Here is a 72,089-nt window from a genome sequence, read left to right as displayed (position 1 = left end):
CAACCTGGAAGTCCAGAAAAGCTGTGGTGTATTTCAGTCAGGATCTATACGCCTGAGAACCAGGAGTGTTGATGACATAAAGTCCATTTTGAGGGGTGATATGTCCCCAGCCCACACAATAAGGCAGAAAACAGAGGACAGATTCCTCCTGGTTCAGTCTTTGTGTTCTATTTAGGTCCTCAACAGATTGGATGATGCTAACCCATCCTGGGGAGGGAGATCAACTTTACTGAGTCCTCCAATTCAAATGCTAATCTCTTCCAGAAACACCCTCACGGACACACCCAGAAATCCTGTGTAACCATATCTGGTCATTTCCTGATTCAAACTGACAGATAAAATTAACTATTACTGTAGGCATTGGGATGTGTACCCTTCTTGGGGCTGTGCCATTTTCAGAAGGCTGAGGTCACAAGGATTTTTTTTTTTTTAAATCCTGAGTGGTCAAGGCTTGTATTAGTTTGTTTATGGTTTCTCCAGAAACATACTTCCCTTGAAAACTAAGAGGGTGCTGATCTGTTTGCTTAAAGTCAGTCTCACATGCTAGTAACTGAGGCACCCAAGTTTCTTTCCCTGGAAAGTGTCCAAATCTGCATTATTTATTTGCTTCCTCTCAGTCACGTTTTCTTCTTTCAGCTTAATGGCAGCTACCTTGAGGCTATTGGGTTATCTTTAATTTGATTTTTTTTCCCAGAAAGCTGGCTCCTAGTGGGGCTCTGTTGCTCAAAGCCTTATTTGATCTTTTTTTCCTACTCCTTGGAGCCCACGAAACAGTCAATATTTGTAATCCAAGGTCCCATATTACTGGACTCTCTCTATTCCCTTTTATTTTTTTACAAGCTGATCAATTTTCTCTTGAACTTATCACTTTATTATAATTTCTAACCAAATTCAGCATTAATTGTAAACATATACTAACACCCTACTCTCCTTCCAACCACTTTACCTAGAGCAACAGGCTCAGTAGGTAGGAAGTCTTCCTGTCAGGTTATTGCCTGTATTGCCTTTGCATAATGTGAATCACCATCTTTCCAGCCTCTGATATCTTCCCTGTTATTTGCCACCTGACTTCTAAGTCAGTGCCATGCATTTTTGGTCTTTGTTATAATAGATCTCCATTTCAAATTATCCATTTCCATACCAGGGTAACTAATACTACCTGTTGTAAGAGAAAAAACAAAGCAACAACTCTTCAATTCTCAGTGGATTAACACATTAAACATTTATAATTTACTCTGATTGGCAGGGGAAGGTGGGGTATGGGGCTCTGCTCCATGTGGTCAGTCAGGAACTCAAGATCCTTCCATCTTTAGTCACTGCCATCTTCAGCATGTAGCATCCAACCTCACCACTGAAGCTTACTCAGTTTGTAAGTCACCAGTTTTCCTTACATTCTTCTGGCTCCACTGAGACACAGAAAGTTGGGAAATGCAGTTTTGCTATGTATCCAGAAAAAGGAAATGCACTGGTGAACATCTACAATGGTGTCTGCCAGTGATCTGGTTGTTTATTTCATTTTTTAAAAACTAGTTTTTCCCTAGGTCATTTCTGAAGAAGGCAGCATTAGAAAATGAGGAGAGTGAGAAGTATTGACTGGATAAAAGCCTAAATCGGAATGACCCCCAATTCAATACAGCTAGCATTTATTGGGTGTTTACTATGTTCCTAACTCATCTGGGTAGCTTTGATTTCACTGAGTCACTTCTAGTACAATATCTCTAAATGTCAGCTAGAAACTAAACATGCATGGCACCTCATGATTGTGCCACTTGGTGTTCTGTTGGTTTTGGGTGTAGAAATAAATCTTACAAGGTGTTAGGATAATTTTGTTTTAATCACAAGAGAAGTTTCTCCATAGGTTCTTTATTCTCCAGTTCATTTGGCTCTTAACCTAAAATGTGAAAGAAAGGACAAATATTATTGATAAAGTAAATCCCTTTTAGGTTTAGTTGTATCTGTTTCTTGCCCTGCAACATAGCCACATAATGTCCAGGTATTGGGGCATTATGATAACCAGATACTCACTGGTTGAAGCTGTGCTGAATAATGCATTAGCACAGCGTTATGCTATACCCTCCCCATTCTCATTGAGTGAAGTGCTTTGTTTTTAAAAACCTCCTTTGGGAGGCTTCACAAACAACTGCGGTTTAGCTCATAGATTCCAAAGATGATAGACAGAGGCCTTTTCCTGCAGGTATAGATGGCTTACCTTCTGATGGTGGAAATCTGATTATTGCACCCTCCCTGCAAATGACCCTGTCCAAAATCAAACAGAAATCTGGGATATTCAAAACCAAGTGAGAAAAGACTGAGAGTCTAGCAAAATTCAAATTAATGCTGACCTCCACTAGCAGAATACATAAAACGGCATACTTATTAAGAGGTGCAATTGAGCCATTTGGGGTTGAGAACTTTGTGTTGCTGAATTTGAAAGAAAGAAAGAAAGAAAAAAAGCAAACCGAGGCAGCTGCCCTAGTTTCTAGTTGGACACGAGAGTATTTACTCAGCACAGAACCAGTCGGAGCTAATGGTTCTGAGTGCCTCTAATGGGCCTTGGGGTTGGGCAGAGCCAATTTTGGCAAAAGCAGAGAGGTATGCCCGTTTGAGAGTGGGCATATCTCCTCAGATGGGACTTACACTACCTTCTCTCTCCCCCCACCCCCTCTCCTCCGGAGATTTCAGATCCTCCCTGCCGAGTGTGTGTGCACGCTTCCAAAGCTCAAGAGTTTGGATCAATACCTCAAAGTTTGGAAGTTTATGAAATCTTCCAAATTGGAATGAAAACATCTCCCCGGGTATTCTGCAGTGCTAGTAATTGGAAATGAAACATCTGAGTGAAGGCAAAGCATTCCCCAGACCTTCATCTTATTTCCACTCAGATGTAATCCAAAATTAACACTTGCTCCAGACACCCAGCCTATTAGCACCCGGAACGATTCCTCAGCTTCAACAAGAAGGGCAGAGGCTGGGGGCCTGAGTGCGTGGCGAGGGGCTCCCCCACTTGGAATTCCACCCTGGTAACCCAACAAGAGACACGCATTACCATTTAATTATAACGATGGAGCAGATGTGATAACAAGGTTGTCTTCTCTGGCTCTGCTCCTGATGTCACCACAAGGGTTTCCAGTTGTTGCTCTTTCTCATTTTGCGCTTCCTCATTAATCTCAGCTTCTCCAGCTGCCTCCTGCTCTCCTCCCTGACATGTCTGGTCGGCCTTTGTGCCAGGCGATCACAGCCTTTCAGAGAAGTGGCTGCGTGGGGCTGGGTCTTTGCTTAGTTTGCTTCCAGCCATCTGTGCCTTCCTGCAGGCCACCTCATGCTCCTCTCGAAGCCCTGTGACTTCATCTTCACCAAATTATTGCATTTAAGAAAAGATATTTCACACCCAAATGATTCCTTTGTGGTGTCCATAAAAGGCCATTTTCTTTGTATTCTGTGACTGTTATTTGGAATTTTCTCCTCATTACGTTCCTGACTGCCTCAAAGCTCCCTCCTCACTCTTTTGTCTGTTTTCCTAAATCCCAACTTGAATATAGTTATAATCATTTAATTTTCCTCAAAGTTTGAGCTTACCAGACCCCAAATCAGGAACAAATGAATGGATTCATTAGTCTGACATAGCCTAGGATTCTGTATCTCTTCCTTTGAGAGTGAAATCTGAGGGTGAGGTGGATTTTGGCCAAGTTTTATATAAATCTTTCACAAAATTAATTGTGTTTGAGAGTTTGCACACAACTGGGCATATGTATATTTTCCAGTTTGGAGTTTTCTAGCCCTTGTGGGACAGGCAGGTGGTGAGTTCCTGTAGCAGGTATGACATAATAGGATATATATAAGCTCTTTCTTGAGAGAAAACATATCTTTTTCTTTCCAGCACTTGACATATGATAACCAGTTCTACAGTGAATAATAATAAACTTCTACATTTTTTTTGATCGGTTAGTATACTCCCGGTACTGGGCTAAGCTTTTTATATAGAGAATCTCATGACAGCTCTCTAAAGCAGGGGCTCTTACACCATCCCCATCTTACAGATGTGAAAACTGAGGCACTGGAGAGTTAAGACTTGCCAAAGTTATATAAAAGGTTTCATTGGAGGCTGGTTGGCAACCCAGGCAAGGTTATTTCGTGGCCTGATATCTTATCATTACACATTTTTTTTTCTGAAACAGCAAAATAACTGTCTATGAAGCTTATAGTTTAAACATGGAAGCAGTGCTCAAGCACAGTAGCTGAGAATTCTGCATGTTATGTAGGTGGTCATAAGGATCCAGAGACCCAAATGGATATATTTGCCAGTCTCTTAGAGGAGAATATATGGAGGGGAGAGAGTACTGCAGGTGGGGTGACACCTGATGTAAGCACAGGGAAGGGCATTTGATCACAGAAGATAGAAATGGGATTGCCATATCTGTGCCTAGCTGCAGCTCTGAGCAGGGAGTCAGGCTCCTGGACCTTCCTGAAGACATGTTAAAGCAATGGAGAGGGCTACAGATCTGAGGACTAGATTATTATTTAGAGGCTTTATTATTGCTGCCCATTGCATAGACCAGTAGCCTGACTTGTGCTGTATGTACAGTTATAACGAAGTCAGAATGCATTGACATCTCTCATCCACAGGTGGCAAACCAAGGAGAGGAGCTGGAAGTCCTTGGCATTCACAGGTGAGCTTTGCTTCCTCATCCTCTGCTTGCTCTTTAAGCTGTGGAGTTGCAGTTTTACCCAGCAGGCAGACAGGGCTGCAACATTGCTGATCTGATTCTAGCTGTCTTCCCGATTGATCCTAACTGGATCAATACAGAATGCTCATATCAGAGGTCATTCTTGAAAACTGCAGGTATAGGTCAAATAAAAGAGCCATTATGACACATAAAAATGGGAGAATTTACAGATTTTTAGAAATAATTACATCATCGCTGAGCTGAAAAATATGAAGAATTTCAAGGAGTGAAATATATTTAGAGATACATAAACCCTTAGATAGTTAATTCCAGTCCCTAGAGAATGTTATCCAAAGATGCAATCAATTTGCTGATTATAAAATCATGGTCAGGTGTAATGTTGTTCTTGAGTTTGGGCCCCAGGTAACTAAGTATGTATCCGTGATTACATATCCAGGGAGGTGTATGGTTCCAGGACTATCCATGGAGAGATGTGGGGGAGAGCCAGAAACAAAACCACTTAACCCGTTTCAAGTTTATTGTTGTTCCGGTGGTGTGGCTCTTGGTAATTTACGAGACTGTCTGTGGGGTTCAGGAGCTCTTGAGACCTCCCGTCTAATAAAATAGCCATGTCGTTTTTCCTGAGTGAAGGGACCGACATATATCAAGAAGTGCAATTTGTTTGATATCCTTTTGTACAGGAAAAGGAAAGGTTGTGGCATTTGTAGGTTAGTAAAAAGAGGGAAGAAGTTAAGGTATATAGGTATGTTGAGAAAGACTTTGCAGTTGAAAGTACATAAAGGTCCTTTTGTATTTAACATCTTGGGGGCATACTAAAGTTTCAAGTTGGAGCTGTCAGTTTTAAAGTCTTAAATGTAGCCCACTGCATATTCCTTCAGATTTTACAGATACCAAAACAGCTCTTTCTTTCAAATAATTGGTTAAGCCACCCCTTACCTGAAGAAGCAAGCCACTCTGCTTTTCCTATTTGCAATAAAAACTAAAATCCTGATGATGAAAGAAGACATTCTGACAAGTCTTTGTTTCCAGTGAGTTGTCCTTCTATAATGGAATTCCTCAAAGAGGGATTTTGTAATTACATCTGTATATAGCTGTATATATATTTGGGTCATTTGACTCAAAGACTGTGTCACTGAATGAACAATCTGACTCACCACACGGCTATCCCAGGAAGTAAAGACCCAGTAAATCTCTTATTTAATTTATAAAATTATGATTTTTGCTGACAAAAAAAATAAGCCTGTGTTACATAAATTAATGACACAAATATTGGATTATCTATGACCCTAGGCCACAGGTAGGCCTGGAAAATTTGATACAGGCCATAAAACTAGAAGTATGTCTTTATGCTCATGGAGTATGTGTGTGTGCATGTGTGCACATGCGTGTATATGTGAGTACATGAATGAGATAGTGAGATCATAAGGCTGAAGACTCGGGATGGTACTGGTGGCATTGGGGCCGTCAGTTGGCATAGAGGATTCTAATTAGGAAAGCTGAGATTTTCTGACTAAAAAACTAGGAGTTTTTATCGGCAGGACATGAATGTGCAAATGAATATATTGAACCATAGGCTTTTGTAACAGCGTATTGATGACAGTGGTGTCATGCATTCAGCACACACCTTTTCATGGCAGGGTATAGTATAGCTTCTTTCTGCCAAAGGTATTTTTTTATCTGGCTAGAGCTTCTCTCAAAAGTGCTGAGAGTTCAACTAATGCACAATTCAGAGTAGAGAGATCTGGTTTTAAAGCTTGGATCTTTTCTGGTAGAAATCATTTAGTTCGTTCCTTCCTGGGGTCTCTGCTAATAGCATTGTTGAGTCACTGGGGAGTGGTTATGGGAGGGGCCCAATTGCATTCCTCTTGGGGGTCCCTAAGAATGGGTACTGCTGGCATTGGGCAGAGTACTAGCCAGTAACTTACATGAAGCTCAGGCAATTTTGCAATAATTCTTCCAACTGTCTGACTCAATAGCAGCCTTTGGAAGGGTATTTTTTATCTATGACAGTTGCAGCTTTCAATCCTAGATTGGATTTCTCCCTGTCCTCCCAGAAGATGTTTTAGTGATGTACCAGCTTTAGCATATGATTGGTAAGGCCTTGAAATAAATCCCCAGCTAAAAGAGAGGCATGGTGGGGTAGGGTGGAAAAGGGCGTTCAAATTCACTAGTAAATCTAATATCCTGCTAACACCATTTTTAAGAAAGGAGGGACTTGTTCATTTCTGTATCCTTTCTAAGTTTCTTAACTCTCTTCTCTTGTTATTCTCATTGTTCTGTAGAATGAATTAATCAGATCAGCTGTCACTATTCTGAAATTTGTGATGTCTTATTACTGCCAAAGAATTGATTTTTACATCTGACGTGGTACATGGGACCACTCAGTGACATGGTCTTCATGGGGTCTGAGTGTCCTCTGTCCTCACTGGTACTAACTTGCTGTGGCCTTGGACAAATACCTTTCTGCCAGGGCCTTTGTTCACTTTATCCTGAAAACAAAACGAAGCAGAACTGGTTTTGTTCCTAAGCCACCTACCAGGTAGAAAGGAGATCGATAAGTCAAACTTGGAGAATAATGAATGGATGAGAAGACACAGAGCAAGAAAATTACACTCAAGGCAATGATCAGTGATTGGAACGTCACAAAGAAAAGCTAAAGGAGAGGCAGAATAGGAAGCGCTGGGGAGATGGAGAAGTAAACAGAAGATACATTGAGACAAAGGAGGAAGAGAACAAATTGGCATAAAGAAGGATGGGCGCAAGAATTGCCGAAAGGAACGAAAAGCTAAAGTTTCTTCAGAAGGAGCTTTTGAAACCTGGGGCCACTGGATCTCTCTGGGGCACAAATTGGCAGTGTGGCCAATGTGCCATACACAGACAGCGCCACTTCTCGTGCCTGGATTCTGCAGGGTGATATGCGAGTGAATATTTTCAGGCCAATTCTGCCTTTTAAAGGTGTCTTTTCATGGCCTCCTGGAATGTCTGATATTCTGAACAGGTATTAGATAAGGGCAGGCACAGTGTCTCCTGAAGAGTCCACAAAAATCCACAGTATTTATCTGAGAATCCACATAATTTTCCCATTAACATTCTGGTGCAGCTCCAGTAATAAGTCTGGCACAGTGAGGATGGAGGGCCATTGGGCGATGTGCTCTGCCTTTGCAGAGTTATAGTCAGGGGAAAGCAAACCTAGACATAGGGCAAAGGTGGTAGAGGTGTGTGTGTGTGTGTGTGTGTGTGTGTGTGTGCGCGCGCGTGCGCGCACATACATAAGTGCATTTTTAATTTGGTGGCTTAAAAACTAAAGAGACAGTTATGGACTTGAGAAATCAGAGCCATCTTCAGAGAGGACATGGGACATGACAAGAATATGGACAATTGGAATAAATGGCAAGCCATGAGGTAAAGCATTCCTGCTGGTAAGAAAGATGAGGACACCTCCAAAGGCATGGAAAGTCATGGCACGTACAGGTGACAATTAAGAAACTCTGCTTATATTGGAGTACAGTAAACAGGTTCTGGTGGGGAAAGGACTTAAATATCAGGATAAAATGTGGTATCCTAAGCACACAGGATAAAATTAGCCTATGATTTGATAGTAGGTTAATAGCTATAGAGCCTGTATTTTCTCTCTTAATACAGTTTGTTTTTGCATTTGACAGTTTTTAATTCACTTTTAGCTATAGAAAAAAAGTCAGTTTTTCAGATGGATAGATAACAATTATATCGATCTTGAGATCTGTAGGTGATGGCTACTGATACTCCAAATTGTGAATTTCTTAGATTTAGTGAATTATATTGTATCACTGTAGACTGTATTCAGATGCAAATAATACAAACCTGATTACAGATTCTTATTATGCAAACAGGGTTGTATTTTTCTCACATAACAAAGAATCTAGAGGTGTAAGCAGTTACCGGGTTGAGTCTGTGGTTTAGTGATGTCAGGGCTGGATTCTCTGTGAGTCTCCTGGCTTTTTCCTTACTGTCTTGAGATGGCTCTAGCCATTGCTTGCACAACCAAGACAGGAAGAAATGAGAAAATAGAAGGCCTAAATTGGGTTGTACAGACTCTCTTAGTCAAAGAGAAAGCTGAGAAAGGTATTTCTTGGCTTTGCAGGCAATTCAGTGAGGTTCAGAAATGAAAAAGAGAGATGGGAATAGTTTCTCTTACAAATACCTACCATGTTCATCCGGGTATTTATCTAGTGATTAAAAGATTTATTTTGTCTTTTAAATATGACAACACCTGCACAAACAAAGCCTATGGTGGCTTTCAGTGTCCAGATATTAATATTATGTAGCAATCAACTGGATTTTTCAACTTTCATTTAAGATTTATCATTTCAAGTAGCCTTATAAATATTATTTACATCTCTCCCTATTTTTTGGTAAACAATTGCAGTGCCAAATATAAGGTTCCTTCCAAGATGCTAACCAGTTTTACAGCATACTGTCTTTACACCAGTTCTCTGCTTTAAGTCATGATCATGATCATGACCATCCTTCTAGTTGTTAACATTTATTGTGCCTCTGAATGTGAGGTCTTTCTATTTGTAAGTCTCATTTTCGTGATACTTCAAAGTAGTTGTTGTTATTCCTACTATATTTATAAATAAGAAAACTGGAGGCACCTGGGTGGCTCAGTTGGTTAAGCCTCTGACTCTTGATTTCAGCTCGGGTCATGATCTCACAGTTTGTGACATTGAGCCCCACATTGTTAGTGCAGAGCCTGCTTAGGATTCTCTCTCCCTTGTGCATATGTGCTCTCTCTCTCAAAATAAATAAATAAACATATAATAAAAAAATAAGAAAACTGGAGCTCAGGTGAAAGTAAAGTGAGTTGCTCAAGGGCATATGGCTAGAAGGTGGCAGAATGAATTGAAAGCTAATTCTTTTCATTCCAAAACCTGGATTTTTTAGGGCGTTTATTTGGCTTCAGAAGATTGTGCTGGCTTCCTGTACCATTTGAAGGAATTTGCAGTTATCTATTTCCCAGATCCCATCTGGGTTAAAACTATAATTCTGAATTCAGGGATAATTTTTCTTACTTTAACTCAACTTTGGGTACTGATTATTTGGAGTCAGAATATAAAGCACCAACTCCAAGGATTGCAAAAATTTCAGCTATTATAGAGAAGTCTTTTTTATTTTATTTTATTTTTATTTTTTTTAATATGAAATTTATTGCCAAATTGGTTTCCATACAACACCCAGTGCTCATCCCAACAGGTGCCCTCCTCAGTACCCATCACTCACCCTCCCACCCCCCATCAACCCTCAGTTTGTTCTCAGTTTTTAAGAGTCTCTTATGTTTTGGCTCCCTCCCTCTCTAACCTTTTTTTTTTTCCTTCCCCTCCCCCATGGTCTTCTGAGAAGTCTTGCTTCAATTACTAGGAAGAAGATAATGATTAGGTTTGTAATAACTTTAATCTTTCCCTGTCCTCTTTCTAGCTGCTTCATTTTGAATATACAGTTTTTGTTCTTCATGAGAGTCTCCATCAAGAGCTTTTGATTTGGGTCTTACTTGAAAAGGACTGGTCAAATGTATTGCTGTCAGTGAAGTTCCATATTGTGTCTGGAACCATTGTGGTGTCAACACTTGTTAGAATTACCTCGGAAGCCTGAAAAAATATGCAAGCCTGCACCAATGTTTAAATTCTAATTTAAATGGTGTGGAGTGGAGTCCAGGGATCAGTATTTATTATTTTTTGTTTTGTTTTGTTTTTAGCTCCCCAGGTGATTCTAATGCTCAGCTTGAGTAGAAAATCACTGGCCTAGATGATTAATAGAGGTACTAATGGAGGAGAGGGAAGAGAAAGCCCCAGAGTGAGTGGTCCTCAAACCTTTTGGTCTATGGACCATTTTATCGGGGTGTTGAAAGAAATGGGTCTCTTTAGAATTAGTAGAGATAATTGCCTGGCTTTTGATGAGACACCAATGAGTGAAAGCATACGTAAATGACTAACGAGAGAGAAGTTATATGTAGAGAATAACTTCATTGTGTTTCTGGGATGCTTTTATATATTTTTAAGTATGATCATCCAAATTTACCAGTGAAAAAACTAAGATCTTTTGGGATAAATACATTAAAGAGACTAGTTTTAGCATGTAGCAAAACTTGAGTTAGAATTTTGATTTGCTAACACTTAGTCCAGATTCTTTCTTACTTATCCTGAAGATCCTGGAGAAATACCCCAGTGGTGAAATCACCCTTTATGAACACCCCTGGGAGAGCTCATGGAATGCACAGATTTGTATTCTAGGGGGAAGAATAATGATCTGATTTGGTCCCCAAATTTCATTTTGCAGAAGCTCTGTTCTGAACAATTTTCTTACAGCAGCAAGAGAAGCCTGTTGTGTACTTAGACACTACACTGTGTCAGTGTACATGTTTGCCATGGCTATTTTCAATTCCCTGAGCTTAATGTATTTCCTTTCTGTTTAGTGGCAGATGCCCCTTTGTTTCCCAAAGCCCATTTCTTATACTCCCCCCCCCCGCCCATTTTTGAGTTTGATCCATCTGAAATCTATACATTATTTCACAGATATCAGTGACTTTTTTCCAGGTTAAATTATTTAATGGTATTGTTTCATTGAAGGCCTCAGATTAGCTGCTGACACTTATTGGCAGAAAGAAACACGTTTTTCCTTTGGGATAAAACATATTTTGTATTAGAGAAAAGAGCAACTGAATTGAGTTTCTGTCTTTTAAATCTTAGCTGTGGCAAATGAAGACATCTGGTGCTTTAAATGACAATTTACCTTTGTATCAAAATTAAGCATTAGTCACCCAACCTATATTTTATCTTTCTCCCTCCTTCCCTCTTGCCATTTCCGCCCTTCTGCTTTCTCTCCTCTTTTTCCTTCATTCCCCTATCCCTTCCCCTCTCTCTCACCCTAGATCCCAACTGCTACCCTCCTGACTCCCTCCCTCTTCCCCTCCACCTCTCCACCCCCTGCCTCTCTCACCTCATTCACTTTCTCTTCTCTCTCTGCCCTTGCTTCCCCCGCTTTTGCCTTTTCTAACCTACTCTGTTTTGGTTAGCTTAACTTCTCATCTTCCAAGCCTTTATTCCTTTGGGTTTGGAGGTTTTAATTCCAAATGCCACTCATCTCGTGGAGTGAATAAATCAGGCATCTGAAAGGAAAGAGGAAAAAAAATGAGGTTTGATTTCATTTCTCTTTCTTTTTCTGCCAAGCACTTTTCTTGGGAATTTTATAGAAACAAATGGAAAGAACATAAGCTTTCCCTGTTTTACTGTCCAGGTGAGTAAATGGGGGTAAGGAGGTCAGCAGCTATCTGGGTGCTCCTGCCTCCCTGGGATAGAAGCGTGTAACTGCAATTAGGCATCTGTTTTCCTGTCCTTTCAAGACATCTGCTCTATCTGCCTGGAATGCCAGGTATTGCCCTGGCATAACACTGGTTTATATATTTGCCGAAAATAACTCCGTAGCTACAGTCTGACCATTTATCATCACAGTAACCTCTCTATGCAGCATATACCCATTTTCCAGATCAGGTCAGTGGTCTAAGCATTGGTAGGATGAATCCTAAGCTGTTAGAGAGGAGAGCAGTGCTATATATTGGAGAGTCTGGGACCTAGGGTAAACATTAGCAATCTGGAATAGCATCCTTTTGAATGCCAAGTCCAAATGGGGTCAGATGAGTTGAGGGACAGCAAAGCTGAAGGTGTTTGGAACATTCTGCTCAAGGAAGGGGGGAGCAGGAGTAGACAGGAGAGGTCAGGAGGAATTTTCCCATATTAATGTCACAATGCTGGAGGCTCCTAAAGCCTGAATTACACATTCAGAGGGCAGGTTGGCAAAGGACAGCCAGGCAAGACCACCTCCTATGTGTGTGCCTTGAATGAAGATGCCTGGCGGGGGGCTAAATGATGATGAACCCCAGCCACTCTGAGCTCACTGACATGGGTTGTAGTTCTAGAGGGAGAAAGGCCTTTGTCTTAGCAGAAAGGTCATTTAGGCTTACCTTATCAGGCACTGCATCTTGAACTCAGGTAACCTACTTGACAATTAAGGTTTCCTAATGAATGAGAGTGGGGCCCCAGACCAGAAATTGGGACCCTTGATTCTTAGAGTGGTTTCATGTGTTTCTTCCACCTGCTGCTGTCCACTGGATAGCACTGTGTATTATTACTGCAAAAAGGATGAAATGCAAAAAAACTAAGTGGTAAGCTTTTCTTTCAAAATGGTTTGAGAAGACAACCTCAGAAATTTCTTTTAGAGAAGAATGTAGCAATCTTGTGGAGAGCAGGTATTTTCCTGTGCCTGATTGAACCAACCACTTTTCAGCCATACCATGCTAAAGACAGCACTCGACTGCTACATTGCAACCTCTTAGTCCTAATGGTACTTCCACCTCCGCTTCACTGGGATTCTTCAGAACTTGCTTAGCTATGGATGTAGTAATTGGAATCAATTATTCATTCCCAGTAAATGAGCCGAGTAACTGGGAGCACATGGGGTAGAAGTGGGGGGTCATTGCCTCAGCACTGACAGGCAAGAAAATGGCGTGAAAGGCTTCTTGAATATAAGGAAAAACAAAAGTATTTCAGGAAATGATGAGTGGTCCTTGTTTTGGATCCCTTATCCATCTAAACTGAAAACAACGAAGAGAGATTGGGGTGATGGAAAGAAGGGGAGCTGGCAAAAAACAAGCCAAGATCATTCTTTGTAGTATCTGCGTAGCACAATGAATTGAGGCCAAGTTAAAATAGTCATTATAAACATTGAGTTGAATTCTGGAATTGGGAGATCCTTAACCTACTAGCTGGGTCTACTTTGAGATATCAGCTTTCTCATCTGTAATATAATGTGTAATGTGTGTGGAACTACAGGGGTGCAAAAGGAATAATGCCTATCTGGCTTCCTTGGAATCATCATGAGACTTAATAGAGAAAATACATTCAAAAGCACATTGGAAAATACAGTAAGCTGCTGCACAAATAAAAGGCATTTTTATCATTTTATAAATTCCCTTTTTATTCCTGGACATTTTTCTAAGTCCTTTCGTCCTATGCCGTCTCTCCTTTCCATATCTTCTCCCTTTATCTAAGGACTACAGTTACCTGATTTGAGGAGTCGGTGTTTGGCAGATAGATAGCAGAGCTCTTGCATATGGCATGCTCATCACAAGAAGAAAATGAGAGGACAACTTGGACCACGTTCTTCGAAATGGAGGACCATGGAGGAACTACATTCATTTATTAATATATGAACTTATTCATTTGTCACATATTTGCAATGGGTCCACTGTATCATAGGCACTGCACCAGACACTTAGGATGTGGCAGTGAATAATGCATAATCATCCTCTTGAGAATGTCACAATCTAGTACTTCCTTGGAGGTCTTCCTGGAAAAATACAGTCATATATTTTCTAAGAAAAGTCCAGAACTTTGCTAGACTATATAGACATCTTCTAAGTAGCGTATGTATGTTGTTTTGAAGGAATAGACTTTTCCTTACCAAATGCAAGTGTGACTGCTTATGTTGGGAGTGAGTTTCGTATTTATTGCCTCTTTCTCTTACAGGAAGCATAACAGTGATAATTCATTCATCCAAGGAATGAACCCGTGATTTTTCTTATTCTCTTGTGTTGGGCCAAACTAGAGAGACAAAACTGTTGTCAGAAAGCTAGCCAGGTTAGGAGCAACCTAATTACATGGGCAAGGCAAGGACACAAGGATGGAATAGCTATAAAGTCAGCAAGGAAGTGATATGAGTAAATGGAGTGAAGAAGGAAAAACCTTACAGTAGCAGGTGAGGTAAGGAGTTTAGGAAATGGAAGAAAGGAACATGTGGCCGGATATGGATGAATCTGCCATGGCTGGAGGGACTCATAAAAGTTACTAAGCATGTCATTCACTAAATCCTTCCTGAGCCAAATCACACCATTCAGAAGAACTCAGAATGAGTCTAATACCAAAACGGAAATATTTTTAGTTGCTTCATCTGACTTTATACCAAGATTTTTGTCTTTTATATGAGTAAATTAATCAATAGCAGGTTAAATCAAGAAATATTTACTGGGAACTTCTCTGTTTAAGAGCCTTGGGTTTCAAAGATAATAAGATTTTGGATTTTTCTAAGTTGAATCAAAGTTTTGGGGCAGATATTGCCTTCGGGGAATTTACAGAATGATAGCAAATATGACATACACAAGAATGACTGCAGAATTTAAGCCCTGAGAAAGTGATGTCTAATAATCTGTGGGGGTTCAAATAAAACAATGATCACTGCAGTTGAGAATCTCAGGGAGAATTAGGGAAGGGAACATGAGGAAGTAACATTTGACCAGGAAAGTTATGAGATGATGAGAAAATGAATATTTTGTATGAAAGAAACAAATTGAACCAAGAAATTGAAGGAAACGTGACATATAAATAGGAGACAGTGAGCTCTGTGAGGGCAATAGGGGGAAATTACAGTCGGAAAGGTCATTTGGGGCTCCGTTATAAGATACAGAATGACTTAAAGGCTAAAAGTCTTATACTTTATTCTACAGCCAACAAGAAGCCTGTCACAATTTTTGTGTGTACAATAATGTTATAATCAGAACTGCATGTCAGAAATATTAATTCAGTTATCAATCAACAGTTATTTATTGGGTATCTACTCATTGCAAGGTACTATACCAAGTGTTGATGAGAATGCAGAAGAAATATATCACACAATTCTTGATCCAAAGGTCTTGCATTCTGAGAAAGGCAATAAATGTCATATTCAAAAAAAGATGACTAATTACTAATTATTGAGTTATTTTACAATTATATTGGATAAATAGTGATACCTGTAACACTATTCTGATTTCCACTGAGTATAATCTGGAATCTTCTGTGTTGAAATTGTTACAAGGTTGTCTCATTGTTCTCAGTTTGTAATCAGTTGGTTCTAAACTACTGCTTGTCGAAGGAAAATTACATACCAAATGAGAGTGCTGCAAACCCACTACCCTGAGCAGATGTGTAAAAAAAATCTTACTAAGCTCCCTTATCCCCCCAAATGTGAAGTGTGTTTAGCTGAATGGAGATTCTTCGTTTGTCTCAATGATTAATTGTATCTTGTACTGTCCTGGAACCTGATATTTAATTATCCTAAAATGCTTTATGAATATAGATTATGTGTCTCCAGGATCATGTGAGTGGGCCGGGATGTTTGTTGAGTGATCTTTTCTCTAATCAGTGTAAATTTTGCCAGAGACAGACCATGACTTCTTCATTGTCTGACTTTGAGCCATCGCTACATGTGGAAAGAAGGACATACCGCCATAGGGTGCCATTTATCTCAGGCCACAACTGGAATTTGGATGTTTGCAACAGTCTCAGCTATTAATTCTGACTTCTTTCCTTTTCAGTTAGGCACACACCACACACACACACGCACACACACACACACACACACACACACGGACGCACACATCATTGACAATACAAACAGCATAAAATGAGTTTTGTTTTTGTTTTTGATTTGTATTTTGCTTGTTTTATTTATTTCTTTATTTGGTGGTTGGGCACAAGAAAATTACTTTACCTTGACGGCTAGAAATATTGGAGAAGATCTTCTTTGTTAATATCACCTTCATCACCCCCATCATCATGACAGCATTGTCAACCTCATCCTCAAAACTTTACTAAGTACTGCCCATGAGTTGGGTTCTGTTTTTGGCTATTTTATTCACTATAAAAGAGATGCATTTAGAATCCTTTATGGAGGAGAGATGCCACCATTATATCCATATCAATGAACTGTTCTGTCAGGCAGTAGAATCAGATTGTGCTCTTGCCCAGGTAACTTTGTAAGATGACTAACTGGGCTATGGAGCTTAGCCTGAGGCCACAGGATATAACACATGTAAAGTTAGGACCTATACTTTTATATGGGTTAGATCTCATTCGCTCTGTACAGAATCCACAGGGCTAATTGCCTACAGGCAAATATGGAACTGAGAGTTAATGTATTAGGTGCTGATGAAGGTACGGATGTCTTCTCAAAATAGCTGCTTCCTTCAAAACCTTTTTTTTTTTTTTAATATTTTTTTCTCCTTATGGGAAGTCCTTCCTTGTCTTTTCCAGCCATACACTAAACCAGACTAAAAATTGGCATAGACACAGGCCCACATCTGGAGGATATTAGTCTGCCCAAAGGAATTCAGCCTGTGAACTGGTAAGAATCTAAATAAAATATTTGAAAATTAGGTTCATTCCATTGCTCTCATGTTTCTACAGGTATTTACATTTTCTGGGTTAGCAGCCACATCACTCAGTATTGTTGAGTGTGGAAAGGGTTTGTGAAAACGTTGTGGGCTGACAGATGTTTTGAACCTCTCTGTCTCCCCAGCTGCACCAGATCTAACAGCCTGAAAGTGATTTCCCTTTATGATATTTCATACCACATTGCAAATCTAAATTGAGGCCTGTTTCCTAAATACATTTAAATATTAGCTGAATATAAAAAATGTGAATACAGCCAACAATCCATGAATACGCAAATGTATTTCAAAACATTCTTCACCCTGAGAATCAGAAAATGGCATATCTGGGACAAGTGAAGATAGATACAAAAGACCAAAATGGAAACATGCCTATCTGTGTATCTAACAGTTACTATTGTGTCTATCACCATAGTGCCTGGGCCTTTTGTTGAGAAACATTTCTCCTCCTTAATGATGATAAACTCAGGAATATGCAGGAACAAGAGAGCTAATTTATAAATAACGTGAATCTCATCCATAATGGCCAGTATCGGGAGGCCATTATGTAGATGCATCCAGATCATTAAGTGGCAAGGTTGGCAACATTACAAATTCTTTATCCATGTGCAGAGGCTGGGAGAGTGGGAGAGAGGAAGAGAGGTGAAAGGCAGGTGTTCTCTTTTGGTTTGGAAATCCAAAATATAATGGGAACTTCTCAACTTCAGATTTTAGCATTGTTTACACCTGTAATGCTTTGCTGCCCTTCATAACCAAGGTCTTAGTTTATAGACCTGCTGATCACGTGTATGCTTTCTTTGTGAAATTTCTAGGAATGAAAGATCTGGATGGATTCCATAAAAAGCACATTACTGTGCCATGGCTTTGTTTTTATTGTTGGCTACATGAAATTTCCCATTTACATAGTTACTAATGATGCAACAGAATCCATGATGATATGCTTTATAAGAAATATGTAGATATCCATCATTACTGATAACTAGGCCAAGATTGAGTACAATTTCATAGTATTCTCTTCAACTTTTTCCTAGAAAATCTGTCTCCTATTTTTTTCCTGAGGCTAATCTCAGTGTACTGTGTGAAGAATAAGGATTTTTTTTTTTTATCACCTTCTGGTATAGTGCAGGTCTCATAAACAAATGTTTGTTGATGAAGTAATTTTTAATGAGCATGAACTACTGTTTCTTCTTACTTTTTAATAATCATCCAAAGATCAAAAACAATTATTTAAAAAAAAATTTTTTTTTGAGAGAGAGTAGAGGGAGAGAGAGAATCTTAAGCAGTCTCCATACCTAGCACAGCCCCTATGTGGGGCTCAATCTCATGACCATGAGGTCATGACCTAAGCCAAAATCAACCAACCAACTGAGCCACCCTGGTGCCCCCCAAAACAATTATTGAATGAATCCCATAACTTGAACTATTTTTTATTTTATATTTCTATATCATTTTTACTTCTGTATTACACTGGAAGTTATTAACCAAATAGGGGTTCACTTTAAGAGAATGTATGATGTTTGTATTTTTTTCTCTTTAAAGGATGAATGAAGTTTTCTTTTTTAACATACTGAAAATATCTTAAAGACACTTCAATTTGTCTGGCATTGTCTAATGAGATCTGTAATTCTACAGGGTGGTTGAGAGCAGGTGTATTTGTATTTTGAGAAACCCAAAAGGAAAAGTATCACTCTCCAATGCGCAGCTCCTGAGGCTCTATGCTAACTTCTAGAAATATAGTGGTGAACAAATGACCAATTCTGGACCTTACTGTGCACAAAGTCTGGGGAAGGTACTATGCCAGCTGATGTAAAGAGGATAAAATATTTTTATCAACAGATCTTGATCTCAGGGAAGTTACATTTAGAGAGGGAGATTAGACTTATATATGTAAGTAGGTAATTAACCATATAATGTAATGTGCGATGTGGTAGTGGAGATATCAAGCACTACCAATACTCAGACAAAGGTATTTCACAATGAGACTGCAAGGAAGGCTCCCTGAGAGAGAAAGTGACCGACTGGGATTTAGGGGGAGATTTTGATTGGTGGTGAGAGGTTCCTAGTGGCTGGCAAATAGGGAACAATGTGGTATAGTGTGTGGGGACAAGTTTGAAGAAGGCATATCCAGAGGGCATTGTTCAGATTAATATGATTGGGATAGAATGTATATGGGAGGGCAATATGAGAACACTTTGACTGGGTTTGGTGAAGTTTGAGTAGCCTGTTAAGGAATTTAAGCAATATAGACCATAGGAGTCCACTTAAAGTTTTTTGAGTAAAGTAAAATTAAATGCTTCATAATTTTACATAATACATACATAATACATAATTATGTATCTGAAGAATCTTGTGAGGCCATCAGCTTCTAGCTCATGTTTTCATATAACAAAGTGTTATATCAACCTGGACAGGAAGTACTTCTGGAACATTCTAATTCCCTAATCCAGTAGATTACTGTGTTCTTTCAATTAAGATGTTGACTCTTTTTGCGATCAAACTCAGATAAACCAGATTTTCACAAATCAGGACCTAGTCTTGTTAATCTCAGACACATTTATGGGATATCTATGATTACCTCAGATACTGTACAGGCTGGCATTTGTCAGAAGTTGATATACTGGTCACCCTGCTGAATTTCAGCACTTTTATAATTGTGATATATAAAGATGAAATGAAGTGATAATATTCCACTTCCTCATGTGAAGATCCTTCTTACCCATCTGCTCTGATGTCTCTGTAACAATATTAGGAAGTTATATATGACATGCTGATCCAGTGAGGATCAGGGCGGTTCACAGTGCAGGGATTTTAGTATCATGTTCTGCATTCCCTCTTACTTCCGGATACTGTGCAAGTTAAAGCTAGGTAAGCATTATTTCTTTTTTTAAGTACATTACGGATGGGTAGTGGGCAGCCAACGGGATAAATTAATTGTCTGCTTAATGCAGCTGAGTGCATTATCTCACCAGAAGTGGAAATCTTTAGCTCCCAGGTAGCAGCACAATGGGAAAAACCAACCATTTACTTCTAAGGGATTCAAAATACCCCGAAGTTAGGCAGTCAGGGAGGCCCTTGGATAAAAGTGAGATGTATGCCATTGTTAAGATAGGGCATGGGCCATATTTTGGACTGTTCAGTACTTTCTTCTCTTTATTCCGATGGCTATACTCTGGCCATTTTCTGCCCCCAAAAGAGGACTGGGCTCACTGCTCTCAAACATGCTCTGTTTCCCCAGGGCAGCTCTCCGTGATCTGTAGAACTAGTAGTCTGTTTTCCTGCAGGATGTGCTCACCTGGAATACCTGCTCTTTTGTTCTTGCTCTGTTTATCTTCTACTCATTCTTGAGGGGCTGCCCTCTCCAGGACACTTTCTGTGTCTGTAACTAACTCCCATTGGTTTCACCTCTCAAACACCCACAGTGGCTAAAGTCCATGCTGCACTATCTGCAATTGCATTTCATATGCTTGTTCTCATTTCTGGTTGCTCAACAGAATCACCCATGCAAGGATTTCTTTTTTCTTTCTTTTTTTAATTTGGAGTCATTGGCTTTCAGCTTGGCTCTGCATCAGGATTATCTATGGAACTTTGCAAAAGCAAAAAGTCTGCACCCAGAGATTGGGACTTTGGATGGCCTGATCTCTGCAGTTATGTCCTGCAGGCAATTCAGAGGCATAAAGTTCAGAAATTTCAGTTGGATGTGTTTTGCATTGCCTGTTTTTGTTTGAGTTAATCTTTTCTTTGTAACTAAATTATTAGGCGCTAAAGTTTCTTTGGAGTATTTTATCTTCCAGCATTTGCATTGCCAATAGTATAGTATATTCCTTTGGTTAATTTACTTTGCTAGGATGTTGGGAGAAGACATGGTTCTGATTCCAGACCTGTTTCTCCAGGGCAGTTATTAAACAATTCTGGTCACGATGTACATGCAAAGACCCCCCGCCTCAGGGAGCCTTCACAGGACAAATACATTTCAAGAGAACACTGTTTATTTTTCCAGGAACAGCAACCTGAAGGCATTTTTAGATATTTCTGTTTTAGAGTCCAGAATTTATATGAATGACAGTGGCCCAGATGAAAATAAAAATTTGGGATTAATCTGTTGTTCCAATATACATTTACCCTGGCTGTTATGGAATTTACTTGAGAAAAGAGGTTATGGAATTTACTTGAGAAAATAGTAGAGCTCCAGAATCTCATCAAAATCTGCAAATAGACCAAAACAAAGCAAAACAAAGTCAGTATACCCCATTCCTCAATTGCCTGTGCCCCTGTGCATCCTGGAAAGAGTTGAAATCAGGTGGGGGAACATTCCATCTCCCTCCCACTTTGGACTTCCCTTTCTATTACGGTGGGGATTTTTTTCACAGTAGGATAGCTGTTCTGTAGACTATCTAGACTATCTGGAAACTTGCGGATATGGGGTTGCTGATAAAGATGCAGCCACCTCTGGGGTAAGGGCAGGTGACCATCCTTATAGTCTCTTCAGTAGCCAGGGTGGTCAGATTGGATACGGCTATGCCACTTCCTTCCTATTCTAAAGGAGAAGACCATGTTTGCCTGTAACAGGTCATTCTGCCATAGAAAGCTGAACCAGATATGTTTACAAAGCTGTCTTCTGATGATGGTGCCCCCCCCCCAGACCCTACCCCCTCTGCTGGCCCCCAAAAGCCCCATCCACCATCCCTGTTTCAGCTTGGCTGTTGTAAGAATTTTGTTAAATGGGGCTCAGAGTAGTGAGAAAGGTAAAGCAGCTGTATGTGGAAGGTATTGCCCTTGCCTTGCTTTTAGGTCAGAGAGTCTGCTCATCTGGCTAAGCTACTTTTAGGCCTCCTTTCTTCTCCCCCCTACGGCACTGAGGGGAGGCCTATTTTCACATATGCGCTCAGACATGCAGAAGCAAATGCCAAAATGAATTAACTGGAATAGCTCTATTAATTTATGCCTCGACAGTAATGACCTTAAGACACAGAAGAATTATATATTAATTTGTTTCTAGTGTATAGCACTGCTAAGTTAACACATTTAGGAGAATACACTTCCCTGTCTCCAGCTGTGAGGGTAAATGAGGCCGCCTGTGGCTGCAGGAGGAGTTCTGGCAGAGTCCCACTAGATGGCAGGGTGGCCTCAGGGATGGGCTGGGCTGCTGGTGGCTGCAAAACACTTTGTTTGCAGTCATTATTTGACACACTCAAAAATTGACAATTTTTCTCGTGTTGTTCATTTGGAAATTATATTTAAACTTATTTATTTACATGGGCACATACATAACGTGTATATTTACAAACAAATATGCCTACACTGTCCGAGATAAGGGTGTTTAAGAAACAATGCGTCCCTGCACCAGCCTGGCTGACTTCTGTGAAATTTCCTTGCTCTGCAGACGCCCTGCTGTGCTCCACACCAGCGCACACACCACATCTCGCCTTATTGATGTTGGGAAGGGGAGAGATGTCTTTGAAAGTCAAAGGGCATAATCCCTTCCAGGAGGGAAACTGTTTTTAACACATGGTTTGGTCAGTTAGGGGTGGCTCAGAAAAAATGCAAGAACAGTCAGCATCATACATCCAACCTCCCCCACCCCCCAAGAAGATTAAAAGTAGAACCAGATTAGAGATTTGAATTTTATTCAAATCGCTTCTTCCCTTTCCTCTCCCAGGTTCTCTAATCTCTCCTACTCTTTTACCTTCCTGTCTCTCTTTGTTCTTTTTTCTATCAAATCTCCCTCGTCTTTTTCCTTTCCTTCTCAGTCTGAATTTCCACATCTCCCCTTTCTGCATCCTTCATTCTCTCAGAATTTGATGCTGCCAAGCTGCCTCTGATCCTGCATCCCTTTATGCAGCCTTTCCCTGTTAATGAATTGTTAAAATTTCATAGGGAGCAGTGACTATGCTCTTCCCTGCTTCTGGACACCACAGCTGGCAAGCTGCTTTCCTTCTGAGCAGGAAAGTCACAGCTATGAGCTGCTACTTCTTGTTTGCAAACAGTTTTCCCGGTTTACATAGTTTAGTATGCAAGAGGGTCTTTCATTTTTTTTCCCCCCTCATCCAAGTTTAGGTAGGATTAGTATTTCAGTTAATGAAGGCTTCTGGAAAAGGGAGCCTCTATCCACAGTACAGAAAATAGACCCCAGCAGTCTTAAAATGCCTGGCTTTTGCAGGTTCTTGCAGTGGAAAGATTGCAGGAAACTCATGTAAAAGTAGAGGACCATTTTATTGCATTTTCAGAGTGGGATTCTTGGAAATACCTTTGCCTCAATTGTCTAGCAGGCAATCTTGTATTAAAACTTGCAACTTTGGGGCACCTGGGTGGCTCAGTCCGTTAAGGGTCCATTTGGCTTGGGTCAGGATCTCATGGGTTCAAGAGTTTGAGCCTTGCATTGGGCTCTGTGCTGACAGTGTGCAGCCTGCTTGAGATTTTCTCTCTCACCCAATCTCTCTCTGGCCCTCCCAAACTGTGCACATGTGCATGCACGTCTGTGTGTTCTCTCTCTCTTTCTCAAATAAACTTAAAAATTGTAACTTTTAGGGTGCCTGCGTGCCTCAGTCGGTTGAGTATCTGACTCTTGATTTCTGCTGAGGTCATGATCTCAAGGTTCATGGGTTCGAGCCCCGCATTCGGCTCTGCACTGACGGTGTGGAGCCTGCTTGCAATTCTCTCTCTCCCTCTCTCTCTGCCCTTTCCTTGCTTGCGTGCCCTCTCTCTCTCTCTCTCTCTCTCTCAAAAATTGTAACTTTTAATATAGTTCTTTCTAGATAAAACTAAAGTCATTTTCTTGATTGTTCTCCAACCAGTTACACACATGAGCTTCTGTCCATTGTGTGTGCCTTCTTCCTTTTTGATTGTAGGATAATTGCTTTATGGATAATATGTGTGGGTAAAGAAAAATAGAACAGAAAGTGATCAACAAATTGCAGTCTAGATTAAAAAGGGATTTTTCCCTTAAAATATACATAGAGGGTATGTAGGCAGTTATAGGTGATTCTGTGGTAACAGGTACAAATACGGTTATGACCCCCTTTGATATTTACATAACAGTGTGTACCCTCCTGGCAAATTGTGTTATTGTCACACCTCTGATCCACCATTAATTATACATTTTACCAATGTGATCCACAGAATATATAGATATTATCAGCCTGATAATATCCCTCACTTTATTGCCTTGTAAAGTTATTGTTCATGGTAATTATCTCAGGCATTCAGAATTCTGAAGTTCTTTTAAAAATTTCCAGAAAAAGTTATGTTTAATTGGAGTTTCTGTGTTAAATATATTATGTTATATCCTTAGTAATAGGGAAGCTATGTGTTGTGTGCACAATACTTTGCAGTCATAAAGAAATACTGACTAAATAGAACATCCCATCCCTTCAAGGTGTTGGGTAACTTAGTATTTAAGTATTTGTATCCTTTTATTTTTTTCTCTTTCACTTTGTCTCTCCCCTTTTTGTCTTTACATCTTTCCTATACATCACTGTGGTCATTAATGAGAAATTCATGTCAGCAGTTTGTAGAATAAAAAAAAAAAAGGAAAGCAACTGAATTTCCTTCTTCATCTTAGCATTTTCCTCAGACTAGAGATGCTGACCATCTCAAAACTAGTAGATAGGTGCTGACATTTTATAAATTTGTGCCCTTACCATAAACCTCGACCAAGTCCTCTAGATTATTTCAGGAAAATCTTTCTTCTCTGCCAATATTGGACACGTTTAGAGATCTAGGAAAAAAAAATAAATTGTTCTTCTTGTCTACTGTGGCATGCTTCCTGTTGTTAGGTGAATAATCAAGCAGTTTATTTTAATCAGGAGCTCTTTGCAGAGGGGGGTGCTGGAGAGGGTTAATTGCTAGGGTAAAACAACTACAGGAGTTCAGCGTACTGGGGTGCTAATTGAGTAACAGGTGAACATAAATAGTGTGGAGAAGCAGGAAATTAGAATATAGGAGGAAGTAGGTAGATGTTAAGCTCCACAACACTTACAAATGTACTTAAGTCATTGGTGCTACAAACTGAGTAATAAGCTATTTTTAGAAATTTCAGGTGGCAGGCCAAGACTGGGATTGGCATGGGAGAGAAAGGGGCTTGGCTTCCTGTTGAGTAAGTGACCTCAGCTGGATCCAGCAGTTGGGTTTTAGGCTTTCAGCATCATTGACATGTGTTGCAGGTAAAGACAACTGTGGGTGAAGCCTGGCTTCTTCCTAGTCATGGCATGGCCAGGAGGCTTGAGTATAGCCCTGTCTTCCTGTAGCTACTCAATGCTTATGTGTCCTTTGATAACATTTACCAGTATTCACCTCACAAATAAGAGTTAGATTTAAATCATCAACATTTACAGAAAAAAATATGATGATTTGTTTCTATGTTTAGGTATATTGAATTGAGATCCTATCCCTTCTTTTCCCTAGAGCAGGTTAGAAAGAGAAGAAAGGCTAGACAGGCTAGTCTTCAATCTTGGCTATAAGTAAGAATCACCTAGGGAGTGTTTAAAACCCTGTTCCCAGGCTGCAACCTAGACCCATTAAATCAGAATCTCAGAGGATAGGACTAATATATTAGTAAACTTTAGAAAACCCCAGGTAATTCTGATGAGCCAAGGTTGAAGACTGTGGAGCAGAGACAAAAGCAGAGTTTGGTTAAGAGCAACTTTCCTGTAACTGTCTGTGATAATGTAATTGTTTTGCACTTAATGCCATGCATTTGGATGTCTATGGGGGATAAAGGGAGATTGTGTGCAGAGGGCAGAGGCTGCAGAGTCATTAAAGGTCGTGCAGTTCTTGTGCTACAGGCCTGGGGTAAGAGTTGTATGTTAGACTGCAATTAAGAAGTGGGATGGGAGAGTACTGTAGAAATGGGAGAGGGGACTCTGTTTCTCTTGGTCCAGAGTGAGATGGGTGAAGATATCTCAGAATGTTCCGGATATCAAACCACTGAACATGTCAAAATTCTAATCTGAACACTGGGTGATATCTCCTAACTATTCCTACTCACTGGGGAATGCCACCCTCTCTAATAAACTTAAGCTTTAGGCCAATCTAGAGTAGGTGTGTTTGGACTTTAGCAAATCCATTAATCTCTCAGTATCTTTCACTTCCCCTTTAGTGGTTAGTTATTAGTTTCCTGTGGCTGCTGTCACAAATTAGCACAAACTTGGTGGCTAAAACAACAACAGATTTTTTTTTTTTTTTTCACAATTTTGGAAGCCAGGCATACATACATACATCCTCTTCCCTCCTTGGAGAAAGTCATTGAGAGGGCTTGACTGTAGGTTGACCCAAGAGCTGGCCTGGGACAGTAGGAGGCTCCTTACCCTCTCCCCTGTCCTGGAGTGTACCTTCTGCCTGCTGTTCCCATAGCCAAAGCCACTTTAAGGATGCCAGCCTTAAGAGAGCAGTGTGTTATTGAGATCATCTGGATAATACATGTGACTGAGCCAGGTTAGGGCCTTTCTGTAAACTCTTAAGACTCTGGTGAGGAGATCCACTTGTCTTGCTGCTGCCTAAGATAAGCCTCCTAGGTAAGTTCCCCAGCTTATTAAAACTGTCACCTACCAATCTGGAGTTGTCTGATTCTTTCTTCAGTCTCTCATTACACTGTGTGTACGGGGGCCAGTTTCAGATTTTACCCTTGAAGCTCCCAAGTGTGCATACCAACAATATGTTTAAGTATCCCTAAACTTATGTATATCCTTGTAGAACGCATACTGTTGTTTTGTATGCATATGTAATTCCATTTTTCAAAAACATTGTGACATGAGACTGATAATGTTTTTTTTAAATTTTATTTATTTATTTTGAGAGAGACAGAGACAGTGAGAGTGGGGAAGGGGCAGAAAGAGAGGGAGAGAGAGAGAATCTCAAGGAGGCTCTGTGCTATGAGCACAGAGTCCGATGCGGGGCTCGGTCTCACAAACCATGAGCTGAAACCAAGAGGTGGATGCTTAACCAATGGAGCCACAAGGCACTCCCTGATAATGTTTCTTAATTTTGAAATTCAACATCATATTTTTAAGATCCATCCATTTTGCTCTGTGTACTTCAGTTGTAACCTTTGCTTCTAAAGACTGTAATAAGCCACAGGATTCATTGACCACATTTTACTTTTCCCTTCCTCCAGTTATGGATGCCTAACTTGTCTCCACCTCTCTGCTAAATGAATATCCTTGTACATGTTGTAGAGCTTGCTCTGAATGATAGAGTACATGATTACTCAGCTGGACCACATGTTGCCAGATTGTTCTCAGAAATACCTATTCCAGTCTCTCTTCCCACTAGCCGTGGAAGAGACTAATTCTTTTTCTATATTCCCAGCAACATTTGACATTATCTAGTCTTCTAATTTTTGTTATTCAGATAGGTGTAAGGATATCATTTTAATTTCTATTTCTCTGATTATTACTGAGCTTGAATACCTTTCCATGTACTTGAGAGTCAGTTTCTGCTTCTATGAGTTATCTGTTATATCTTTTGACCATTTTTATTTTGGTTTCCTGTCATTTTCTTGTTGATTTGCAGAGATATCTTTTATATTATAGAGCTATGTCCAATACAGTAGCAACTAGCCACTTATGAATATTTGAATTTAAATTAATTGAAAATTAAATAAACTTAAAATTCAGTGCCTTGGTCACACTAGCTACATTTCAAATGCTAAATAACCAAATTTTTTTAAATATTAAATTTATTGTCAAATTGGTTTCCATACAACACCCAGTGCTCATCCCAATAAGTGCCCTCCTCAATGCCCATTGCCCATTATTCTCAGTTTTTAAGTCTCTTATGGTTTGCCTTCCTCCCTCTCTAACTTTTTCTCCCCCCTTCCCCTCCCCCATGGTCTTCTGTTAAGTTTCTCAGGATCCACGTAAGAGTGGAAACATATGGTATCTGTCTTTCTCTGTATGACGTATTTCACTTAGTATAACACTCTCCAGTTCCATCCACGTTGCTACAAGAGGCTATATTTCATTCTTTCTCATTGCCAAGAGGTATGCCATTGTGTATATGAGCCACAACTTTTTTATCCATTCATCAGTTGATGGACATTTAGGCTCTTTCCATAATTTGGCTATTGTTGAAAGTGCTGCTATAAACATTGGGGTACAAGTGCCCCTATGCATCAGCACTCCTATATCCCTTGGGTAAATTCCTAGCAGTGCTATTTCTGGGTCATAGGGTAGATCTATTTTTAATTTTTTGAGAAACCTCCACACTGTTTTCCAGAGTAATAACCACATGTTTCTACCATATGGCTCCCGTATTGGATTATGCAGAGAATACTTCAATTATTACAGAAAGTTGTTTAGGACAGAGCTGTTCTAGTTTTTTGTTGGTCTTATTATTATTATTTTTTAAATGTTTATTTTATTTTTGAGAGAGAGAGAGAGAGAGAGAGAGAATGGGGGAGGGGCAAAGAGAGGGGACACAGAATCTGAAGCAGGCTCCAGGCTCCAAGCTGTCAGCACAGAGCCTGACATGGGGCTTGAACCCAAGAACTATGAGATCATGACCTGAGCCCAAGTTGGACACTTAACAGACTGAGCCACACAGGTGCCTGTCTTGTTGTTTTTAGATATGGCTAATATTTTCTTTAAATCTGTCATCAACATTTTCTGTGATACGGCAGATTAAAGATGTCTGCACGTTATTTCATGTTCCTCCTAAAAAGACATATAATCAATGGCCCCTCCCCTTAAATCTGGGACTCTTTTGACCAATAAAATAGTGTAGAAGTGACATTGTGCCAGTTTCTGGGTGAAAAACTTGATAAAACGTAAGGTTCTAATTTCTTCTCATGGAGCACTCTCTCAGCTTCCTCTCTATGTGAGAAGTCCGATCACTCTGAAATGGCCAAGCTAGAGAGACACAAACTAGAGTGGTGCTCTGTTCTACAGTCTCAGCTGAGCCCAGCCTATCAGTCATCTCTGCCTAGGCACCAGCCATTTTTGTGATGCCCTCTTGGCTGTGTACTGTGTTGAATGCTACCAAATGCATTCAGTCAACAGTATGTGGAATAGGAGAGTAATCCAGTTGAGACTTTCCTGAATTCCAGACCTATGGGATCATTAGGTACAAAAACATGTTTTTTTTTTTAAACCATTAAATTTTAGGGTAGTTTGTTATGTGCAGTGGATAGCCAGTTAGTTTTTTTAAAACAAAAACTTTGATGTAAGTGATGCAGTTTAGTATGTAGACTATTGCATAGCAGCTCTGAATGATAGAGCCTTAGCAACAATCGCTCTGCCTCTTGGATGTGTGCAACTTTATTAGGTTGAAGGTACTGATTTTCATTGTCTCAATCTCAAAGTTCAGATACTAATGAATCACAACACAAATATTGTAGTGAGGAAGAGATGAGACAGCAGATGTTAAGAAAGCTCTTCTCACGGTACCTGACTTCGGAAGGAGATGCTCTAATTGTTGGAATGTGCAAGGTACAGAAATGGCACAGAGGATAGATGAATGACTGCTTAGTCAAGTGAGGTGGAGGGTGGCTGTCAGGCTAGGGTCCTCAGAATTAAAAGGTTCATGGTATGTTAAAGGTACTACAGGAATTTATCAGACTAACATAAGGAGGAAAAGACATTTGAGGTAGAGCAGTTACAGTGTGTCAAAGCAAGCTCAGTCATTTATTTATTTATTTAAAATCTGTTGATACATGTGTATAATATATATCTGCATTTATTTAATGTTATCTGCATATATTTTATATATCTATGTCTGTGTATTTACATATGTATATATAATCTTTATTGTCTTCAATAAAAACATATGACTAATTTTAGTATAGTCAAATTTACAATCTTTTTCTTTGTGGCTTTGCTTTTGGCATCTTGTTTAAGAACTTATTTCCTACCTAGAAGTAACACAGGTAATTTCTTGTATAATCTTCTAAGATTTATAGTTTTGCCACTTATATATACATATTTAACACATCTGGAATTCATTTTTTATGTATACTGTAAGGTAGGGATTTGATTTCACTTGGATACTAATATTCCTAGAAAAGGCATTAAATAGTTATCCTTTCCCATTGATTTATAATGTCCACTGTGTCATAAATCGTTTCCAAATAGGCATGGGTCTATTTTTTTTCAACTATGCTATATATTTGATACTATAACAATGTTTTAATTACCATAGAGACCGTGTCTTGATATTTAGAAGGGAAAATTTCTTTCCACTTTTGTATTAATTTTTTAATATTAAAACTTTATTTTTTTAGAGCAGTTAACAACAAAAGTGAGGGAAAGATACACAGATTTTTCGTATATACTTGTCCCTACAATGCATGCTGTAACCTTTCCCCTATCAGCATCCCCACCAGAGTGGTACATTTGTTAAAACTGGTGAACCTAGATATAACTGTATTTTTATTTTCACATTTCAAAGTTTATTAAATGATGTAGGAGAATACCATATTGTTAAATGAACAAAAATAGACACACAGCATCTTGTTTCCAAATCTGCTAGAGATTGTAGATATTTGTATTATTAAAAGAATGGAAGTAAACATCTCAAAATGTTAACCATGAATATTTCTAGGTGATGGATTCATAGGCCATTTTCTCAGTTATCTTCATAATTTTTTGTTTTGAAAATTTTTTAATACTATAATTGCTTTTATAATCTGAAAATCCAACACATCTCAATAGAGAGAACATTCATTTTGAAAATATTTACGTGCAAAGAATCCCCAAGTAAATGCCTTACAGGTCTTCTTTTTCTTTTCATTCTTTCCTCTCACATCTGTCTCTTAGGGCTGCCCTATTGGGCACCTACAATCTGATATTTTCAATAATCCTATCATGAAAGACATGTTATGTTGCTGCAGAAAATAGTGTCCTGTCTAGTGAGTAGTTCTTCAGCTGGTCAAATCAGGTTTGCGTTCATACTCAGTTATATGCAAACTGATGTTACAGAACTCTCTCACCGCTTTGTCAGTCTTCAATCCACTGCTCACTTAGTGAAATTTCTCTGCTGCCAGGGTTCATCACTTATGCTCAGAGACCACCTCACTTGAGTTTGATGTATCGAGACTATTTAAAAAAATGTTCCTATATAATTCTTTTTTCTTCTTTGTATAGTCTCTGCTGGTGTTGACTTGTGTATCCCTATAGGAATTGATATGTTTTTTTTACAGTCTGACCCTGAGTGTGTCTCCACTCTTGCCCCTTGTTGTGTGCAGAAATGTCTGTACTTGTGGGATCCAGAGGTCACCACATGAGTGTTGGTGGCAATAGTGGTCAGTCTCTCCTTGAATCCCGATTAGTTGGTCCTGAGGCCCATTCTTAAAGAGACATTGCATTGATCACATAATCTCTACTATCAAAGCAACTCTAATCTTGGCTCAGGGGTGGAGATGATAGGACCTTCAGTGGATGCCTGATTCAGTGCTTGGAGACAGCTTCTGATGGTTGTTACTTTTCAATTAGGTTTGCATTTTGTCATCATGTTCATCTTCAACACTGAAATTCTGAATTCTGAAAAGATCACTGAAAATCAGTGTGCTTTGCAAAGATACTGGTCCAGATGTCTGTAATTTTAATTCTTTTGCTGTCCTTTGGCCTATTGCCTGCCTATACTGCACTTTTCACATTTGCAGGCAAAACAAATCTATAGACACACAGCTTGTTGTGATATCAGTGATCCTCTGCTCACTATTTTATTTTTTGTTTTTGCTTTACAATTCATGAAAAGTCAGGTTTTATCAACAGGGTATTGCATTTGAGGCTCTGAAAAACATGACCCCCTCCTCCGGTGTCACTTCCTACTATAACTCTTAGATCAGTAATTTACCAGGCTCATCACCATTTCATAACAGGATTATGTACTTTTCAGTCTTATTCCCATGTTATTTTCTTAGTCCAAAATATCCTTCATCAAGATTCAAAATCTGGGAAGACTTTCTCGTGCCTCACCATGTCTCAAGGAAATTCTTCTTTTTCAACAGATCTCACTTTCTGCTGCACTATTGTGCATTTAGGAAACATGAAAGAAAAAAAAGGAACTTTTAGAAAAGCTTATTTTAAAAACAACCTTCTCTCTCTCTTTTTTTTTACCTTTGTGTATATTGACGAGCCCATCAAGTTCTGTATGGCAGGAAATGAATCAAACTACAAATATTGATCAAGAAACATGTTTGTTGCTGATCAGAGATAACATTCCTTGTAAAAATGTGCATTTTGGTCAATATTTATTCCTTACTAAAATTACACAATTATGTTTTCTTCTCTTAAACTCAATTTGTCCAATTTGCTATAATGCAATTTCCTGTACCGATGTATAATTTATTTATATGATTAGCGTATCCTCTGTGGGAACTTAAACTGATATAACTTCCTTTGAACAACATATCTGGGGCAGTTATGATGTGTTATCATCAGCTAAGGGAAATATCTTGCTCATGAGTCACAAAAACAAATGTGAGCAAACAATTGCTTATAGTGATCAATTTTCATAGTGTAGTTCTAGCAAGAGCAGAGGTGGACACAATTGATTCTAGTCATATAACTAAATTGTCCCAATCTTAAATGTAGTTAAATCTAATCTTTGGTAATAAGGTAATAGTAGTTAACAAAGGATTCTTAACTATTACTACCTAAGACACATTATAATCATTAACTGATTCACGTAACGTGTATGCCATTTATGCAGGTAAAACTGCTAAATGAATAATCTGGTAACAGCATAGACCGTGTTTGCTCAATGAGCATTTATAAGGTGTCTGGGGGTGTGTACAATACTGTGCTTGCTTCTGAGAGAAATGTAAATGAGTTAAGATACATCCCCGCAAGCTAATGGGGAACAGAAATTTATGCTGATGAACACACAGAGCCTAAAATACCGTTTGATATGTGATGTGCTTCCGTTGCTTCTTTGAAAATGGTCAATGCATGTTAGCTATTACTGTTATTAACTTCACATGGAATAGAAATGAAAAGAAGTTCTAAGTCATTCTGGAGCCAAGAAATAAGGGAAAATTTTATGAAAGCAGTTGAACTTGAGATGGTCTTGAAAAATGGTATATGTATTCGTGCAGAGGTAGTGAAAGGGTGTGGCTGCTATGTTGGCTGTTGTCTGAACAAGTTCAGGTTGCTAGAAATGAAAGTGGCCTTTGAATGTTAGGCATACTGATGGGAGATCAGGCTTGTTTACTGGAAGAAATTAGAAATACTACTGGAAATACAGATTGGTCCAGTTGGTAGACTGTTTTGTTATAGGATAATAAAATGTTGGATTAGAGCCAGAAGAAATTATTTTTAATGATTTTCTGTGATTAGACCATGTCATACAGTTTTTCTGTGTCTCAATTTCTTCATCTGTAACATGCATTAATATTGTGAGATAATTTTAATTTTTTCTTAAGTATGATAAAATTTGGTTTTGGATGACTCCTAAATATATAGCAATTTATACAGGGAACACAGTACTGCTAAGTGCTTTATATATACCTGTACTTCATACATGCACTTTATAAATACACTAAACACTCCATTTTACAAATATGTTATTATTATAATCATCACTATTGTCATTATTGTTAATAACATTTGTAAGTTGAGGAAGTGAGTTATTCTGTAGGTGATAGAGCAAATGGATTTGTTTTACAATAGGTAAATGTCATAAGGAAAGTAACATTGAAGAAATATTGACCCTGAAATTCATTAGCATGTGACACTGAGAAAATATTTATAACATTGAGACAAAATAATTCCTGTACTCACTACATTAAAAGCTTGTATTTTCTCAAAAAAAAAAAAATTGGGCAAAGGACATCATGGGTGGGAAATTCACAAAGAAGTTCAAGTGACTGATAAACTTAGGAATTTATGAACTTATAAAAACTTGTTTAACTTAATTATGTTCAAAGGACCTAAATGAATAGGATTTTTTAATCATCACCGGGGTGGGGGGGGGATGTAGTTTTGATGAGGAATATAGAGAAATGTTACTTTAATACGTTGTGGTAAAAGTAAAAATTGGTACATCATCTGTGGAAGAACAATTTGGTAATATTTCAGAACTCCTAGATTTTTTTTTAAATCTTTGATCCCAAACTACAATCTTAAAGGATTTATTTTAAGGAATTAATTACAAATGCATTTGTGAGGATTACCTTCATGGATGATTATTACTGTATTATTTATAGGAAAAAACAGGAAACAACTTATATTTTCAATATAAAGAATTATTTAACTAGATAATGGTGAATCTACATAAAGAAATACATTGTTGGCATTTAAATTGTGTAACAATGGTATGTAATAACACAGAAATATATACACAGTATACCAAAGCAATTTCAAATCTAACTCTGTTATCTGTGTATACAATAAATTTGTATATGTATGTGTATATAAATACACACATGAATGGGATTATATTTAATAGGGATTATCTGTGAATGGCGGGCTTATACTTTTATTAATGTCTTTGATCTATCTTTTTGAGATTTTCTCTACTGAACTTTTGTTCTATTTTAATAAAAAAATAAGATGAACTAGGTGGCCTGGATAACTTCACAGGCTGAAGCTCCCTGAGGAGGGAGAACCAGATCTCTACGGTAAATCTTTTCATTCTAGTTGTTAGGATGCACATGAAACTCTTGTGACTTTTGACCTAGGGTGAACTCAGAGGTTTATCATATATTGACCTGTATTTGATTTTCTGTCCTAATGGGAACTTCATCTGAATTTGAACAGTCAGTTATTTAACTACCTGACCATGCCAATTCAAAGACAAAGTGATATCAGTAAGGTTTATTTTGTGACAATTCCCTCTATACTTTAAACTTCTATGATAGCATAAAACCTTAAAAGCACTAGGAGATATTATTCTCATCTTTCAAAAATGTTGTAATAGAAATTAATTCAATGACAAAAATTACCTGGTTAATAAGTACTTTTTGTATTTATTTGTTCACTTAAAGGGCCAGTTCACACTACTTCTTGGCCAGTTTGATCAACTGTCCAAAGAATTAAAAGTTAACACAGTTCTGTTGTTCCAAACAATTGACCCTGTACTGAAATTGTTAAATGATTATGCAAAAACACAAGTACAGTTTATAAAAGCCTTTTTTTCACTTGTGTTATGTTGCCTAGGATAATAAAGGGATTTGCAGGTCAGCTTCTCTGGTTCAGCCCTTGCCGTTCCATAATCTCGCAGGAAGGGTTAAAGACAGTGGTGTGAGTAAATGTTTAACAAATGATTGTCTGGGGTGGGGAAAGGGTGGGAGTTCTGATTTGTGCATTTGCCTCTTCCCATGGTGTAAATATTCTCAGTATAGTTGATTTTGAAATCCCAATGTGTCACTGAATTCAGTTGGGAAAAGAGGTGTACAACTATCTCGAGTCAGTATGAGTCAGCTACATCACATGCTGAAAGAGCACCTCCAACTACTGCATGTTCTGCTTATGTCTTTTGTCCTACAGATCACAGTGTTCATTATGATGTCTTTTTCCACTTAATGGATTGTGAAGTTTTTAAGGGGGCAATGTCTTGTTTATTTTTGTTTCCCCAGTGTCTCACACAATGCTGGGCACACAGTAATGTTCATTGAAAAAACAAACAAACAAACAAACAAACAAAAAACAGACTTAAATTGAAATTGTAACAGTTTGTAGAATACATGGGGAAGACTGTATGGGAAAAGTATGGACTAAAGAATTTAATCTATATTTAAAATATTTGTGCATGGGACATTTGTATATAACTACTCAGTCATCAGCCTTATTTAAAAACATGCAGCAGGTACCAAATTCTTGTTTGATGAGAGTTAAAAATAATTAATATTATTATGTGGGAGAATTTGTTGTAGAAACATAAACAAAATGGTATATGTATAAAAACACAGTAAAAGAGAAATACTTCTGTGGCTAAAGCTAAATGCCTGGGAAAAAAAGCAATTCAGTTTCCCAATATTAATTATTGGGCCATATCCTGCTATTGATCTGTGCATGTAAAAATCAATGCCAAGATAAGGACCTTCATAATTGACAGGAGTAATTTTGAGGTATATACTCATTGACATTCAAAGAGCCAGGAAACAATGAAGACATTATGGATGAGAAAACTTTGGGATTTATCTGAAGTTTTAATTACTACTTTTCAAACTTCTAAAGGAAGTGGAGGAGGGAGAGGGTAAGAGAAGCATGTTATTTTATTCTCTGTTCCTTCTAGGTTTGCAAAAAAAACCAAAAAGAAAAATATTTAATATTTATAGTATCTTACCTTACATTCATTGAACCTTTTTTAGTTTTGCAAAATTCTTTCACATTCACATTAAAAATTTTTTTTTTAATATTTATTTTTGAGGGAGAGACAGAGCATGAGTGGGGGAGGGGCAAAGAGAGAGGGAGATACAGAATCTGAAGCAGGCTCCAGGCTCTGAACTGTCAGCACAGAGCCCAATGCGGGGCTCGAACTCATGAACCACATGAGATCATGACCTGAGCTGAAGTCAGATGCTTAGCTGAGTGAGCCACCCAAGCACCTCTCACATTCACATTTGATTCTCATTTCAGCCAGTGAATAGAGGCCATTTACATGTTTTTCTCAATTTCTAACAGATGGGGAATGAGACTATTACTATGGACTCTGACTCTTACTGCTGTCTACTTTTAATTAGAATATATTTCCTCCCTGATGAGTATATGTGAGTATATGGAGTTTTGCTTGGAAAGACAAGACATGTGGAAAATGAATCAAAGGATCTTAATAAACTCATATTTCCTGGTGAGGAAAAAGAGTCCTGTTTTTTTCCTGCTTGTTCCACTTGTGTCCTGCCGTCTGGCTCATGACAGACTTGGCAATCTAATGGGAAGTTTGTGGTAAGAGAACAGCACAGTTAATAAGAATTGACTGGCTTAGGACTGTGTTGCATATTTTTTTATTATTTAAAACATGTAAATATAAACTATATATTTTATTGTTTTTGTCCACTTGGGTTAGTTATTTCTTCAATTAGGTATGATGTCCCTTAAGATTTCTTTTTGCAGCTTGGGACTCATCTTTATGCTACCCCATATCAAAACATCCAAACATTATTTTGCTTTTTTAAATTTCAGAGATAAAGTACACAAATATTTCCACTTCATTTTTCCCTCTTTTCATCAAGCTCTAGTTTTAAACACTTCCATTTTCTTATTATACAAAGGAAATAACATGAAATACTCTTCCTTTATTCATTTAACTTTAAAACAGAATAAAAATTTTTTAAAAACCCAACATATTACCATCTGTTTCATCATAGTCCTATATATTTTTTTCCTGAAAAAAGTATTGGGAGCCGTGCTGGTATGGAGTGGTTAAGAATAAGTTAGACTCTAAGAGAAATATGAGTAGATCCTGTAGGTGTGTCTTGGGCAAGGATTACTTTGCTGCAAGAACAGAAGCTCATTGACTCTGGCTCAAGTAGAAAGGAATTTTATTGAAAGAACATAACAGTTACTATCTCAGTTAAAAAGGTCATAAAGCCAAGTCCTGCTCAGACACCCATGAAAGGACTGGAATGGGCAAGTTGTGAACAGAGGCTCCTCCCCCAACCACTGCCGAAGGCACATGGTCTCTGGCTTCTGTGACTCTTGCATGCCTGAGCCATTTTTTCTTTTTCTCAGTTGGCTTATACTGCTAACTCATGGCCTGCCGCTCATCTTAACTTTTCTCTATGCCTATTCATCTTAACTTTTCTCTGTTCTTGACCTCCATCTGCCTTGCTGGTTACTCTAGCTCTGATGACACAGTACACTAATTTGAGAGCTAATGGTCTTCCAACTGGCTATTGTTTACATTCTGACAAGATGTAGTCTCATTGCCTAGTGTGGAGTGGATATTCAGTTGTGAGCTCCCTTTCCAGGCTCTGAGGGTATGGTGAATTCCATTAGAAGCGAGTGTGGTATGAAAGGAGTAATTTGGAAATGTTAGCGCACCAGGGTTAAAAGGATGAAAGCCAAGGATTAGAACCCCTTGAAATTGTAATCTTCTTGAGTATACTGAAATGAAAGACCTAAGTAGAGAAATAGTATCAATTAAGAGTAAAGATAGTATGGAAATTAATATTATTGTATTTTACCCCTTAGGTAATGAGAATACATTGATGGATTTTGAATTGGGAGTATTGTTTGCAGGAAATAAATTTTATGGGATAAATTATATTCTGAAAATGGTAGAGATTAGGAAACAGGAGGAGATCACTACTACATCAAAGATGTATATATAGTATAGCTGTTATATAAAATGCTTCCTGTATATTGCCTTTTTTGCCTTCCCATGTTAGAGCATATCTCCCTCTCCTTTACTCTCCTTCATCAGAAAGAAAGAAATACAGTTCTTCTATATGATTATAAATTGTTTGACTCATTTGAAAGAATAGCACATATCATGATGAGCACTGAGTAATGTATAGAAATGTTGGATCACTATATTGTGCACCTGAAACTAATATAACACTCTATGTTAACTACACTGGAATTAAAATAAAACTTAAGAAAAAAGAATAGCACATATCACATTATTTTTCACTGTATTTATCTATATATTTAACTGTGTCCCTTTCCCTCCAGAAGATGGTGAAATTCTTGAGAGTATTGTATTTCTGCCATTTTTGTGTCTTTCTCATCTTTGCATTTAGTACAGTGCCTGACACATATGAGCCCCTCAATAAATGACAGTTCTCTTTTCTGTCCAGGGAATGTTTGACTTCCATTAAGAAGAATGGTTTTCAAAGTGGAAAAAGAAAACCACCTTGTGATTAGGAGGAGATGAGATAGGAACATAGCAAGAGGTGAACCGTCTTCTAAGAAAACCTGCAAGCGTGATCACAAAATCTCACAGTGTGGCTCTTTAGGTGCCTGTAGAGAATGTGAGAGGTGATAAAGAATGTTAGTGGGGAGAGATTGTCCTGAGGTTGAGTACAAGAAATATATAAATCTTTAGAACTGTAGACATCTAGCTTAGTTCAGCCCTGAGCTATCTTGCGGAGGGGAGATTGTTACTTATGTGGTTCCAGATGACAAAACTGGCACTTAGGATGAAGTTAAAGGAGGTTGATTTCAATATTCAGTAAGTTAGAACTTTCAAGAGGTAGAAGAACCCCAAATGAGATTCACTTTCAAAATAGCTTTTATCGGGGTACCACAGTGGTTCGTGGGATTGAGCCCTGTTTCGGGCTCTGTGCTGAGAGCACAGAACCTGCTTGGGATTCTCTCTCTCCCTCTCTCTCTGCCTCTTCCCCACTCATGCTCATGCTTGTTCTCTCTCTCTCTCTCAAAAAAAAAAAAAAACAACCTTAAAACAAAACAACTTTCATTAACAGAAAATGTTCAAACAGAGGCTAATTATCTGAGAGAAATGACATAGAGATTCTTTTACTGGGTTGAAGTTTGTACTAAACTCTGAGGAACTTTCCAGACCTAACATTTCATGGTGCTATATTTGTTAAGTTGAATTGAAGCCTATGTTCCTTTAAAATGTAATCCATAGCCATGGTGATGTCTATATTCCTTTGGGGGAAATTCACTAATCAGGTGGAATAGCTACTTCTTTGATGCATTTATATGATTTTTTTTTCTCACAAAAGTCAAGAGACATAAAAAATAACATTTTAAATCATCTTGTACTTAGAGAAAAATATTTCGGAGAAGGAAATGACAGGCTTGTTAAGAGTAAGGAAGGCTCCCAAGAAGATTAGCAAGTATGAATCATGCGTCTAGATCAGAAGGGTTAGTTCAATAAGGCAAGCTTTAAAAAGGTCCATTGGTCCGATCCCCAAGAGACAGGTTATGAAATGACTGATGCCAATCAAATCTCAGTTGAAGGCTCCGTGTATGTGAGTGTGAGTGAGTGTGCCTGTGTATTTCAGCGGTTGAAATGTCAAATCAAAACCAATGTCAGTCATCATGGTGTCAGTTTGGTAGAGATGAAGTTGACATGTAGCTGGAGATTGGGGGAACTGAAAGGTCTCTTTAAATGTTGAGAATTCATTTTAGAGTGTTGGCAAGAAAGAGAGGATTTAAGGCATAGTACATAATTCTAGGCATATATATGGCTGGAAAAGTTCCTACATTAATGATGGAAGAATAACCATTTACCATAATAGCAAACACTTTCCCACAGACAAACTCCAACAGAGGCTTCTTATTTCTAATTCATTTAATCCCTGCGTTATTGTCCCACCCTTTCATTGTGTCGCCCACAACTCTTTACTAGTGACTCTAGCCAGCCCTTTATCTACTAAGATCCTAAGACTGATGGTTTATAGTGTCCTGATATGTGATTTCTTTGGTTTTTGAAATGTTCTTACACCTCCCTTCTGGTTATTCATTAAAGTTTAGAATTTAAAAAAAACCTGAAAATAGGCCATATGTTTTTAAATCATGGTATAAAAAGTAAAAGTATCACAGCAGGTCCTATCATAGTATATCACTCATTCCTAGCTATCTAGCACTGTAATTTCTCCTCAGAGCTGTCCCTAGCCGTTGTTGTCCGCAACTTTTCCTGTTCACTGACTTGCTACTGAAGGACAATGCAGCACCTTCAAGAGGAAAGGAAAACAGCATTACACTTTTTCTTCAGCATTTCTGTTGTGACATCAATAAGATAGTACCTGACTCTGAGTTTACCACATTTCTCAAGATTCTGCTGTATTTCCCTCTAATGTGTTACTTTTGCGAAACACCACTTTAAATTTAAGCTCAATCATAACAACATATTTTAAAGTAATAGCAAGGCTGTTGAATTTAAAATATGTGGAACAAGGTCAAAGCTTTAAGCATCCACCCTGTCTTCATCTTATTGACTAGACTTTACCTGTTTCATTGGGATTTGATGGAGTGTGAGGTCCTCAAAGGCAGGAGCTGTGACTTAGTTGGCTCTTTGGAATAGTACTTTACATAGTGGCCAGCATGTAAAAGGTACTTACTTATTCATCTGTCTTATAAGTAATTTTGAGCCGTAATTATGGTACAAGCATTATGGCAGGCTTGAGGGAATAGCAGTAAAGAACAGGACAGCCTAATTCCTGGTATCTAAGGCAGGCAACATAGCCTAGTGGTTAAAAACAATCTGAATTTGATACTGTACCAGTTCTGCCTCTTAGAAAATGTTATGACCTAGAGGAATCTACTTGTGCTTAAGTTTTATTTATTTTTGAATCAGAAGTAAGAGGAATATCATTGGTGGGAAGACCTTAAGGATTCACTGAATTGAGGCAAAGTGCTTTGACCACTGCCTGACATAATACATGTTAATTATTTTTATGATCGTAGGGTTTATATTCTAGCTGAAGGATGGATAATTTAAAAATAATAACAGGAAAGTGTGGCAAGGTTTATGAGACAGGAAATCCATAGTATTTATGGAGAATCCCACCAATTCTGACCTAGTCAAAAGGGCAAGGGAAGTATCTGGAAGAAGCCAAGTTTTCTCTGAGACCTACTCAGTTAATGCTGGCTGACCTTTCCATTCCTTGTGAGACTATTACTGAGTTTGTGAGTTATTCAGGTTTCCCCATTTTCTTCTCTAATTCTTCTTCTAGGTCAGAAGCTGGCAGCAGTGGTGGCCATTTTGGCCTTTTGTGCCCTTCTGAAGTTTCTGCTTAGCAGATGAAATGCACAGTCTCCTGCACGTGTATATTATTTAGTTGTTGTATGCTTTTCTTGGTGGATTTTAATTGATAGAGTGGTTATAACTAAGTATGAGAAGTCCTGCGTTATATTCCACATGTCATGAGGGAACTGCTGGAAATGAGGTATGGATAGAATAAATGTCCCAGAAGCAAAATTATGAAATAGGTGACATTTATCTTCACTGCTCAATACTTCTCTCTTACTAGCACATCAGTATAACCAAAGACCCATTATCATCATATTTCTCTAGGGTTTTTTTCTGAGGACAGCAAACTAATAGACTGAACGAAAGTATGATGTTTATAGGGTAAGTGTATAATTTATTATTTAATATGACTTTTAATATGAAGGAGGTTGCTAATTATTATTTCAGGACAGTAGTCATAACCCAAGACTGTCTTGGTCAAATGAGGATGTATAGTCATCTGAAGTGTTAAAGATTTAATATATTAGCCTTTTGGAGATACTTTATTGCACACCTAATAAATGCTACCTCTTGCTATAGGCACTTAAAATTTTTTTTTAATGTTTATTTACTTTTGAGAGAGAGAAAGAGAGAGAATGAGAAGAGGAGGGGCAGAGAGAGAGGGAGACACAGAATCCGAAGCAGGCTCTAGGCTCTGAGCTGTCAGCACAGAGCCGGATGTGGGGTTCAAACTCACGGACTGAGAGATCATGACCTGAGCCAAAGTCAGAAGCTCAACCAACTGAGCCACCCAGGCACCCCAAGGCACTTTTTACTTACAAATAAAAAGATCAAGTGAGAAGATAAAGATGAACTCATATTAATGCATCTCTAATGATAGAACTTTAGACACTTCAGGCCATGGTGAGGGATGTATTTATTGGTATATCACATTCCCAGTACCTGTTGAATTGTATACTTCATAAGAGAATCTAAACTTGGCCTATGTATATATCCTTTAAGGAACATTGGGGTATGTGTGTGTCCATGGGAATATACAGTCAGAAGAATTGGAAAGTCATTTCAGTTCATACACACCAAGACAAAGCACAATTAGGACTAAGATCAAAGCTAAACTACATCCAGTGGTAAATAATTTATAACATACTTCCTTTTCTCATCTCACTTGCTTAACCCAAACTGAGACCCATTTTGTGTTCCACTGCTCCTTTGAGAAATAATCACTCACCACCTCAGCCCTTTTCCCAATTTCTGTCTTTCTGACAATGTCCGCTGTTTCAAAATACCTCATTATCTCCACTCTCCCACAGAGCCTGCAATGTGATGGTATTTGCCTTGCCTGAGGAATGAAGAGACAGTTTTTCCTCTCTCAACAATCCTATACATTGAGATCTGACCAGAGCATTCTCAAGCTGACTCCAAATGCATTCCCTGGAAAGGGGAGAGCAGACTTGCTCATCTCCATTGTCATCAAATGGGAGAATGTTCTGCCAGGTCTCCTGACAGATTTCTTAGTCAAAGAGAAAAGGTCTGTAGTGCTTAGAAAACAAAGCTATTTCAGGTTGCTTGGCTGTGAGCTGATAAACAAGGCCTGGGGTGAGAAATGCAAAACATGTGTACGTACACACACACACACACACACACACACTCACTCACACATACATACATATACACAAGGGCCTCCGGTCAGTTAAAGACAAAACTGACATACTTAGTAGTCAAGCCACATTGCTTTCTTTCTGACCTGTTGGCTACATATTCAGTTGATAGCTTCCTGCTACCTATCACAAAACAATAAAAATCTTTTAAGAAGACAGTCCAAATTGCTCTAATACCTTCTTTAAAGAGAACAAAAATGCAGAAAGTTAGCCTGTAGGGACTTCATTTTTCATAGATATGCAATTTATGGTGTTTAAATATAAGCTTTTGATTTTAGGTTGAAACGATCTTGTCAAAAAGGTACATGAAAGACATTTATGCCAGGCTCTTTTTTTACTTAGGGTTATAGCTGATCCTTCTCACGTCTTTTATCCCCAGAACACTTGACTGGCACCTGACTTCACTATTTTGTTGTAGTAACTGATTCAGAGAAGGCTGTTTCTGCTTTTCCTTTTTTTTCCCCTTCCTTCTTTCTGTCTTTTTTAGTTATGAAGAGAGATTTGGGTCGGAACTAGAGTGTGGTGAGTGAGGGGCATTTGCTTCAGGCACATTAAGAGAGTACCAAAGAACCCAATAATAAAGATAAGTAATATTTTAATGTAATGTTAAAAAAATGAAAGTCACTGCAAAAATCCATGATGGGGAAAGTATCAAAATTTTAAAGTAAGGCAGGATTAGTATTACTGATTTTTAGTTTTACCTCAGGCTCCACCTAAGGCTGTGCATGGCACTGGATGGACTGTAATAGCAACAAGCTGGAGAATGGAGTGGTATTTCTGAGGCAAGTGCACATCTATTTCTCCATCCCTTCCAGGAGCACATTGGCTGAGGACACCATGGATCAGAGTCAACTCAATCACAAGCATTCATAGAGCAACAATTCTCCTCAGCCCATAGATACTATAATCACATAAAACAGCCCTGAAGGCACAGTTCTCCAATTAAGTCTAAAGAGAGAGATGGGGCAAAGGCAAACCAATTAGATGGGGGATTACACATCTGAGTGGATTTGCTCAGTAGAAAAGAGGGAAGCGAGGAAGGAATGGGAAGTTGGAGTAGGAAGGGATCAGGCTATTGTGGAAGATTTCATGGTAAGACACTCAGAGGAACTGGATTGTGTGCACTGTATCATTGGCAATGGTTCTGTAGGTCTCTGGAGAAAGGTGCTGGCATAGGAATTGCAATACAGAAAACCTTGGATATGTTACTTAGCCTGTCTGTGATTCAGTATTTTTATCTGAAAAATGGGACTTGCAGTATTTGCTAATCACAAAGAAATGATGAAATATTCACTTGGTAAACCATTATTATTTTTATCTTCATGGTTCCTGTTGAGACATAGGTATTGATTCATAGCTGGGCTCTGTGAGTCTCCTTCCTAAATAATCTCCCTCATATTTTGTTGTATTTATTTGTGTATTTATTTATTTATTTATTTGTTTATTTAAGGGGGGAGAGAGAAGGAGAGTGAGAGTGAGAGGGGGGAAGGGCAGGGAGAGAGGGAGTAGAGAGAGAATCCCAAGCAGGCTGTGCACTCTCAGCACAGGAACTGTGAGATCATGCCCTGAGCTGAAATCAAGAGTTGGATACTTAACTGACTGAGTCACCCAGGTGGCCCCTGTTGTTGTTTTTGTGGTAAAATATACATAATAATAAATTTACCATTTTAACAATTTATAAATGTATAATCCCACAGTATAAGTACACTCACATTGTTCTGTAACCATCACCACCATCCATTCCCAGAAATTTTTCATCTTTCCAAACTGAAATTCTTTATTCATTAAACACTAACTCCCCATTTCCTTCTCTGCCTATCTCCTCAAAACCACCATTCTATTTTCTGTCTTCCATGAATTTGACCACTCTAGGCATCTCAAATAAGTGGAATCATAGTATTTTGTGCACATGTGTGCGTGTGTATGTGTGTGTGTGTGTGTGTGTTTGACCTATTTCACCTTTTATAATGTCTTGGAGCTCATCCATGTTGTAGCATGTTTGAAATTTCCTTCTTTTTAAAACTGAATAATACTCCATGATATGCATATATCACGTTTTGTTTATCTATTCATCTGCTGATGGACACTGGGTTGCTTCCATCTTTTGGCTGTTGTGAGTAATGCTGTGATGAACTTGAATGTACAAAAGTCGTTTTGAATCTGTGCTCTCAGTTCTTTTGGGCATATACCCAGTCATAGAATTGCTGGATTATACAGTAATTCTCTGCTTGAGAAACTGCCGTACTGTTTTCCACAAAGGCTGCACCATTTTATGTTCTCCCCAAAAGTACATGAGGGTTTCTTTTTTCCACATCCTCATGAACACGTCTTATTTCTTGTCTTTTTGATTCTACGCATTTTCACAGGTATAAGGTGATATCTCATTGTGGTTTTGATTTGCATTTCCCTGATATTTAATGATGTTGAACATATTTTCTTGTATCTGTTGACCATGAAATCCTTTGCTCATTTTTAAGTTGGGTTATTTTGTTGTTGTTGTTGTTGTTGTTGTTGTTGTTACTGAGTTTTAGGAGTTCTTTATATATTCTGGATATTAATGCCTTATTAGGTATTTGATTGGCATATATTTTCTCCCATCCTTTCTGTTGCCTTGTCACTCTGTTGATAATGTCCTTTGCACAAAGTTTTAAAACTTTGTCGACATTCAATTTATCTATTTTTTTCCTTTGCTGCTTGTGCTTTGGTGTCCTATCTGAGAAATCATTGCAAAATCCAATGTCATGAAGATTTTCCCCTATGTTTTTTTCTGTAAGAGTTTTATAGTTTTATCTCTTACCTTTATGTCTTTAATCCATTTTGAGCTAATTTTGTAAGGGAAGGGTTCAGTTTCAGCCTTTTACGTACAGATATCCAATTTTCCCAGCACCATTATTGAAAAGACTGTCCTTTTTCCATTGAAATGTCTTGGCAACCTTATTGAAAATTATCTGACCATATATTCATGGGTTTAATTCTGGGCTTTCTGTTTTGTCTAATTGGTCTATGTGTTTGTCTTTATGGTAGTACCACACTGTTTTGATTACTGTGGCTTTGTTGTAAGTTTTGAAATCAGGATGTGAGAGAACTCTAACTTTGTTCTTTTTCATGATTTTTTTGGATCTTCAGGGTTCCTTGGGATTCCATATTCTTCCTCATCTTAAAAAAAAACCTTCCAGTTCCCTATTTCCCTTATGACCACTAAACCAACATTTTGAAAGAAGTTTTCTCCTCACTCATCTCCCATTTTACCCCTTCTCAACTCATTGCCACCTGTCTTTCACCCCTACTACTCACTACAGCTAATCTTGTCAAAGGTACAAACTTCCAGTTATGAGATAAACAATTATTAAGGGTGTGGTATACAACATGATGACCACAGTGAACACTGCTGTATGTTATAGGATTTATTCTCTGAATTTTCCTATATGAGTTCTCATTACAAGGAGAACATTTTTTTCTTTCTTTTCTTTTCTTTTCTTTTCTTTTTTTTCTTTTCTTTTTCTCTTTGTTTTTCTTTCTTTCTTTCTTTCTTTCTTTCTTTCTTTCTTTCTTTCGTCCTGTATCTATACCAGAAGATGCATATTAGCTGAACCTATTGTGATGGTCATTTCACAACATGTAAATCAAACCATCGTGCTACACATGTTAAACTTACACAGTGATGTAAGTTAATTATTTTTCAATAAAACTGGAGAAAAGATACTTCTGTTTCTAAATTTAGGAGACACTCACCTTGCCTACCTTATCAGCAGCATTTGAGAGCTTGAGACTTGTTAAGTCTTTTAGTATTCTTTCTTTGGCTCCTTGGAAACTGCAAGGAGCACTTTCTGATTTCTTCCTATATCTTTAGCTGCTCCTTCCCAGCCTCCTTCTTGGACTCCTCTAACGACATTCTGGAACCCTCTCTGTTCTACTTAGTAGTTACTTCTAAGTGATCTAATGCATTTTCCTGACCCCAATGATTTCATGAACTTTATTACCAGATTTGGCATCTTGTAATTTAAAAATGTATGAAAAATTAAGCAGAAGCATAAAATTATAAAAGCTCATAAATATATAAAAAATAGGCATAACTTGGGGCAAAAGAGAATTATGTTAGGCCTAAGCAAATATTTTCTTATTTAAAAATTTTTTTTTAAATTTTAATTTAACTTAATTTTTTTGAATCACTTTAGCCAAAGACTGTGGAATTACCTAGCATTAATTTTAAACACATTAATTAAACTATGATATCATTTTTTTTTTTTTTTTTGCTCATTAATTTGGCAGTGATTCTAACATATGAGATAGGGGGCTACGAGAGGAGTTCCAAACTATACATGATTGTGCAGGCAAGTTACTCAGCCTTAGCCTGGAGCCATTTTATATTGATTGAGAAGATGATTTCTTTTTTTTGTTTGTTTGTTTTTAACAGTTTCATTTTGCAGCTGAAGAAGCTGAGGCACACAATGAATAACTAGCAGAGCTGGGATCTGTAGTCTGATTCGAGGAGATGATTTCTTAGAAAACAGAAATTGTTAAATGTCAATAATAGAGAATATTTACATGGTGGAGCCTTATCTGTTATTAGTGCTAATCCAGGCATATCTGGGTTTTCAGGGAAATTTTATAAGGAGAGAGAACAAGCACTTCCTGGGGATGGGGCAGAGGGGAAGATAAATGACTGGGCAGACATGGGACTAATGGCTCTGAGCAGTTCTCTTGAAAAGAAAGAAATGGTTACTGTAGAAGGTTGTGTGGTATAAGAACCTTAGAGATGGGATAAGGGGACATTGAAAGGGTCAGGTGCAATGACATAGAATGTCTTTTGACCCAGGCTGCCTTGACCAATGTCACAGGGCCTAGGCCACAGGGACTTTAACTAATTATCAAGTCAAATAAAAAGATTTAGCATTGGAATGTCTGGTGAGGCTGAGCAAATTTAGAGAGCCCTGCTTGGTGGCTTGGTCACTGGAAGAATTCATAGGGGTATTCATCACAGCTTGCTCTTTATATCCTGCTTACCCTACATGAAAGCTAGAGGTTTAGAGTTCTATAGAAAAACCAAGGTAATGTCAACATTTATATGTGGATTCCTCCACTCATACAGATAGCAGCTGAATCAGGCATAGTCAGGACACATACTTTGAACCAAAGTGAGGAATTTGGGGGGTACCATGTTATTTATTTTCTGTATAGTTTCAAGTTATCCAGTTGTAGCAGGACTTCTCAACACATTTAAATGCCAAATTATGTGACCCAAACCATGTAGATCACAAACTCTGGCAAGAAAAGAAACATGATTGTCTTCACACCTAGATGACCAGGTGACCTTTCTCTTTGGTCACTTTCCAACCCCACCACCTAGGCCATTAGGCTGGCTTTGCCCATACTGATCTGCCATTGCTGTGTTTTACGTGGACCTGGCTGCCTTGATTTTTTTTTTAATTCCTTGGGATCAAAAAATCTGCCATTCTTTTGTTCTCCTGGGTAATAAAAGCTCTGAAAATGTATTATGTGCCAAGGCATTCGAGGAATAATACTTTATAGATTAGTATACCCATAGAAATTGTTTGTCTTTGGTCAGGGCCATTTAAGTTTTTGTCCTATAGCAGTTAATTTATGATGCAAGTGTTAACACTTGTGACATGTAAGCTTATGGGGGGAGATACTGCCTAGGGTGGGTGATGAGCTGGGCTTCTCCTTATCAGAAACTGAGTTTTCTAGCATGGAGGAATGGTTAGAGCAATCAGTCGGCCAAGGATCCAGCTAAACTGACTTTGTTTTCTTTTCTGAGGGATAAATTGGGGAAGCGTTGGAGAATAGGGGGTTGGGATTGCTTAGGATGTTTGAACTGATTCCCTCTTGATAGTTAAGAAATCAGTCTGGCATAGCCGTTTGCCGTGGTATTTTTCACACTTTATCTAGCATCCCGTGTCTCTGTTGCCTGAGAACTGTATTTATATTTACACTGTGAAGCGTGAATATGCTGTTCTCCTTTGGGGAAAAGGATTCATCAAATAATCCTTTTGCTTGAGTATTATTAAGTGGACCATGGCACTTCCTTTGCTTGTTTTTTCTTGGAGCCCTTGGGACATGTGAGGTGGCCTTGTCCAGTTCAGTGGGTTTCGGCAGGGTGAGCCAGATTTAAAGAAACATAAATTCAGTTGAGAGAGTAGGTAACATGGCATAGCTGAATTATGGGCTTTAATAGGCAAACCAAATAGTTAAATGCAAGATGCTTGCTGCATGCTAAAACTTAAGGAATGCATATTCAATGCAATGCATTATTAAATACAACATTGAGCATATGGGTACCCACAATTAATGTATATAAATAGCTGATAAAATTGCTCAGTATTAGAAAGCTAGCGGCAAAAATGACCTCATATGTCAAGCAGACAAGTAGGCAGCTACCATTTTCTTTGTACACCTTACAGATGATAAATTAGTTTTATGGTCTGCATGGGGCCCTTATCACACTACAGCACCAAGTGCATGATAAAGAAAAAAAATGCCTTGGCTCAAAAATCGAACTGGAATTTGGAGTCCCAGCGGAGCTCATTTTTTAAATGTAAAGAATTTTAGCCCGCTTCCTTTGGGGAAGATTTATTGTGGCCAAGAGAAATGTAGATCTTGGTTATGTGTTTTGATTAAAACTTGATTTTTGTTTTTATTGACACTGGGTAGAATGTGAATCCGTCATAACTGGCTGCCTATTGATTGAGAGCAGTTTGGTCCAATGGGCACAGGACAGGAAAAAGAAGGGGGAGTCCTGACTTTTATTTCCAGCTCTACTACTAACAGGCAAAGCTGACCTTGGATAAAACTTTGTAACTCTTTACTAGCCCTGCTTGCTCTGTTTAATTTCCCTTAACTCTGGTGAATAAACACTCTCTGTTTTATCTTAAGTTCATAGGATATAGAAGAACAGTTACCCAATATAGATGAAACGAGGAGAGACTATATCCTAGCATTAGATGGGGGCAAGCACTACCTAAATAAATGACATTATTGTACTGTGTGCGTGTGTGTGTGTGTGCATGTGTGCGTGTGTGTGTGTGTGTGTGTGTGTGTGTGTGTGTATGTTGTGTGAGGAGCCACTGATGTTTAAAAATCTTGAATAGAAAGAAACCCAGAAAGATAGCAGGCTTTGTCACAGGGTTTGTGTGTGGTTTCTCAGCCTTTGTAACACTGTGCCCCCCCTTTTTAATGTTTATTTATTTTTGAGAGAGAGAGAGAGAGAGAGACAGAGACAGAGAGAGAGAGAGAGAGAGACAGTGTGAGCAGGGAGGGGCAGAGAGAGAAGGAGACAGAATCCGAAGCAGGCTCCAGGCTCTGAGCTGTTAGCACAGAGCCCCACGTAGGGCTTGAATTCATGAACCACGAGATCATGACCTGAGCTGAAGTTGGATGCTTAATAGACTGAGCCACCTAGGTGCCCCCACACTGTGCCTCTTTTTGACAGACAAAAAATTATCATGTGTTCTTTCCTACAATCTGAAATTCAAAATAAATTAAGTATTGTGACTGAATTCAATTACTGTAATGGGACAGAGGCCTGCTCTGTTTTAAAGTGGCAGCGGAAACCCCATCCTCGCTGAACTCTGCTCCCCTGCAATCACTGCTTTGCCAGCCAAGGGTCTCCTTAGCAACCCCATCAATGAGCTGTTGTTTCCTATCAGGCAAGCAGCATCTTGTATCTATGATAGGATGCACTCCTGTGTCTCTGGGGTGTGGCTGAAATTTCAGAGGTGGTTAGTTCCTTGTTTAGAACTAGCATTATTCAGGGAGCTGGTGTGAGAAAGGTTCAGTTGGAGGGACACTGAAGGGTAGCTTGAAAAACAGAGTCTTCCCCTTTATTTCTCCTTTTTCCGCTCTTGTGCTCCCCTCTCCCCAAAGTGTCCTGGGAAAATGGTCTTTTCTTTTAAATTATTTTGGAAAATTGCCTTAATTTCTGAATATCACTGGGAGCAGTGCTCTCTGTTTTCAGTTTCCACGTGGTAACCAGAAATGAAGTGTCTGGACCACCCTTGAGGAGGTAGGCGGGTCCTTGCTATGATGCCCTAAGGGCAAGTCAGGCAAAACCTTTCTGGCCCCTTTCTGTTGAGGTGACTTTTCTATGATTTCAGCAAAGCTCTGGCATAAATATGATTTGCTTCACAGTTGTTTGTTTGTTTTGGTCCCTTTGTAGAGTCGTAAGAATGGTATGTAGGGGAGCTGGTTATGTCCCTAAATTCTGAGCAAAGCGAATGTTTCTTCTTGGTCCTCGTTAGTGCCAGGATTTCATATATGTCCCTGACTTTTCATTCATCCATGCATGTATTCATTCGGTATATTTATTGAGTAATCGCTGTGCCAGGAGCCAGGGATACAAAAGCCTTCACGACCCTGCCTATCTCCTTCACAGCCCCAGGATCCCCTTTCTCATCAGCACTGCCACTTTCCTCGCTCATGCTGCCTTCCAGCTCTCCTGAACCGCACCCAGCCTTTGAGTGTGTTTCACAGTCTCCTGCAGCTGAGTCTCTGTATATGGTGTTTTTCCACCCAAACCATCTTGTCCCTCTTCTCCTCTCCTCTACTCATTCTTTTAGGTGTCTAGTTAATGGTCACCTTCTTCAGGAAGCCTTTCCTAGACCACTGAGACTAGGTTGGCTGCTCTTCCCTCATAAGTAATCCTTGTTAAGTTTTACCACTACAGCTGTCCAGTTTCATTTCATCCCCACTGGATTATATGTTCCTTGAAAGAGGAGACCATTCTCACCATTATATCGTCAGCATCTACACAGACTGTGACACATAGACAACACCTAAAACATACTTTTGAATAAATGAATGCAGCCACAGTGGTCTGTGTCTCACAAACTGCAGAAAGCATGTGAGGCTGGAGTATTAACCTCCCAGAGGGAGAATTTACCTCTTTATGGCTGTTGAGGTTTAGGAGTACCTAGGTATATTGTTTGTAATGACAAACACAAGACTCCACAAGGACTCCATAAGACTCCACAAGGACTAAGGATCAGGGAGAGGCTTTTAATTTAGTAAATATTTAAAATAGCTATTATTTGTAGGCCTCTGCATAGAACTGATCCCACTGTATATTTATGTTATGTATAATTACATGCCAATATCATTTGTTAGAAATAATGTTTGGTGCAGGCTTATTAGATGATGTACATATACACTATTGAATCCCCTGGAATGATAAAAAGAAAAGGCTATTTGGTCATTCTTTCTAGAACTATTAGATTTTGGAAATGCTAGATGACACTGTACAGGAGCTCTTGTGTAGAATGTTTACGTAACTGCTCATGTAGCCCCACATGGCAGTTGTCATTCTCCTTGGCTGGCAGTAAACTTATCGTCACTTAGAGGAAACTAATCTGGATAGGTAATGACAGGGATAAATAAAGTCATTTTGTAGATGTGCAACTGTGGTCGTTAAAAATAAAGCAGACCCTTCTCAGGGGGCTGCTAACCTTGCCAGCTAGTTGACATTGTTCAGATCAGAGGACACTCAGCCTGTGTCTGAACAGAGAGGAAAAGCAGCAGGATTTCCAAACAAATGTTTTCTCACTGGCCCTCTCCCACCCCTCCCCAACCGTCCCGTTTTACATTTTACTTGAGTTTATTAGCAGCAGAAGAGCTGATTTGCAAAGGAAATAAAATGGTGCCAGAAGTGGGGTCCAGCCTCCTGGTTTTTAGAAGCAAAGTGTGGGACATTCAACAGACATGTACATTGAAATAACCTAATAACATTTCTGCCCTTTCTCTCAGCTTATCTCTTGGCTCTGTCCCCTCCCCTTTTAGTGAATATTTGGGCCCTAGAGACACTTCCAGATGTACAAAATGCTTTGTCCTTGTTTGTTGGTAAAGTCACTCCAGAAAGTGGCACTGACAGGAGGGTCAAGGATTGGTTTCTTTTCACAGAGATTCTAAATGAGCACATAGACACACATGCAAAAAGTAGGATTTATGCCTCTGAATATGGCTTGTAAGGAGGGAGTAAACCTCCTGAATTTAGCAATCAAATTTGTTAAGGCTTCTCTAAAGCCTAAACTTCCAATTAACAAGCAAATCATCATCAGACAGCCAGTGAATGGCAAATTCATTCCATTCAACATCTTTTCAAAAGTGGATTTTGTGCACTTATCTCCATGAAAACCCAGCAGGAAGATTTTCCCTGGGAGTGCTCCTACATCTGCCTGTTTTTAATGACGGTAATGGCAAGCAATATTCTACAATTACTTTGGCGATCTCATTTCAAGCATGCAAATCATATTATTGAAGAGCCCAGCAAAAGCCATTTGTTCCTTGGAATCACCAGATAAGTTCTGTAGGGTGAGCAAATGCTGCTTGGAGAAGGCCAGGCCCTTCTGTCACGTAACCTCAGCTGCACAGTGGTAGAATTTGCCTGCCAAGGTCACAAAAGACAACCTAAATACAGACATCAAAGGGGAAATGAAACAAGATTTCATTCCTAAAGTGAAGGAGTCCTTCTTTTCACTCCATTTGTGAAAGATTAGCTTGTAACTCCTTTACTTAATTAAAAATAACATCATTAAAAGAAAAAACACTGGCTGTTGGTAAAGTTCATGAAGTCAAAGCCAAGGCCCTGCTCAAGAGTGAGGACTGTTTTATGTACAGCATGGTCTTGATGCCTTTTCCATTTTTTTCCTACCTTCTAGCTTACTTATCTGAGCTGTAATATAGTCAGTCTTTTATACATGTATTTAGAGGCAACATAAATGGGATAAGGAAATGATCACAATATAGTAGCATTTAGAAGTGATAAAATTCGTATAACAAATAACATATGCAGAGTTCACTGGGGAAGAGGGGGAAAGAGAAACCAACAGAGTGACTCCTCTTAACTAGTTCACAATTGTAAATTGGGAGGGAATGCCCTTTAGGCTGGGATGATCAGGGATGATGTTGTGCAGAGGTGGGAATTGAGTCTTAATGGAGAGATAAAATTTCAATAAGTGATGAGGACTATGAAAGTAATATTCTAGACCAGAGAAATTGTGATGCATGCCAAAGAGGGGAGAAACCAACTTATCTTTAAAAAGTGATGTAGAGACTAGAAGGGAGTAATTGCAGATACCACTGCAATAGGAAAATAGAGGCCTAGGTGCAAGGCCACTGTTAGTGCCCCCAGACTGTTAAGGAACCTTTTGTAATAGATAGGTTTTTTTTTTTTTTTAAATGTTTGTTTATTTTTTGAGACAGAGAGAGACAGAACATGAACAGGGGAGGGGCAGAGAGAGAGGGAGACACAGAATCCAAAGCAGGCTCCAGGCTCCAAGCTGTCAGCACAGAGCCCAACGCAGGGCTCAAACTCATGGACTGTGAGATCATGACCTGAGCCCAAGTTGGATGCTTAACCGACTAAGCCACCCAGGCGCCCCAATAGGTGTTTCTTATCCAGTTTTGTCCACTTTGGACACCAGGATCTTGGTTCCAGTCGTCAGGAAGGATCCTGTTATTTCAGATAGCTCCTTTTAACACCTCTTGGAAGGTTCTTTAACTTGAGACCTCTAAGAACACACACAGGTTAGGCTGAGACCAACAGAACATACACCATGATATGTCAGCTTTCTTAGTGCACTATTTATTTCAGCTAGACAGAGAAGGATATAATGAACTATACCTTGAATGTAACGTGGTTGTGATATTCATTTCTAGTTACCTCACCTGGAAGGAGTTAGTGAGAAGCTTTAGCCTGTTACCATTATGACATTTTTTTCTGTTTAGATCCAGTGTGAATTTTTCAGTATTCAAATTCTGCTAATCCTTTTCTGCGACATTGTGCCATGGTAGTTTATGCTGGGTGTACTTTTCTTATATTGGGGCTTTTGTCCCATAGGCAGGCAATATCACTTGAAGCATAGGAAAAAAAATGCTCAAAGTTTTCTTCAGGCAAAGCAAGGCTCAAGAGGCTTTGGTTCCAAAAAGAAGGAGGTTTGGTTCCTTTGAGATGTGTTGGACGAATGTTTGATATTAGAATGTGTCCTCTTTCGTTTGTGAGGTTCTGTGGTTCATTGTTGAGTCCTCTGTCCTGCATGCCTTGGATTCTGTAGGCAAAAATCTATTTAATCTCTTCATGGGTGGAAATGAGGGGGGGGTGTTTGTATTTGCCTTTTTGTAAAAAGAGTAATTCACAGATCAGAGTGAGTTGATAATGGATTTCAAATGTGGATAGCACTGTGCATCCTATGAAACTCTACTAGAAACTCCCTTGGAGTAACAAGCTCAGAACCATGTGTGTTTAATTCTTTGAATCCCTCTTCTTTGAGCAAAAAATTAAGTATTTGTTGACTTGAATGGTATTTTCATCTAAGGAGTTGGGAACTTTTCTAGGAGACAATGGAGGGATTACTTGTACTTTTTAAGCATTTTTCTATAAGCACTGGACAACTCGTAATAATAACAACACACATAGCTAACACTTAAATAGCACTTACTAGACCCTACTATACCATCTCATTTAATCCTTACAACAACCTTTTGAAATAGATATTATTATCCCCATTTTAGATGAGGAAAGCAAAATACAGAGAGGTTCAGTTCTTTCCAAATGTCACATACAGAAACAAATTCAGAATCTCTAGCTCTAGAGTTAATGCCATATAGTTAACTAACTATATATACATATATATGTATATGTGTATATATATGTATATATGTACATACATATATACATATATATATATACACACGTACATATGTACATATATATATAGTTATAGGAGGTGATTGAAACAATAATGATAGGAAGTGATAATGGTTCACATATTTGCTTTTTCCTTAAGAAACTACATGTTATAACCTAATAACCCAGTAATTGTTGTAGAGGCTTTGCTTTTAGGAGATAGGGCTGTTGGTGTTACTCTATGGCACTGTGTCAGCATATCAACCTTGCTGACAGCTTGGCCACCACGGCTGTCCCCAGACACATTAGAATTGCTTACAGCATCTGTCTTCTTGGTCTTTGAGCACCTGAGTTACATTCTGAGTGGTCATAAAAGAGTCATAGAGAGAGTCCTTTAGTCATCACCCATAACTGAGCTGCCACATTTTAAGATGTAGGGAGTCAGGGGAAATGTTGATTCTGTTCTCCTGAAAGCAAGTTCAAACAACCCACTTTCCTACCTTGCTCTCCTATCCCTTTATTCTATGAGTTTTAACTGAAATTCTTCAAAGTCTCTGAGGGTTAGGGATGAAAGATTTTGGCCATAGGAAGAAGGTAACTATGGAGGTATAAGAGTAAATATTCTTGTTTTACTTTTCCCTTCTTTTCAAGACTTAGAACAAAAGGAGTCCTTTTCATTAGAAATTACATCCTAGTTGAGAAGATAAGAGAATCTGAAATGCTTAAGAACTCTGCCTGTGCTCTAGAAGTCACTTATTTTTGTCTTGAACAGCAATCAGTAAATATGAGTCAAAATCAAAAAGAGAGTACAACAGGTTGATGACCATAGACGCACCGTCTATTAGCATAGGCCAGTCAAGCCATAGAACAAAATGAAGCACAGTTGGGTAGACAAGTGACCAAGCAGTAAGTACTAACCCAACAAATAGAATGCTCAACATTAAATTCTTACAAAAGGATTTCAAGATAGTGGCTTAAAGCTTCTCAGTGGCTGCTTTGGGAAATGATCAAGTTGGAGGAACATCATCCTTTTCTTCTCTAATGCTGAACTTTTGACTGCTTGGCATTAATTTTATTTTGACACAGTATGCATGTTTTAATTGTCCTTTCTTCTTTGCTCTGATGCTACTTTCGTTTGGCAGGAGTGGCCAGAGGATGACCTGGCTTTTAGTCTTCTGTTAGGCTGGGGAATGATAGTCTGTTATCTGAAGCTATGGAGATACAGAATTCAGGGGAAGGTGCAGAGGGGAAAGCCAAGAAGGAACCAATGTTACTAAACTAGAAAGGAGAGTTTCAATAAGTTGCCAAACTGAGGAGCTAGAAGTAGATATTGAGAGCCAGAGTATAGGGTAAAGGAGGCAAGGAAGTCTGAAAGCAGACTTGGGTGATGGCCAGGAAATGGATTTCTGTCTATAGCTAGCTGGCCTTTGCCTGACTGCTGTGTGGGGAAGGGGAGGAGATGTGCTGGTAATTTTAAAGAGCTGGGGAAGGGAGAAATATTTCTCTCAAACTGATCCCCATTACTTTCATTTCCATATCTTGTATTATTGATTTGACTTTTATTATTTATTATATTGTTTATAATTAGTTGTTTTTTATATGTTCATCTCTTGATTCCCTACTCTTTAGTAAGCTCTTAGAGGGCAGGAATCTTCTTTGTATTCCACATACTTCTGAAGATTGTCTTCAACATCTCAAGAATTCAGTGAATACTTGTGATGAATTGATCAAGACAGGTCATTAGGACTTGCTGCTATGGGCTATCCCTTGCTGCTTTGAACAGATGGTGGTAGTTTTGTCCACTTCATGTGGACATAGTATGAGAACAGGAACTGTTCCAAACATGCCTAGGAGACGAGCCAGTGGAACTTGGACTCTACATTATGGTCACCTCAGATCACAGTGGTCCATTCACAAAAGGGAGCTACACGTATTACTTCTATAGCACTGAAAAGGCAGACTACTAAAAGGTCCTTTTAGTCTGTTACCGTTCCAATTTGATGATATATCTTTAAACGTAAACCCATCTAATTAACAGTGTTTTTGTGGCTACCCAAAATCTATACCTCATTTTTCTGATCAAATCGGAATCATGAAGTAGATAATTTCAGCCCAAAAGTCCATTATTTAGGGTAATTTTTTCAATTTATTTATTATTATGCTATTAACTAGATAATTGCCTTATCTCCATGGAGTTTTTTGAAATCTTTACTAAATATATCAGCCCATACTGATCTCTTTCTGATCTGATCTTAGGTAATTCATATTACTTAAGTCCCTCATTTTGGTATTTTATTATATGTAATTGCATCTGCAGTACATTTTTAACTTGTATGCTATAGTAGATGGCAGGTGCTACATTATGTATCTATTTTATATCCCCAGAATCACTTAGATCAAATCAGAGATCAGATACTGTAAGTGTTCAATGCATAGTTTTTGAATGAAAATAAATAGTAAACAGTGAGTCCTTACATCTGTTTGAAGCCTATGCTGAATTAGTTGAGTCTTCTTATTTGATTGCAAGCTCCTCCAGGGCTCTCCATGTATTCAGGATATAATTTTCCTTAATTCCAAAGCAGTATCATTCAAGCATTATTTGTTTAATACATATTCATGGCCTATAATGACCATGGTTTGAAATGAGGGAGTATGTAAGGACAGCACATTGAGTATAATAAATAATAAAACAGCAACCTCCAAGTAGGGTGTCTTGGCCTCACTGCCCTTTAACATTAAGTTAAAAAATGGAGGATGCAGAGCTCAGGAAATGGTAATGGACTGAGGGGACCTCTTGGCAGTAGGTTGCCAATTCACATGTATCAAGTCTTTACTTTCTGATGACTGCCTCATGGTATAAAAAGAGTTTATGTCCAACTCCTAGCTAGGGTGTGTGTATGTGTGGGGTCAGGGTGGGATATGTCATGGCCATCTTTTTAAAGCCAACTTCCTAAATATCACCTCTAAATTTGTTGCCATTTCTCTGAAGCCGGTTATCATTTCTATGAAACCCTTACTATATAATACAAGTATGGATGTTATGCATTTCCACCTACTGACATGTTCTCCAATTATGTATGAAGTTTGTGCTCATTACATGTCAATACCTTATTGATTGCCTCAGCCAAAATGACTGTTTCAGTAGAAATCTATGTGGTCCATGAGAGTCTGCATAGAGACTAAAGTGTTAATAAAATTAGAACTCTTCTCTCCTTTAATTTCTACTTCATTCCCTCACTCAGTTGTAGACTTCTTGACTAGCTTGCTCTGCCTCCCTAAAGTGTTTTGAGGCAGATATTAGAGGCAACTGCTTATTCTTAAAATCCAAACTTTTTTACGTCTCCTAGAGGTGGTTCAGCAAGTTCAGTAAGTTAGTACCAGATCATCGGGGGGCCTAGCTTCTCCCAAATGTGGCCATTGTTATCTTTCCACTTATCTAGGGTGAAGATCTTCAGCTCCCCAAACTGTCAACCTGATACTTTTTAGCAACATTGATGAAAGCCACCAAACAACAATGATAAGCCCCTAAAATAGATTCACAGGGTTTGTGGTGGCTAAGAGCTGGGTTTGCTAAAAATAAAGCTGCTTCTGCTCCCTCCATCATCTTTTTTCTGCTAGACTATAATTAAAGTCCACATCTGAAATTCTTATTGAGTGGCAAAGTCCCATGAGTGATTGGCATCTGGCTTCCAAAAATATTCCGCAAAGAGCAGTGTTCTCAGTGGCACATCTGACAGGCTTGGCTCACTTTCAGTGCTCTTGGCTTCCCGATGAGTGGCAAACCAATGGATGAACGGGAAGATTGCTTCAGCCCAATATCAGTCAATCAGTTGGTTCTTCCATCAATGACTTAAAGCAATTTTCTGTGCCTACCCTTACTTACCCCACACTGGCACATGAGAGAAGACTGATAGGAGAAAAATCAGCTTCACTAATTGGAACACTTTTTGCCTTACCAGTGCTGGGAAAGAGGGACCCAGCTTACTAGAGAAAATGTGGTTCCCTGGCGAGATGGAGAATTGCACTTGCCTGCTGGTCCAAATAGCATTAGTTTTTTTTGCATAGAAATTCCACCCAATTAAAGACTTTTTTTATTTGAACCTGAGATTTGTGGTCTCCCTGGAAGGGAGAGATTAGCTTTAGGGAGGAGAGTAAAAGCCTTTCCCATCACCTTGTTTTTTCACGCTTGTGTTATTTGCATGAAAACTAGACAATGTGTGATTGCACATGGGTTACTCCTCGTAGCATCCTAAATAAGAATATGTTGGACAATGAGAGTCAATTTTTCCTCTGAGCAGTCAAATAAACCTAATCATATGAATATACAATGAGATAAAACACCAATCTTGCACCGAAAGGTTTTATGATTTTAAGTAGACTTGTGCTAAACTCTTATCATAATTGTAATTAGAAGGAGCAGGCCAGTTTCCTGCTGCTTGAGCTCACTTTGACATGTGAACAGTATGAGGTTAGATGCCTGAGCTGAATTCTTGATTTGCACTGGTTTAGAGTTGCTGTTTGCTATGTTGCATGTACAGAGGTCGCATAAAGTAATGTTAACTCTGCTGAAAACAAATATATTATCTTCCTATATTCTCTAGAGACGGCCAGTATTTCTATCTGTAGTGTGCAAAATTGTTAGTATACATTATGTTAAATAATGGAATGGCCTAACAAAGGAGAGCCAGATATATAAGAATTATAACCTTAGGACAGAGACAAGATCCGAATGTTTTGTGATGCATGTGATCGATCTGCTGGGATGGGCAGCTGATAACATGAATTTTTGAAATTAATCAAACCTATTTCCCAGGTCTTTATCACTGTGTTTCAAAGGGAGAGAAACAAAACAACAATAAGAAAACAAAACAAAGGTGAAATAAAGCAACAGTCCTGATGGGGAAAGAGTTACAAAGATGACTTCAGGAGTAAGCAGAAAGAGTAAAATGTCAGAGATGTTTTCTGCAGAAGGAATTGATAAGCTAATACATATAGACAATTTATGCTTCAGTCACATTTTTTGGTAAGGTGTAAACTACTTGAAATTGTGAAACTTTTAAGCTATTTGAAACTTGTTACAGACGTAACATCTATAGATGTGTAATACTTGACACAGGTGCCAAAGGCATATAGACTTGGTTATTATTGCAAAGCCCATTTATCTACGCTTAGATCAGAAAGATGAATGTTGGAGCTGGAAAGGCATCTCACATATGTTGTAGTAGTGACCAAAGAAGGTTAAGAGATGGGCATAAAGTCCCAAAGCTAATTATGGAAGATCCAGACTAGAATTTTCGTCCTTTGAATATGTACAGTTCAAGTGTACTTTCTGAAGTAGACAATCCTTAGAAGTGTGGCATTGAATAGAATATGAAAAAGAGATGCCTCACCCACTTTGCATTAGTACCATAAGGTACCACCATAGGTGCACTGGGGCAGAGATGTGTTGAAGCTGGATTGTTTTTATTAGAGTCTAAGCTCACTAGAATCGACGAATACATTTTCAGGAATTTTGTCAATTTATTGGAAGCTTAAAATCAGCCATGGTGGGAAATGCTGGAATCTATCATCCTGGAGGTAAAACAGTTATCAGAGTGTTATTGACTAGAAGTATATTTAGGAAAGGAGGAATTTTAAGTAATAAAGACCAATGCCTGGAATGAAAGTTCCATGTTTGCTGGTGTGTAAGTATACCAAACTAATGCTATATGCCAACAGCTTTTTTTAAAATGAAAGAAACACTCAGTGAATTCCATTTCTTTAGCATATGCTCATAAAAATAGAGATGAATAAAGCAATGTTAGTACTATAGAAGTGAACTCATTTTGGAGATGAAGAGAGATGATTTCAGTTCTTCATGTTAAAGGACAAACATGTCAGTCTTTATTAAAGCAGATTAGGAAGGAATTCTGAGAAAAATTTCCCAAAGTGGAAAGTTCATCCCTGGACAGCTCTTGTTTTTTTTGTCAATGGGAATGATATTTACAGAATGAATGTATTTTAGAGCTGTCTGGAGAGAGAAGATCTTAAGATATTCTAAAACAGAGAAAATCATCACCTGTTTTAAAGATGGTGGGATATTCATTGGTGAGCTGGAGCTGGCATGTAATGACTCAAGAGGCTGAATATGCACACACATCTTTTAATGTGCAAATTTGTACTTTGTGACATCACTTTGGAAGCTCAAAGTCCGCCATGATGAGACTATTTACACCACGGAAACTGATAAACAGTACAGATAAGGGTCCTCCCCCCCCACTTTTCCTACAACAACATTAAAACATTTACCAGAACATCATCATATATTATAATACCCTAAATACACTAAAGCCATAGACAGTAGTCAAAATTTTATTCAGAAGGCCTTTTCTTTTAATATTATTTTTTTTAATTTTTTTTTAACATTTTATTTATTTTTGAGACAGGGAGAGACAGAGCATGAACAGGGGAGGGTCAGAGAGAGGGAGACACAGAATCCGAAACAGGCTCCAGGCTCTGAGCTGTCAGCACAGAGCCTGACGCGGGGCTCGAACTCACGGACCGTGAGATCGTGACCTGAGCCGAAGTCGGACGCTTAACCGACTGAGACACCCAGGCACCCCTTAATATTATTTTTTAAAATAACTTTAGCTAAATATTTAATTGCGAACTAGAAATATGACAACAATTGGCCTGTGAGTGAGAACCTTATAGGAGAATGAGGGAATTCTCTCACCTACAGATATAATTGTTAAAATAGTTAAGACCAAAGTGGAAAATTGGACTAAGATTTAGTCACCCATCATTTAACATATTTTAAGGCTTACAAGTTATCTACAAATATTATAGGTGCTTCAGGGAATACAAACTATGTATAAGTTTGGCCTTAGTGAGCTTAGACTCTATGCAGACAAAACCCAAACAAATAAAAACGTGGAGAAGAGTGACCAACTCTTAAAGGGACACAAAGTAGGTATAGTAGGGATTGAGATGGAAAAAGAGCTGAGAATTGGGTAGAACTATCAGACTGGTGTACACAGTGAAAGACTGAAGTAGAATCTTAAAGGAAGAGCAGTCTTTGAATAATGCTTGGGGCATGGAGAGACAATTACAGACATAATCAGGGGGCCATGTGAGCAAAAAGTCTGCAGGAGTGAGTGCTGCATGTGTACGGTCTGTTAACAGACTTTTCTGGCGAGAGTGGAGGGGGTAACTGGGAAATATTGCAGACAGAATAGGATACAGAAAAAGGTCAGAAGGATGGGAGAAGGAGAAAGAGAGAGGAGAGAAAGTAGGTACGAAGTAAAGCAAAAGAAGAGAAGCAGAAAGGATCAGTTAGTCAAAACAGGGCATTATGTGAAATAGTCCTTATGTGTATCACATAGGTTAATTATTAATACATTTCTGAGGGCAAACACTGCTCTCATTTCACAGAAGGAGTAAACCAAGGCTGAACCAGATAAACTCTCTAAAAATTGTGGAGTTACCAAGAGTAGAACCTGGTATATAGTTCAGCTCCTCTGACTCTAGGACATGGGCTCTTGCCACAAGACCACATACTCTGGCATCTGGATTCTTGAAAACTCCAGCAGTTACCCTACAGTATTGCTTTAGTTAAGTACCATTCTGAAAAGGAAAAACATCACATTCAGGAACACAGGAGGTTGAACTAGCTGTACCCCTGGCAAATAAACATTTAACAAATGGCTTGATTGAGTATGGAAACAGCCTTCCATGTCTGGGTGAAGGTTAAAGTTGACAAAGGAGCATCACTTCATATCTAACTGAAAAGACACCCAGGGTGAATGGCTATATGTTACAAAGGGAAAGAGGTTATAGTCATTGAAATGGAAGGAGACAGAAGATTCAACTAAAAGGAAATACTGAATCCTGAGCATTTATTATGAACTGCACCTCTAAATCTTTCCCAAATGGCAGAATTACTGCAAGTTAGCTCACCGGGGAACCAGGGATACTTTTGACAGATCTACACAATCCCCTGGTAAAGATAAATGGGGTGTAATTTAAGTAGTCCCAAACTTTTCTGCAAGCTTCAAGATCACTGCACATTGTTGGATCTATTCATAATGGCCTGGACTGTATCCCAAAAATACCAGTGGGAGAGACACAAGCGGACTGGCTAGGCTAGAAAAGGAAAATGAAGCCATTTGGACTTGGCTGAGGCTATAGATGGTCTGACAGTTTGCAATTTATAATTTTTTTTTTTTTTTAGCCCTTTAACATTCTTTATCTGCTTTTATTTGCTCAACAGCCCTTTTGCTGAAGTTCACGCTTAGCTTACCACATTCGGTGAAGCACACAGCAGTGGACAGGGGAATTTAATCTAGAAATCAGCCTGACTTGTCTTCACAATGTATTTTAGCTTCCAATACTGTGCTATGAGGATGCATAAGCAAGAGCCCTGTCTGGGTCAGGTGGCCTGAGAGCCCCGCCAGCATCCCTAACAATGCCTTTTAGGCAATGCTGTCAAGCAGACTCCCATCTCCTTAACTGACAGCGATGAGCATTTTAATAAAAATGAGGTTCTGGTTGTTTTGAAGCATGAAGCCTAGTAGAAAGGAGAATCTGATCAGCTTTCGCCATGCCTTTCATAATTGTGAATCCTTCCATCTGACTGCCAGTGATTCGGCTTCCCAGACATTCAGAATAGATCATCCTCACTTCGAGCTGTCTCAGACGCATTGCTTGGGATCCTTTCAACCTGCCCTGTAGCTTTCAGGTGGTAAGATGGCAGGCGTCCAGTCCCTCTGAAGAAAAAAGCTTCATTGTTCATTGTGCCACTGTATCTTCCAACCCTTTTTGTTATATCCCTGGAACCTATTTGCTTTTTAACTGCTGCCACATACTGGGAAAACATCTTTATCGAGTGGTCCTCAATGCTGTGGCTTGAGTCCCTTTCATCAGGGGGCCTGCAAGTCCCAAGCTGAGATGAAAAGTCGGAATGTTTCTGTCTACCTGGTTATCTTTGTGTCACACCAATTTGAATGTCATTGGTCCTTGTGCTGCTTTGTTGCTAAAATTTTGTTGGAATCATCACCATCTTCCCAGAAGGCATAATTCAATACCACTGGCATATATTCTCAAATTAGAATTCCCCCTGGTTCTAAATTCATGTGTCACATTAATAGTATTCTATGAGAGAGTATTTTCCAATATAACAAGGAAATTTTGGGTCAAACATACCACAAGAAGGGATTCTTGTCCATGTTGCCGGAAAACCCCGACAATCTCTCTCCTGTATTGCCTTCTTTTTTTCCCCCTTCAATGTATGAAAGAGCTTGATTTCTCCTGACTCTAGCTGAATCTAGATTCTAACCATACTGTCATTCAATATATATTTTCAGCATACATTTTCAAAGTATGCCTGATTCTGGTAATATCAAAAAGATATCAGTCATTCTTACCTTAGATGAGTTTATTTAATTACATTCCTTCCCTCCTGGCATACAGAAGGGACCAGATACACCAAGGAGTACAATTAATTATGTGGGACAGGGAAAAAGGGAAATTAGGAGGAAAGCAAAAAGTGACTTTTGAGCAAGTAACTCTGAGGAAGACAAACCTGGTTAAACAAAGGGCTCTTCTCTACAAAAAAGGACTATGAGTATAATGAATCCTTGGAAAAATATGGTGATGTGTTCACTAGATGGTGGAAGAGCTATGTGGAGGCACGAGTTACCCCAAACTCGTTTTTTAAATGATCAGGTTGGAAGAGGACTGTGGACATTCAGGATACCTGAATTTAATAGATCCAACAAATTTATTTCACCCTGTTCTTTCTCCCTTGTGTACTAGTCCCAGGAAAATATCACCAACTTGATACCCACACACACACACACACACACACACACACACACACACACACCACTCGGCCACTTTGTTCAGGATTAAACCTGCTCTTCTTTCAAATTCTGTTTTCCGTGTTCCTTAGCTACCCACCCATAGACAGGGCACAGGCCTCATTCTTACCAAATGTCTCTTATTTTGCAGATATAACCTATCAACATGTTTGGTACAGACTGAGGGCAGTGAGAGTACAAGCTGAGCTGGGGAGTAATTCTGATTCAATTGCAACTCCTGGGGGACACCTCATGGAAAAGACTCCTCCTGTGTCATTTTATCTGCAAATAGCAACTATCTCAGTATTCCTTTTCTGAACTTAAGCAGTTCAGGGGTTGACACCATACTTTATGCTTTTAATTCTTAGAACAGTGCCCTGCAGAGTAGTGATAAAAACTAATATTTATTGGCTGATTGCTATATGTCAGACTTAGGGCTGAATGTGTTTTGAGAACTATCTCATTTAAGTCTCACTGTAGCCCTATGACATATGTATTGTTATTATCCCCATGTGACAGATGTGAACACAGACCTGGAACAGTTAAGTGACCTGCCGTAAGTCTTAATTCCTTATGAATGAAGACCAGAATTAAATTCATATTTGTGTGATAATGAATAACTCCTGGGTTTACAAAGAAAATAATTCTAGCAATTCCTGAGACTGAGACTTTGGGGAAACCAGAAACCCATGAAGTTATACATTTATAAGTCTATAAATGTATAGTCCCTGAAGGCTTCCTTCTAGAATCTAGCCCTACCCTAGCTATTCAGTGTATCTCCCCATTTCCAAGTAGAGGTACTCTGAGCCCATCCAGCTAATCTTGCACTGTGTTTAATGGTTTATTATTCTCCCCTATGCATTCCCAGTCCTTTATACTCCTCAGGATCATACTGCAGAACCCCATAACAGTTTAGGTTGAAGATCTGGTTATTTTGGGTTGTGGTGTCTGTGCCAGACCTTACTATCTGCCTAATTCTATTTGCCTCTTCTAACCTGCTTTCCTGATCTAAAAATGAAAGTAATGATAGTGTCTGTCTCACAGGCATCAAGTGAGGATTAAATGAGATAAAGCACTTAGAACAAAGTCTGGTATGTATAAAGTGCTCAGTAAATAATAATAATAATAATAATAATAATAATAATAATAATTAGATACTATCCTTATTGTTATAGTATTTATGTCAGATCATCTTCATCACTTTCTTTCTTGAACTTTCTCAAAGTCACTACTATAGTAGCAATTACATTTTACATGTGTACTATTTTACTTAATCAACTAGTGACATATACCTGCTTGATGACAAGGAGTTGTCATATACAAAATTTCTGAGTCTACAAAATTCCTGCCGTCACCAAAGCTCTAACCAGAATATGTCTGGCCAGTAGCACTCTGGCCCCCAGCTAGGTGTGTATTCTGTTGAAGTCCTGAGTCATCTGCAGGTAGGCAGAGAACATATGTGACAATCACCAGATGTCAAAGGGAAAATCATCCTTGCCTTAAGCTTAAATTTCACTCTTATGATGATTAGTGTTTGTATCTTGCTTGCTTGGTTTCCTGGATTCAAAATATTCAAAATATGTATTTACTTTGACCATGCGCTTGGTTATTCCTTTATGCCTTAGAAGATGTGAATTTTGGCCTTCAGACTTGAAGTTGTTTATGATAACATATCACAGTGGCCTTCAGACTTTAAGTTGCTTATGATAACATATCACAGATGCCAAGCGGTACATTTGCCCTTGACCCTATTCACTTTGAAAACTGGCAAGTAGTGGGAGAAGGCTCTGCACCCTCTGTTAACTACTTTTTGTCATTTTTTAAAATATAAATTAAATTTTTTTTGGTATGTTTATTTATTTTTGAGAGACAGAGAGAGAGAGAGACAGAGCATGAGTGGGGGAGGGGCAGAGAGAGAGGGAGACACAGAATCCTAAGCAGGCTCCAGGCTCTGAGCTGTCAGCACAGAGCCCGACACGGGGCTCAAACTCACAAGCCGTGAGATCATGACCTGAGCCGAAGTCGGACGCTCAACCGACTGAGCCACCCAGGCGCCCTAATCATGTTTTTTTTTTTTTTTTTTCTTAACAGCATGTGTCTGCTTTCAAGAAATTTCTAGTTAGATTATGTAAAAACATGTCTTTGTGCAGTAAATTTAATCTCTTCCTAGCTTCTTGCTTCTGACAACTTGAAATAAATACTTTGACTAAACACCTTGCCCTGAGTGTCTGTTAAACTAAGTTATCTCAGCCGAAAAGGAGGAAAGGGAGCCAGAGATTGCATTCATTGAGCAACTCCCTCCTTCTGTTCTCTGGGATTTACCTTCTCAAACTCCAGAAATAGGAGAATTTTCATGGAAATTTATAGGTGGTGTTTACAGGGGTGGTAATGAGGATATATAATTCATCTGACACTTAAATAAATATTGAAAACTATTAGCACCATTATAGGAATATATAATGATGTATTAGATATCTGTTATACCCCAAGTTTGATCTGCTGTAAGTGAAAATGTGCCCTCTGCTAATGGAAATGTTAAAAAGACTTGAAGACTAGCTTTCTGTATTCCAGTATAGTAGAGAGAATAGAAGCATCATGAAACTGTATTTTAAAAAGTAACTGACAAGTGAAACAAGAGATAAGATAAATCTGAGACAATGTAGGGAATTCAAAGTAAAGAAATTACTTTGAGTGGAAGAGAACAAAGATAATGATATTTAAACACACATACACAAAATGTAATTGCCAAAGTCTCTATTGAGACTTGGCAGGGCAAGATTTATGAATGGAAGGGCATAATTTGTTCTTCAGATAGTTTAATAGGTAGAGAAGAGAAAAAGTTTTACAGCTTCAAAATATCTATAACTGAAAAATCAATGAAAACGGGGTAGTGGATGTGGTGGGAAGCATTTGAACTCAGATAAGAGGAATTAGACACACAAGCAGTGATGTAGCAGGCGTATGCTTCAGAATTCATGCAGAGGGAAGATGTGCACACTGCTTTTCAAATACAGATCACAGGATGTCTATATTAGGGATGGGATACTTCTATGTACGGAAGAACTAATTTTGCTAAAGGTAAAAGCTACATACTTAAAAAACCTTCTGCCCATTTGATTTTCATCATATTCTAGACTATTTTTGATTTTTTAAGAAGTGATAGGAACCTTGGGACAAGTGATCGAAGCATGCTGGAATTCAGAATAAAGAGTAAGAAAAGACAATACTGAATTAGAGGTGCTCACTGTGGTAAGGCAAGAAGCTAAAGGCATACCAGGATTGCTTGGATGTCATTGTAAAACACACATATGTTCCTCACCCATAACTGATGATGTATCTGAATCGCTGGGGTGTCAAAGGGTGGGGAAAGGACCCTGAGGATGGGGTCAATCACTCAGAGAATCCACAGTGCCAGATCTTCCTCTGTCACTGACTGGGGCCACTGCAAGTGCTTGCACAAGGCAACTCTATTTTAAATTTTTTTTTTTAACGTTTATTTATTTTTGAGACAGAGCATGAACAGGGGAGGGGCAGAGAGAGAGGGAGACACAGAATCTGAAACCGGCTCCAGGCTCTGAGCAGTCAGCACAGAGCCCGACGTCGGGCTGGAACTCACGGACCGTGAGATCATGACCTGAGCTGAAGTCAGACACTTAACCGACCGTGCCACCCAGGCGCCCCAGGTCAACTCAACTCTGTTTTAGATTCCCTGTGTGACAAACCTCTGACTCTTAAAAAAAAAAAAAAAAAAAAAAAAAAAAAAAAAAAAAAAAAAAGCAACAATGTCAGCTAGAGACTTGTTAGATTCTTATTGGTAGTAAAAGTTGGGACAGTTCACTTTTGGGACTCTAGATACCCCTAGGCTTTTTGTTTGACGCATTCCAGAGGAGAAGGAACCTCAAGGCTGAAACACTGGTTTCCTTGCTCTGGAGGTGTGTTGAGTCTCTGGCCAACCCTCTCTGTTTGACCATATTGTAACTTGACTTTGTGGAACTGTTTATGCCAGTTACAGGAGAGATGTGACCCTCTGTGGAAAAGGATCTCATTTGGGCAGAGGGTTGGCTAACTAGGCTTTGAACATGTGGCCTTTGAGTTGCTTGTGGAACAGTTAGTCAGATATGGCATTGGATAATATTGCCAAGGAAGAGAGTCAAAGGCAAGGATAAGTAGAGGAAGAAGAGCTATAGTTGTTGTGGGTGGTGGAGTATCAAGATGTGGAGGAAGCAGAGACAGAGAAAAAAAAAGGTCAGGTAAGAAAGAAGGAGATCTGTAAGGTAGAGAAGAAGTTAGAAGAGTCTCTTCACACTATGGGTTAAACACCATTAGATTGGTATTGAGGCAGTTGTGTGGCTAAAGAGGGGATGGGAGAGTCTGAAAAATAAATTCAGATTATATATTCAGAGCATGAATAGTCATTTAGAGAAAATTTGACTATGCTGGTTTTAAAATCAGATGAAGTCAAAGATTAAAAGAACAGAAGAAAGCAGTACATGACTAAGAGGAAATGCAACAGAGAACCTTGAAACTATAAAAAAATATTTCAAGAAATCTCAGTCCCAGCTAAACTGGGGCTCACAGAAATAATATTAAAAACATAGTACTGAGGATTTTTAGTGCTATATACAAATCAAGAGTAAGGAAAGAGCTAGTGTGTAATGTTGGGGACAAGAACATAAAGGTAGCAGATAGCAAAAAGAAGACAACTTTGGCTCTGCTTCTACTTTACTTTTAGACATTTGCACCAACATTAATGATTCTTCATCCTTTCGGCTGAAGGCTTCATTGTAGTGAAATGAGTCACTGTCATTGCTTTGTTGTAATCAACACCTCATCATTGTATGATTCTGTATTTACAGATGTTTTTACTAGTAGAAATGTATGGATGTATCATTAAATCTATAGGTATTCAGTATCTTTGGGGTACGTTTTTTCAGATCCTTACAGATAAAGGTCAGTAAATTGATAACAGCTCAAGGTCACCAACACTGCAATAACTTGAGTATTGCTTTGACCTTCATGAATATGTATCATACTCATTTTATGCTTAATTTTTCTTTTTCTTTTTTACATTTAAGAACTAAAACCCAGGGAAAAAAAAAAACCAAATTCCTTATTTTAGTCTGAATGTGATCTGAAGTTAGTTAACCTTGGAAAGAAGGTAGAAATGAAGACAAACTTTCCTTCTGGCCTCCTGATGCTACTGTGTGAATTGATGGATCCCTCAAGGATGAATGCGACACCATGACAAGTGTGGAGGGAAAAGTTATGCTGAAGCTGACATTCACAGGGTGTATTAATTATAAATATCCATCTCCCTAGTGATCATGTACTTTTTTTTCCCCAGGAAGCAAACCGACCAAGAATTTTACTTTTGATGGAAAGGAAGAATGTTTGGAGTTCTTGTTAAGTTTCAATACCTTTAAGTGAAATTCATCTTCACATTAACTTTAGAGACCTGTAAATCTCTGACTTAAGTAAAAAGTTGTTGGGGGCAGGGCAGGAATGCACATTTTCCTTTTCTCATGGCATTGCAGAAAACTTGGACTGACCCTTAAATCCAATTACTATGAATGGGAAAAAGTTGGACTTTATTTCTGAGGCTGAAGGGCACAGAATTTCTTTGGCTATGATCAAGATTTTCCTTTCTGTTAAGTTGCCAGAGAAGTGTTCCTTTGTTTAAATCTTGGGTGCTGAATGTATTTATGATTGTGATGCCAAAAAGAGAAAGGAAAGTTGGCTGGGAGTGGTCATTAGTATCTCTGTAAGGCAAAGCTTCAGAAAAAAAAAAAAAAAAGGTGGGCTTGTGATCATCAACCAAAGAAGGGGAACACCTCCTGCATATCTAGAAACCATGGTCAGCTACTTTCTAAAGAAAAACAAATATATCTGGGAAAATCACTCCATTTGACTGTCATGTTTTGGCCCAAGATGTAAAAAGAAAATAGTGTTGACAGTATGTTCACAAGGAAGTGCTATGACGACAAACTACATATATATTTATTCAGTCTTATACTATTTGCTGATATGCAGACACAGCATTAGACAGCCTGTCTGGCTAATTCAGGTCAAACTTGATGCATTTTCTCAGCAGGTTCTTTTGCGTGCGTTAAGTTCAGCCAACATTTCACCTGCATGCACATATTTTGGTTCTCCTGATTTCCATATCCACTGAGGGCTCTGAAATTATGTCATTTTCCTAAGTTGATCCTTTATTCCCCAAGTGGACTTTTGTTGCTACTTCTGTTGCTGTTATGGTTTTCCTCCAGGTAGCCTCACAAGAGCAAAAGGGCAGATTTTTCTTAATTTGGACATGAACTTTTTTTCTTATCTGAAGCTTCTTTATAACCCTTTTCCATTTTCAATGAAAGCAATTATCTTAGTGAACAAGCATATGCAAAAATGTTTGAGAGGTAGGCCAGGAAGATATTTCTCTTTTTAAACCAGCCACTTTTTATGTGTTTTCTGTTTCTTGGGATGAACATAATCAAACCATGTGGAGTT

The 72,089-nt window shown here is 38.6% G+C and overlaps 1 long non-coding RNA gene across 1 annotated transcript; it reads right to left on the bottom strand.

Annotated features, from left to right (window-relative positions):
• Positions 1 to 30,362: 30,362 nt before the first annotated feature.
• Positions 30,363 to 61,986, bottom strand: LOC122203485. The gene is made up of 2 exons (XR_006195199.1): positions 61,808 to 61,986; positions 30,363 to 31,876 (listed from the first exon to the last, which is right to left on the bottom strand). It is a non-coding gene; the product is annotated as an uncharacterized LOC122203485 (long non-coding RNA).
• Between the last annotated feature and the right edge of the window lie 10,103 nt (positions 61,987 to 72,089).

The sequence above is a fragment of the Panthera leo genome, chromosome D3 (assembly GCF_018350215.1).
Source record: "Panthera leo isolate Ple1 chromosome D3, P.leo_Ple1_pat1.1, whole genome shotgun sequence".
NCBI classification, from domain to species: domain Eukaryota; kingdom Metazoa; phylum Chordata; class Mammalia; order Carnivora; family Felidae; genus Panthera; species Panthera leo.
Note: the sequence above shows the minus strand (reverse complement) of the source record. Positions and strands in the feature narration are given on the sequence as shown.